This window comes from Rhipicephalus sanguineus, chromosome 4 (assembly GCF_013339695.2).
Source record: "Rhipicephalus sanguineus isolate Rsan-2018 chromosome 4, BIME_Rsan_1.4, whole genome shotgun sequence".
Lineage (NCBI taxonomy): Eukaryota > Metazoa > Arthropoda > Arachnida > Ixodida > Ixodidae > Rhipicephalus > Rhipicephalus sanguineus.
The window spans coordinates 171069985-171141749 of NC_051179.1; the positions used below are offsets into that span (position 1 = coordinate 171069985).

At 46.6% G+C, this 71765-nt stretch overlaps 3 protein-coding genes across 5 annotated transcripts; 2 read left to right on the plus strand and 1 right to left on the minus strand.

The window, feature by feature from the left end:
- Nucleotides 1-2349: 2349 nt before the first annotated feature.
- Nucleotides 2350-45704, minus strand: LOC119390894 (uncharacterized). 3 transcript variants are annotated; one of them, XM_037658600.2, is made up of 7 exons: nt 45396-45704; nt 39383-39523; nt 37548-37709; nt 33146-33496; nt 25695-26008; nt 13516-14211; nt 2350-3052 (listed from the first exon to the last, which is right to left on the minus strand). In XM_037658600.2, the coding sequence occupies exons 1-7, from the start codon at nt 45610-45612 to the stop codon at nt 2594-2596; spliced, it is 2340 nt and encodes a 779-aa protein (XP_037514528.1). In that variant the 5' UTR covers nt 45613-45704; the 3' UTR covers nt 2350-2593. The 3 variants fall into 3 exon arrangements, with proteins under 3 accessions (XP_037514528.1, XP_037514530.1, XP_037514529.1); XM_037658602.2 differs by having other exon boundaries at nt 39383-39535; nt 45396-45586; XM_037658601.2 differs by lacking the exon at nt 37548-37709.
- Nucleotides 23443-25122, plus strand: LOC125758143 (tigger transposable element-derived protein 4-like). Its single transcript, XM_049414972.1, has one exon. The coding sequence runs from the start codon at nt 23691-23693 to the stop codon at nt 25008-25010; it is 1320 nt and encodes a 439-aa protein (XP_049270929.1). The 5' UTR covers nt 23443-23690; the 3' UTR covers nt 25011-25122.
- A 4807-nt stretch (nt 45705-50511) lies between the features above and the next one.
- Nucleotides 50512-50961, plus strand: LOC119391840 (uncharacterized protein K02A2.6-like). The gene has a single exon (XM_037659488.1). The coding sequence runs from the start codon at nt 50512-50514 to the stop codon at nt 50959-50961; it is 450 nt and encodes a 149-aa protein (XP_037515416.1).
- Nucleotides 50962-71765: the final 20804 nt, after the last annotated feature.

Sequence of the window (71765 nt, forward strand, 5' to 3'; positions counted from 1 at the left end):
TTAAAAAAGCTCATGCTCACGTCATTAAACCGCCGCAGCCGAAATGTGAACCGAGAGCAAAATAGAGATAAGCAGTGCACTGCATAGCTAAATCTGACTACACTTCAGAGAGAGTGAGAGAGAAAACATCTATTGCAGAAAGGCTTGCGAGTGAAGGTGGGAGGGTCCCTCACTCCAGGAATCCTCTGGCCTGGACCGCCCGCTTGAGCAGCAACTGCGAACTTTGACCATCAGGGCACGGTCGCTGGCGCGGGCGCGCGCTATCTCGGCAGAGGTCAGCAAACGGCCCGCTTACTTCGCGTTGAGACGACAGAAAGAACGAAAACCGCTTCGCTCCCTGTAGCGGCCGTATTCCCTTACACCAGCGTTTTGTAGAGTTACGCGAGATCGGTCGACTTAGCTGCTAGCCCTTCATACAACATTACAATTTGTTGCTATCGCATTCATTGCTTCGCCCTTGCGGCGAAACTGATTGTTTCGTGCCGTCATTAACATCACGGAGGGCGCGTCAAATGATAATGACGACAGGATGCTCGCTTGGGCGCGCCACGTCGCAGATGAGAGCGGCACATGAGGGCAGCGAAGACCGCTTGGGAGCAGTTTCGGCGCAATAATGCGTTTTGGAGCAGGATGGCGCAGCAGAAGCCGATTGGCGCAGCGTGGCGCAAATGGCGCAGCACTTCCACCCCTGCTACAAGGGGGTTCTTGCATAACGAACTCCATAGCGGCTCGAAAAGCGGCGAGCTGGGAGCCCGTAGATATCGTGACGTGTGATGTCTTGAACTTGACGGTGATTGATCGAGATGGTATCACAAAGGCACCTGTCGAACTTCCCGAAACCGAACCGTCCGTGTAAACCCGAATTCGGTTAGCATACGACAAATGCAAAAGGTCCAGTGAGATCTGCTTGAGGGCTGCAGATGAAAGGCTTACCTTTTTAGATATCCCCGGCACTTCAAGGCAGGGGCATAGGCAGAAATTTTTTTCAGGGGGGGGGGGGCACCTCCTTGATCTGTAGTGGGGACGAGCAGGCAGATGTGGTCGAGTGTCATTTTCGGCTCTGTATGCTATGGCAAAAAAAAATTCGGGGGGGGGGGGGGGCACGGGCCCGGTGTGCCCTAACGTGGCTACGCCCCTGCTTCAAGGTGCACAGATTTTGGGTAAAAGCCATATTAACACTGCCCGTGAACTGATGGAAGCATTTAATATATCTTTAAGACGGGATGCCTGCGTAAGTCATACGTCAATTTCTTTGATGGATCATGAAATGAGGTTCCTGCGCGGCCTATTGTAACCTGCAGAGCATGACAATGTGATTACCGTTGTGAACAAGTGAGTGAATGTGTATACTATTGACAGCGGCGAAAAATAAAGTTACTTGAAAGTTTGCACTCATTCGTGCCTTCTGTGTCCTGGTCTTGTTTGCGCGCAACCATCTTCCCTTGTGGTCTTCTTGCCTGAGCCATTCATTTACAATCGGCATTTTTCCCAGCTTTGCTGTGAATAATCTACATAGCTGTAAATTATTCTGAGGCGATTGCTAAAATATTTATGCATGATTCCATCAATCTTTGACCTCTGAGCTATTCTTATTGAACTATTGCAAGTGTAGTTGTGAAAATTAAAAGCATTCATAGTAGAAGAGAAGAGCACAAAATAATTGCAACATCACGCTACACATCAAAGACAAGATTTCATGATTTGCAAAATGCACGAAGAAATATTGCACAACTTAAATATTTATTATAGTCTCAAAGTACAAACAACACAACAGAGCTCCGCAACAGCAGCTGCCGAAAAATCCTCACAGCTGTACAGAGAACACAAAAACAAACATTACTTGCTGTACAGATTGCTGTTCCTCTCAATAACTAGCACACAACACAATTTTAAAATGTGATACATTCAGTTGTATTTAAAGACTTCTAAAGATGCAACAATGTGGCAATGTATAAGGCACAGATGAAATGGCGTGGAAAGAACTTCAACCAACTAATGCGGTCAGACAATGATATAACAAACAGAAAATGTGCACGAAATTTTTTTTTGCTGATGCCAATGTGTAATTCTTTTAATGTAGTTCAACTGTACTTCAAAAACCGCTGTTGTAGTGGTAAAAACATGTCTGAAAAGGTGCAAAGAATTAACATGTCTTTTACCAAGCAAACAGTTGCGGGGAATTGGCCAACAAAGCAATTGTAAAAAGCAGCATGTCAGGTTGCAGCAAAGAATAAAAAAGGTGGTCTAAAGGTTACACAGGGACAAGGAGTGCAGATATTTTTCACACGTCTAATCAAATCAAATGGCAAGTTCAAATCAAACAGAACAACAAATGGCAAACAGAACAAATCAAATGGCAAGTTTTCTATACCGACAGTTGTACAATACCAACCAACAAAATGCCAGAAAGCACCAAGCTAGTTGCGTTTTCAAACCAAAAGGAAAAGTAAAGATAAAAGTTGTGATCATGGCACATGAGAGAAAGGTAAAATGACGTGCAGTGGATTCTAATAAATAAATAGTTGTACTTTATGAAACCACAGGTACTGTCATAACTAAAATAATAATTTAGGACTTGTAGATTTGATTTCAGCTACTGCATGGTCATGCTGCTGCAAGCACCGTACTTGCAGTAACTGTGATCAAAACCTCTATGGTGTACTTGTTCATCAGGATCCGACTGACTATCACTCATGGCATCCTGCTCAGGCAAACATGGCTGTCCTGTTTGTTGGCACGTGTCGAGAGTTTTACGTTCGGTTGAGTAAAAGTGCTGCTCGTCACTTTCGTTACTTGATGCATTGGTCGATGCGTTGCTTGATGGCGGTGAGCTTCTTCCTGAAGTGTCTGATGAAGGTGATGAAATTCTCTCCAACTTTGCCAGAATCTTGGCAAGTGCTGGCCTAAGCCAAGGTCTAGCTTGGTCTTGTACCTCTGGTGTTTCCAGGCGGTCTAATATTGCTTGAAGCATTGTCACGCAGTCACGGTCATCAGTGCATTCTTCCTCGTCTAGCTCTTCAATGTCTTCAATTCTTTCCTCGTCGTCCCAGTCCTGCAAAATGTAACAGAGGAGGTTTTTGTGTTTTAATACACTCTTGTCCGATTTGTGCAGTAACGAGGTTAGCACTTCATCTCACCATTTCAAATAGTGCTGTAAAAGTGACAGATTAACTAAAACTTTTGGTCATAAGAAACACTATGACTAGAAGGACTGGTAGTGTACTAAAAAAAAAACTTTAGCTTCATCATGTCCAACTGAAATATGTATAGGGCGTAAGAATGTTCTGCTTTGAATAAAAGTGGCTGCATTTAAAGGGACTGTCTACCGTCCTTCATCGCTTTTCTGTTTTGTACCGCAATAGAATGCGTACCATCTGAAGTGTCCAACCTTGCAGCGCTTTCTCTGGAAAGTGAGTAGAAACATTTAAAACAGAATTTTTCTATCTGCGTTCGGTCTTCTTCCATTGGTGTGAAACATGCCCACGACACTGGTCGGTGGATGCGATGACGATTGTAGTGCCGGTAAAAATTAAAACTGAAAGCACATGTGATTTCTGTAGGATTACTTTATTTTCTCTGAACACTAGTGTAATGAATATAACAGTTGTTTTCAGCGTGCTAGTGGTAACATGAGGCCTTATTATACGATTACAGAACACTTGTTTTGCTGTAATCGAAGTGCATGCGTTTATTTTACCACTGCTGCCGCAATCCAAGCCAAGTTGATTCATCAAAAAGAGACGATCAATACACGCCTTCACAGCGCAGTTTATGTCAGACATCCTAACAACAACACAGCGGCACAGTACGACCAGCGTGGAGGGCCACATGGCATAGCACGAGTTAAAGCAGACGAAATCGAAGACGGCACCGCAAGCAGCGCGACCGGGTGCCTTTTTTTGGATGCGTGAGAAAAAAAAAGCAAAAAAATTACTCTCTGATGCAACCGAAAGCTGCCTCAAGTGCATAAAATAAAATTTCAAGTTATATATGTTTTTCAGCAAAATGAGTCTACCAGCGAGGATTTCTTGTCCTACCAGTAGATTGACCACATCGCTGCTAGGTGACGCTAGCGGTCATTCTTTCACGATTTTCTACATCAAATTAAAAATATAATTCCTTTTTTATGGGGCAAAAGCATGCTCGTTGCTGCCGATGTGACGAACGATCTTCTCATTTTCACGACAATCAGAAAAACTTTCCGAGCGGTAGACAGTCCCTTTGAAAGACGTGCATGTTGTATTATTTAACATGTTCACTGCAGTATGCTTTCTTGAGGTCTCGTTTTAAGTGTGGAGTGACCCACCTGTGGGCCACTCGGCATACCTTCTAGGTGTGCCATGACCCCCGGTGGGTCACGAGCCTGTGCCTGTTCATATGCCCTAAATAGGTGGCACTGCTGCCTTTGCGGCTGGCATTTAGCACACTTACTTGTAAGACAGAGCTATTTCTTGCCTTTTTCGCGTAAAGCTATGCTGAAATCTAAAGCGTCTGGCACCAGAAAACACAAACACGTTTGTTTCCTCGGTGTTGTGCTTTCTTTTGCGGAATGATGATCCATGAGTCGCGCTAAAATGTTTGGGAGCAGCAGGAAGAATGCATGTATACTTGTTAGAGTGAAACGTAATTCAAAAACCGCGGAAAATGGTGGCAAGCAATACTACAGAGAAATAGGCCGCCACTCCGCTCCTTAAAAACAACATCGCCATCCCACATTGAATGCAGTAAAAATATATTATATAACTGGTAAGCACAAATAAACAAGACAGGGACACAGGAAGAATGAACATGGACATCCTGTGTCGTTTATTTGCACTTACCAGTTATGCCATCAAGTATGAACCAACTCGCCCAGTTACAAGTTTTATTGAAAAATATATTTATTGGTTGCATTATCAAACCTTAGACGGCAGCACATGACGGAGAGTTCTTGAGCATGGGTCACTGGTGGGGCACACCGCATGCAGCATGAAAGCGTTTTCATTCAGTGCGTGGTGAGTCACCAGTGGGTCACGGCATCTAACACCAGAAAAGTATTCTTCTGGTTATTTATAACCTCTTGCAACAAGAATCATACCTCTGCGTTCTAGTGTGATGAAGTTATCACATTAGCAAGCAGATACATGCTCGTAACATCGTGGCTGCGTAGGAGCACAGGCCGTGACCCACCGGCGTAGGTCGGCGAACTCACTCATGAGTGGACTCACCCAGGCTTACACTCACATTGAGCCGTGAGCCTGAGTGAGTCTGGGTGAGTAATGTCTTCATGAGTTTGAGTCCAAGTGAGTCCGGTCGAGGAAAATTTTCGTGAGTCTGAGTTGGAGTGAGCCCAAAGCGCGAAATATATTTCTTGAGTGAGTTTAAGTGAGCTCCACATTTTTTGCAGACATGTGGTCCAATTTTCTCGACTTCAGCATTACTGTGAGTATAAACGTGAGCCTTATGTCGGCTCACTTTTACCAGAGGACTCTGCTTTTACACTTACAGCTACACACACATACTTCATGGCACTAGCTTTCATATGATACGCCATCTCAATATTTATCGATCAGAGGTGCGAGTTACGGAAGGGGGGTTCTTATGACCTTCCTCCTGCAAAACCTTCCATGGGAAGTTTTTGATAAAGATGTCTCGTGTAAGTCCCTTCTTTATATAAGTGTCCTTACTGCATTGCAACCATTGATAACTTGTATTTGAAGATACGAGATTTAAAAGGCGCCAAGTAGAGGACCAATTATGTGAGATTTTGGTGTTAAAAAAGCATTGACGCTATGGTCGAAAAAGTTAAATATATGCTAACAGACTCGTGAATCAACTCACTCAGACTCACTCAGGCTCAGATCGAGCCGCGAGTCTCAGTCTGAGTGAGTCCGAGTGAGTAATGTTTTGGCGAGTTTGAGTCCGAGCGAGTTCGGTTGAGAAAAGTTTTAGTGAGTCTGAGTCCGACTGAGTACGGATGAGGGAAATTTTAGCGAGTCTGAGTACTAGTGAGCCCTAAAGGCAAAACATATTTCATGAGTGAGTCTGAGTGAGCCCCACATTTTTTGATGACCTATGCCCACCGGTGACCCACGCCGCAGTGAACGTGTCGCATTTCTTAGCAAACCAAAGGCACTTTGAGCCAGGGCCGTACCCAGGAATTTTTTTCGGGGGGGGTTTGCGTGTAGAACGGCTGCCATTTTTTAAGATTTATACTGGCTTATTTTTGTGAATAAATCACGTACATCGCTTACTTGTAATAATTCGATGGTACTTTTCAATTATTTGTACCCAAATAAAGAAATTGGTATGTCAACCTCAAATTCTGGTTAAAGCAAGAAATAAGTTTGGACAATAGCACCACCAAAGCCGGGGACACCGCGACCAACGGCTCCTGATGAAGTAACACAATGTAACCACGGTACAAAAACGGTATGTATGTGTTACAAGCTGCCACTCTAGCGTCGCCAGCGCGAAGTCGGCGACGGGAATGGCAGCAGGTTAGGTCGTTCCGTACGTAAGCAGAGACAGTGAAGAGATCAGAGACGTGTGTGGGGAAAAACAAAACTCTAGTGATATTGCAGCACGAGGAATCTAGTACAACACTTAATACCAACTAACAAAATACATATAAAATCAATAAATCAGCTTACAAGAGAGAAGTATTACAAACTACACAAAACTAACCAACAATAAAACTACAGATGAGAAAGTCCGAAGGTATAAGCAGGTGAAGGGATACCTGTGATGACCGGCAGCTTCGAGTCCACGACGATCGGATGCAAGAAGTCAGAGAGAGTTCTGGCACAACTGCGATGTCGGCGGTGTTGCAGCGCTGGTGTTTCCGGTAGGCTAGTGCTTGAAGCCGATCTCGGGCAGATTGAACTTACTCGAGATTCAAGTACCGATGCCTACGTTACAGACGTTAATTTCGCGTCACAACTAGACGAATGGCTAAGTTTAGGTGGCCAGCCGATACGGAGCCACAACCACTTAAGGGATACTTCTTGATCTCCTTCTACACCATGTTGGTCAGCAACTAGACTGCTTAGCAAGGCGAAATCCTGCGCTTAAATCGACCTCCGTGTCCCCTCATTCTCGTCCTGGGGGAAAAGAGACCTCTACATGGGTCCAATCATGCACGTTTCATTGTTAGAAACTCCACCCTAAAAATATATTGACCGCGTCCCTTTTTAATTAGGAGAGGGTCCTCAACTGAGCGAGAGTGACAACCTGTTGGGGTTCTCTCATACGGCTTGTCCACAAGCAGTTTTGCCCGTGGGAATGGTCAGTTTCCTTGGTTTCAGCCGGTGCGTCTTGCAGTCTACAGCTGGTTCGGGGTGCATCGCGGCCTTTGACGACCCTGCCGACGCCGCCGTAGGTACAAAGGATCAAACATCGGCGACTAACGTTTGAAGAAGAACACCCCATTCAGTACTTCCCTGCACTAAAGACCAGTCTTTTCATGAGCGAACGGTTCCACCGGTCAGCGGGGGAGTGCGGCGCCCGTTAATTTGCCGTTACGCCGGGTCGCAAAAATGGCAGTCCGTGACAGTATGTATGCAAGCAAACAAACAAGTCGCCCGACATTCCGATCTTCTTGTTACCGTTCGCACATTCTGCTTGCTGGATAGTTTCCTCGTAATTGCGAAAGAATAGAAGGGTTGAAGCTTGGGCTAGCTGGGTTTAGCTTTTAATCGACTCTTGAAACATAGAGGGAAGTTTAAACGAGGAAGTTTTTCCTTCTCGGCAACTTGCAAAATTCTGTGAGGACTTGTTCTGGGGTCACTTGAAGTTCTCGATGGATGCTGAGCAGTGCTAGTCCGGTCAATCTGTCGTTGTTCATATTGCACCTCCACCAAATGTCACGGGAATCAGGAATACACTGAAGAGACAGAAGCGGGTATATTACAATATTTACAAGTAGCTGTGGCACCGAATGGCTGCCAGCATCTCGCGCCGCATTCCAGCTTCTTCTTTGTCTCTTCATCCCTGGGTTGTCTCCAACGGCATGCTCATGCAGAATGCCTCGTAACAATATGATTTCGAAGGTAGCTCTTCAGCCTTCTCAGTGTGGAAAAAGTCCGTTCCGGGGTCGACGTCGACACGGGTAAAGTCGCCAGGATAGAAAGTAGGCTGTGGATGTTCGGAAAAAAGTCGCGGTTGCACATCTCTAAGGCCTGTAAAGCACAAGCTGGGCGATTCTTTTCTTCGATCTGGCAGCATTTGTTCACCCACAGTGTGAACTCTGCTTCGATGACATTAGCGGAAGGAATGTCGCCAAGGTAAAACTGCACTGCATCATCAATATCAGAAAGGCTAGCCGATGCGCAGAATTTCGGCAGCAGCATGTTAAGGCCAACCACGACCTTCTTATGGGCATCGAACCGGTCTCTTAATTGATTTTCGAAGTCAGCCAGCAAAGGCAAATACACATTCCTCCGGTAGTACTCTTCGGGAGTAGCAGAAGGTACGTTGCTTCTTTGCATCTGCCTTCCAGTGATGCGTGGTAGGGCCATCTCAACATTTGTGATCTTCAGCAAAGAGAGCGACTTCAGAAAAATCTTATTAAATTCCGTTTCCGCACTAGCCCTTTTTGTGGAAAGAACGTCTATAACATTCTTTACGTGATCGCGCGCTTGAGCCAAGTCACAGTCAATTTTTTGAAGAAACTTGCAAAGTGGCAGTGTCAAAGAGAAGAGGTCGCTACAGATCTGAAGCGAAACGACAAACTCGGGCTTCGTAATGGCATTGAGCAGTTGAGAAGCTTTTGATGAAGTATCAGACGACGCGGCCTCTTCTTCCAAATATTCGAGGAATTGTACAATAGGCACGTACAGTTCAAGGAAACGCTGAAGTGCATCGTGACTCTCTACCCACCTTGTTTGGCAAAAGGAGAGAACTGATTTTCTTTTTTCTTGTGTTAAATCTTCTACTTTGTCTCGCAGTTGGTTCGTCCTCTGTGGCGAAGCTCTCACAAACGTACAGGTTGAGGATACAGTTCCCAAACAGTTGCGGATGCTGGGGAGTTTGCATGCGTGAAGCAGAGCAAGGTTCAACGAGTGGGCGCTACAATGCACGTACAACGCTTTGGGCGCTGTTTGACGAATGAAGGCTTGAACACCGTTAAGGTGGCCGCTCATTGATGCCGCGCCGTCGTATCCTTGCCCGCAAAGTAGGTTCAGGTCAAAGCCATGACCTCTAAGGCTGTTCAGGATTGTGCTCGCCAGCGCCTTGCCAGTGAGATCGTACACGGGAACGAAATCTACAAAATCTTCTTTAAGTATGGGCACTCCCGACGTGTCGTGTCCAACGTACCTTACACATAGGGAAATGTGGGCGGTGCGAGATATATCAGTGGCCTCGTCAGCTAGAACTGAAAAACACGAACCTGAGTTGACGTTTTCAACTATCTTTCTTTGTATGATTTTACCACAGAGGGTGATCAACTCATTTTGAATTTTTGGGCTCGTGTACAGCGCATTCGCCGGAGATGTTTCCATGTGAGCTCTCAAGGCGGCATCTCCACATTTTGCTCTCATCCTAAGCAGTGCGCGGAAATTTCCATCATTTTTCAATGGCAGCACTTCAGACATATTTATCGGACCAGAGTCGTCTGTGCCGCGAAGCGGTACTTCTTGCCTGCCACAGAAAAGGATTGTTTCTATTATTGGCAGCAAGTTCTTGCGGTTTTCTTCCGCCTGCTTTTTAAGACCGTGGTCAAGTTGTGTTAAGATGTCATGCTGTGAGCGGGACCGGACTGCTAAAAAGTTCTCCGATAGCGTTGTTGACATGGCGTGATAACTGCTGGATGCGTGGCTCTTAAAGGCGTCCATGGCTTTCTTGTAATTGGTGAACTCCTTAGTTACAAAACAGCCCAAGCGCTGGTGCTCCCCTTTTCCTGCACACTCGCTTGCGAAGACTACGCAATATTTGCATAATGCTCCTTGAAGCTTCTCTGAATAAACAAGCCATGGGTAACGATCTACCCAGTGAGGTTGGAACTTCAGATTCCTTTTCCCTGTGGCTGGATAATCATAGTTAGCCGGAGGGGTCCACGGATTGAGCAGCAGCTTCTCCGTCGTCTCTGGATCATTTACATTATTGCTTTTCGAGACAAACAGTCCCAAGTCCAAAATATTCGCACTCGTCGCACAGAGGGGAGGCGAACCAGAATGTGTAGGTGCCATGCCACTCACCTTCCTTGGGCATTGCCCAGTGGTAAAGGCGTCACTTTGCCCAGCGTTGACTGTAGAACAAAGGTCACTTGGAGTTGCACTGCGGCCACCATCATTTTCCGGCGGCGCATGGGTGTCCTGCTTGTGTTCGTTCTCAGGGGATTCACATAAACCGGTGCATTCTCCTGAGTCGCTACAGAAGTTCCGACGCGCTTGGCTTTCCACCAGTGCTGAAGAGGGCGAAGTTTTATCCTTCGAAGGAGGCGGTTCTTCTCCGTCCGCTTCATCGGTTCGAACTTTCTTGAAGTAAGACGCAAGACTCCTTTGCTTCGTTGTTGCAGAGTGTCTTTTCATTTTGCTGCCGCAATCCTGTGCACGCACACAGAAGTGGCCAGTGGCTCCAAAAAGACGTTTGCGACTGCTTCGACTGCCTGGCGTGAACGGCGGGCGATGTTTTCTTCCTCTCTTATCCACTTTACAGTGGCTAGAATGTAGAAGTGTGATGAACGCGCCGGCTCCCGCGTGGCGCATGTGTTTTCTGAACGCCGCTACAGCTGGTGTGCATGCAGGACCATTATTGTACTCCCGCTGCAGCAAACTGGATTAACGCTACTTAAAGACCTTTTCACAGAAGACTCCATGGGCACTCCATACTCCCCTTAATATACGTGAACCCCCCAAGAATGCACTGCCGAGACATTTGCACTCCCGTGGTACAGTCCAGAAAGCAGGTGTTGCTCCGTTCCTGTGAAAAAGTCACCTTTTCACAGACGGCTCCCTGGGCGCCTGCATAATTCTCTCTGGGCTGCGCTAATTAAATAGCCGTGACCCCCCAAAAATGCACTTTGTAGGCTGTGACGTCAGCCTCTGTACTCCCGCGCGCAGCCCAGCTTGGCGGCGTTTTTTCTCTCCTGTGAAAGTTGACCGCTGGTGCCGGATTGTGTGCCGGCTGTATCCTCGCTTTGTGTGCTTTGTAGGGAGGCGCATATACCTTGTGTGTACAGAAGAGGTAGATTTCCTTGCGTGTGGTTAAGGTTGTTCGAAGTTGCTCGGATATGCCAGTCTTTCAGTAGATGTCATCTTCGATGATTCGTTTCGGTGGCGAAGACTACAGTTTGAGAAAAGTTTACCCTGCAGCCTGCGTCCTCGGAATGCGCCGCTGAGTTTTTCCGCTTAGGGGTTTCGTTCCCTGGCAAATTTGCGCACGTCGTGTTGGTGTTGCCGTTGCTGTCGAACTGTTTACTTTCACAGAAGGAGACGCGCTTTTCGTAGAAACCCAAAGCCGACACGTGCGGTCCGCACAGACGGATAACTTCTCCAGCGGCAATGCACAAGGAAAGCATCTGGAATCAATAAAGGAGCTGCTACGGGGTGAAAGACGAAAAAGAAAAGACTCGAAGGAACGCGAGGGCGAAGTGCAAAGCTGTACAAATAGGGCAGGTGCGCGTGCGGGGGAGGGAGCGCTGAGGTGTTCTGGTAGGTTTGAAGAAAGGAAGAAGAGGGAAGCAATGCCAGGAAAGTTGCAGTGTAACTTTGGCAGCTGGGGGTCGCTGTGAAGGCGTGTAAATATTTTAGTATCACCCGAAAAGTTAAAGCATCAAAAAAATTTCGGGGGGGGTCAGAACCCCCTCAACCCCCCCCTAGTTACGGGCCTGCTTTGAGCATTTCTATCTATGTATCCATCTAGTATCTAGCTGCCTACGTCTGGTTGGTCTCATGGTCGCCTCGTCTTGTGCCCGTGTTTGCATGCCCTGTCTTTTAGAATAGTCCTAAGCATTTTTCTATGTGGTCACAATAAACCGACACTTCCTTGCTGGCCCAGCCAAAGGTTGCATCATTCTCCACAACACAGGGAGTGTTTGGGACAGCAGTGGCACAGTCACGTAGTGTGCATGACATCTGTCACGAACGTTGTTGCAGCAAGCATATAGTGAAGCAGTGTGCTGGCACAATACGCAGGTCTGTAATCTGGCACCAGAACTGTTGTGCCGCTAATCACCCAATTAATTATTTTAGCTGGACACTAGGAGCAAATTTTATTGCTTCTTGAAGTCGTGCTTCCTGAATTAGCAAGAAGAGTTAAACAGTTTCCCAAATGGACAGCTTGCACTCACTTCACTGTGTTGCATATTACTGAAGAAAATAACTGCTGAAGACATCAACATGTTCAATGAGCTGTTCAACATGCCCCATTTGGAGAGCCATACCAAAATTATCATTTTTGTTTGCTCTGAACGAATATAGCCCTATAAACAATAGCCTATGTATTCCAAGCCTGAGAGTTCATTCTTTTTATACAAAAAGTGAACATGACTGACTTTAGATTAACTATATATTTAACTATATACTAATTATGGTTAATTGCTGGAAAAAACAAATCAACATATTACCACCTTCGCTATCTTGCAACAGAATATCAAGCACATTGCAATGAAGTTGTGTAAATTTGACAAATTTAGAGACAGTATCCTTCATAATTCACGCCTGAATGGGATATTTTGATGTGAAACATTTTTGACACACACTCAAAGGTTTATGCACTCAGAATAAAACGTTCTTGGCAGCAAAAGAACTAGAAGTAACAGCCTGACTTACAGTTTTCACTTTCCTTTTGCCCACTGTAAACCTGAGCAAGCGACTTCGCTGTCATTTCACCACTTCGTCGACATTCGAACCCCCGAACACTTTTATGTGCATATTTGGCTGTTCTTAATGAGCGGTGGTATCAAATGTGGGCTGAGATTGGCAAACGTATGGGAATGTGTACAACACACTGAGTAAAGCTGCACAATGGGTACCGCCAGTGCCTCCATTGCTGCTGCTGTCCACAGGTTTTGTCACGTTCCCCACAGTAATCTAGCAGTCAGTGGCAGCAGGCTTTTAATAGAGTTTGGATTTGCATTAGAATAGAAGCTTGAGCAAGTTGGTAGGGATCCATAGTTGGAAATGCGTGCACTTCAGAATGTTTTTAATGAAAGACGTAAAAAAGTGGACGGGAGAGGTGCAAACCCACAATTACAGTTTGTTTAATAAAAGGAAAGAGAAACAGGAAAGACACAAGCTATTATTGGTGTCGGTGTGCATGCCCCCCCAAAAAACTTTATCTCGTCAAGTCATATTTATTATGTTTTGCATGTGGATGCAAGGCAGTCGTACTCATCACAGCTCAATGCAATCGATGGCTGGCTAATACACAATTCGACAAGATAGTGTTTTTCTTGGGTCAAGCACACAGATAAGCACCAGGTTAGCTTGTGTCTTCCTGTTTTTTCAATAAACTTTAGCTGTGAGTTTGCACCTGTCCCATCTGCTTCTTTTCGTCTTTTGTTAATTAAGTGCACACGTTTTGTGAGCTTACCTCGTAGGCAGGTACCATACTCATGATGTCGTCCACGTCACTGTGATCACTCAGATGGCTTGCGTCACTGTCAGCAGGCTTAAATACGGCATGAATGTGCTTGCAAAGAGTCCCCCGTGACTCGTGGTCCGGGCATGTGCAGGTTGCGGTGTGGATGCACACCCGGCACTCGGCGCAGGCATGTACGCAGAATTTTTTGCATGGGGCCCATTCTGTCACAATGTACTCCAGACCATAGCTTGCTTGGGAGCGAACGCACCATTGGTTGAGGGCAACTTTGTGAATGTCCCTGCCAGAGATGCCTTGCCCTCTTTCATGTCTGATTCTTGTGTCCCGCTCAAACCTGTCCTCGGTTCTTCTGATTAATCTAGGGACAAGAGCAAAAATTTTGCTCCTCGTCAGCTTTAACAGCACCGAGATTAATCTGTCGATTCGCTTGTTGGTCGTCTTGTGCAAGTAGCAGAACATTAACACCTTGTGCACTGCGTCGTGCCTCATGCTTGCGTCGGCTCCAGCCGTCCTACGGAAGTAAGCTGCCCAAGCATGTCTGTGGTATGCATAGTTATTTTCTACACAATATTTGACATTAAGCATGGCGGGCTGTGTTTCTGCTTTCAAATCGCACCAGACCAAGAAGTTGTCAAGGAAAAGCTGGAATGCTGCCGAGTCTGGGGTGTCCATGACTTTTTGGAATTCCTGCATACATGAACGAATTATATGAATGAATGAATTAATGAATGAACATTTATTTCCTAAAGAGTATCTTGGGAGTGGCCCCAGTTCTGCTCCAGAAAAATAAAATTACAGCTCCTTCACGTGAATTGTTGATAAACTGGCAACACGACAGACCATAGCAACACTTGTGAAGGTACCAAGTAGCACTGTTTGTAGCACTCCATTCTGCTCAATGAAACTTATCCCAGAATACTGTATCCCCTTCAGAATGCTCTTAAGTTTCTAAGCAGTGCTTAGAAACTTAAGAACACTCTTAGAACACTCTTTTTGCGCCAAAAAGGCAGCAAAAAGAGTGTTCCACACTCGCCGCCATGGCTGCGACTGGCGCTGACTGACACTCCTAAGTTTCAATCCACATATATACCCCATAGAGTGGACGGGGAGATGACCGCCGCCGTAGCTCAGTGGTAGAGCATCGGACGCGTTATTCGAAGGTCGCAGGTTCGGTCCCTGCCGGCGGCAGGTTATCTTTTCGTCCACTTTACTTTCTTCACATTTATATTCTAATTACTGCAAATAACATCCCCTATACTTTCCTTGGCATTACTGTCTGTTAGTTCTCATTAAGCAGTGCTCTTAACTTTCCTAGCACAGAGGCTGGCATAGAGATGTTAAGTTGTCTTGCAATTCACTTCTTACTACCACCTGGTTACATGCATCTCTTAGAAACAGCACTGAAGGGACACTAAAGAGAAAAACGTTTTTTGCTGTATTAGTAAAGGATCGTTAATTCGAACTTACAGTTCATTCGAACTGTCGCCCTGGTCCCAGCACAGACAGCCCTGTGTTCTTCTATGGGGGAAAGCTCCCGATAATTCGAACACATCAGTATCCACAACGGTTAAGGGGAGATGCGGGTCGAAAAACGTGAGTTTCTTCAAAAATTATCGATTTCTTGTTTTCACCTGTTTTGTTACGATTAGTATCTCTACTGTTCCGAAAATAAAAATCAAAGTCGAGACTCAACCGGAAATACGTTAAAATTGCATCCAAAGAGCACAAGGTAGTTGTTAACCTTGACCGAAAGTGTGACGTCTTCTAGCGCCTCGCGGCCGATGACGCGCGGCCGCTCGCTATTGGGGACCGCATGAGGAGATCTTCAAATGACCATGGTTTCCCGCGCTGCAGAAGCGCAAGAAATAATAAAGAAAGCATGTTTTTACCGCGCTTTTCGAGCGCTGCGACTGTCTTCACAGAAGTTGGCGCGGAGTGATCACAATGCGTTGCAAAACCAAAGCAAACCAAATTTACCAGAAATGAAAAATAACGAAACAGCAGCATTTATCAGCAGATGAGAATTCAGACGCTGCGCTGGAGCTCTTGGGCAAGCTGCAAACGATTCTCATGGAGCCACAACAGAAGAAACGCAAGCAAATGCAAATTACTGATAACTTTTCATTTTGACTGCGTTAACTTTGCCACGTAAATAAACGTGAAGCATACATAGCATCATATATTCCACATTAGGGCTCACTGCTCAAATGAATGCATGTTGGTGCTTGTTTCTGGCGTATCACTGACTGATCAATTAATTCTGTTCCCTGCTAGAGCTCCATGAACTTAATTTACGAAATCACCAGCCACAAACGTGTAGCAGTGCCTAAGTCGCGATAACAAGTCCAGAAGTGGCTTCTTTGGGTTCTGCCTGCGCAGTCCGTTCATCCTAGCACGTGCCCGCTAATTTGAACTCCACTTATTTCAACCAATTTATAGTCCCCTTCCAGTTCAAATTAACGGGCTTTTACTGTATAAGTAAATCACCCTTTCACGATACCAAAAACACCACGCTTACCGTAAAAAAATGCCAGGCCTGCACTGAAACCGCAGCACAGTCACAGCGAAAGCTGGAAGAGCGGCGTTTCTAGATCCCGTTGTAAGCTCTCTTGGGGCTACAATACAAGTACACTAGCAAGGTACCCACTATGCCATAAATCACAATTTTCGTGAAGTCGGGAAGCACCTACTAAGCCAATATTCGTCATTCTGCGGAGAAGCCAGGCACCAGCTACACGTCTGTAAGGCATTATGTGCACTTTGTTGAAGCGACGACTGATGACGATGAAGAATTATGGCTCAGCCCTTTGTAATGGGTTGGAAGCTTTAAACGGCCCACCAGTTATGCAGTTTGCATTGGGTGACACCCGGTTGCTATTTCCCTCTCCCGCCATGCTGTATAACATACGTTGACGTGGGAAAGTCGGGGGGGGGGGGGGGGGGGGCGAAGCACTTTATTGAGACCCCGAGGAAATGGATCATGCGCTTATGGGCTTCCTGGGCAACCAATACAAGTGCACTTGCGAGGAACCCACTACGTTATAAATCATTGTAATTTTTGAGAAGTAGGGAAGCAGGCACTATGTCATTTTTCGTCACTCTACGGAGAGCCGTGGTACCTGCTAAACGCATGTAAGGCATCATGTGCACTTTGTTGATGCTGTGCCTGATGACGATGAAGAATTATGGCAGAGCCCTTTGTAATGGTTTGGAAGCATTCAACAACCTACTCGTTGCGCAATTCGCAATGTGCGACGCCTGGTTACAGAATTCGCGCTGTGCAACGCTTGGTGCTTATTTTACTCTTCTACCACGCAATATTGCATATGTTAATGTGGTTCCTTCCCAACATGAAGCCTGTATACGGTCTTTTCGCAAAGCAGTGTCAAGCACCGGCATGGCTCAGAAGGAAGGAAGGAAAACGGGAGATAACATATCTCGAGCGCGGGAGGGGGGGAGGGTATAAAGTATGCCGACCGGGGGGGGGGGGGGGCACTGCGATAGCAATTATATGGACACTGTCAGCGGGATTTTGCGGTCGTCGCCGATCTGTACAGAGTCCAAACCGATAACATCGCTTAACGCATCGTCTGTTTCACGTGCGAGTAAAAGCGCGCTAGCGCTAGGGACGAACGCGGTTGAAGCAGAGATGAAACGACCCGGCCGTCACCGTCGCGCGAAGGCCACATGCGATAACATCGCTCCGGGTGCGAGGCCTGTCGTCGCTTGCTTACCAGTTATTTCGTCGGGCAAGATTCTGTGTGTACACAAACGCATCATCTATGAAACGGCTCATCTATTAATGGCTCATCTATCATCTATTAACGGCTGATATTATTGGCTGATATAACCAACATTTAGGATGTTGCCAGACAACTTTGCTCATGTGGCCAGACAAAGCACTGGACGCGCGGGGCAAAACTGGATTTCCGGGAGATTTTCCTATGACCCGTACAACCGGGAGAAACGTTCAAAATCCGGGAGTCTCCCGGGCAATCCGGGAGACATCGCAGGTATGTGCTAGGTAAGTGAGAAAACGGGCAAGAAGAAGACGCGGGTGGTGACGCCACCTTGAAATTCCTGCACCAATCACCATGACATGATAAATTTTCAAGGCATCTACTAGGGCCTACGTAGTTTCTAACAGGTAAAAATGAAGTACATTGGCTTCTGGGGGAGCCAGAGACTTAGCATACCAAGTTTCAGGAAATTTCATTGAGCCAATGTCACCAAAATATGAAAAAAATCACGCCATATCCACGAAGTGAATGATGATGAGTGGTCGAAGCTCCGGAGGTAATCTGGTAAACCGCCAATCCCCGTAAATTTTGCCCACTCGATCATCATACAAAGACCTGACACACAAACGCGGGGGTCCTCATATATGACGTTAAGCTCAGGGGAACGTTTATTGTCGGCGTTGCCGTTTTGCCTTTCGAGGGCGAGAGCGCCTTCACAATTGTTTTCATCCATGCCAGAAAGAGAATGTGTGGTCTGCAACACGCTTATACTTCATGGTCATCAGCGTTATCGTTATCACGTGTAGTGGGTACATTCCACTATACTGGAACGCGCTTACTCTTCATGGTCATCAGTCGTCGTCATGGAACACGCTTATACTTCATGGTCATCAGTGTCATCGTCATCATCTCGTGTAGTGGGTACATTCCACTATACTGGAACGCGCTTATTCTTCATGGTCATCAGTGGTCATCGTCATCTTTATCACGTGGAGTGGATACATCCCACTATGCGTGGCTACATACTACACACTACAAAGGAGGGACAGGCCCACACCCTGAGGAGCTTCGCCCCTAAAATACACCTTGAAATCCGTGATGTGATGCGTGGAGATTTTGATGCGAAACCTATAAGTGAAATATTGACCTTGATTTTCTGCTCTATTAGGAAACATACAATGGTGAAATTAATGTCACTAGAATCTTCAGCATACACTTTAGTGTCCCTTTAAAAAGGTCATGAACGACCTCTCGGGTTTGGTGAGAAAACGCATCCTGCGGATAGCAGACACTGCCATGAACATCTCAGCCAAATCTTGCAGTCGTGTGTGGCGAGGAGAGCTTACAAGCAAAGCACGAAGTTGCCATTTTCTCAGATGGATGGATGGATGAATAAACTTTATTTCGGTCCCTCGGAACGCGCCCTAGCACGTTGCGGGCCGCTCCCACGTCGGAACAGAAAGACCAAGTCTCTCTGCTGCGTAGCGGGCCCGTTGGACTGCCCATAGTTGTGCTTCGAGTCCGGAGCTTGTAATAGCTTCTTCCCATTTTGACGGCGTGATGACTTCGCCGCCGTGTAACGCGGGGCACCGCCAGAGCATATGTTCGAGATTAGCGATATCTGCGCATAATGAACATGCATTAGTTGGCATAGATCTTGTGCAATAGCGCGGGGTTAGGGTACGCCCCGACTTGAAGTAGCCTAAGTGTCAGAGCCTGTGGTCTGCTTAATTTTCTGTGTGGTGGAGGGTACTGTCTCCGCCCCAGGTAACAATGTTTGGTAATTTCGTTATACGAGGTGGGCGGGTCCCGATTCTCCAAAACCTCAGCGCGCCCTCCGGTAGCTACGCGGTCTACTAGTCCTCGCGCAGCTATGTGTGCCGACTCATTGAGATTGGGCGGGGCTCCCTTGATCTGTCCCATGTGAGCTGGGAACCAGACGAGTGTGTGTGGCTCGATGTTCTTGTCCCGGAGGATCCGCAAGGCCGGTTCCGAGATGGTGCCCTTGGCAAATGCTCTAATCGCTGATCTCGAGTCGCTGTAAATCGTGGACCTCTTGTTGTCCAGCAAGGCTAACGCAATCGCAGCTTGCTCCGCTATTTCGGCTGCTGTCGTCCGGACCGTCGTCGAGTTCGTGATTATCCCCTCGTGGTTGATGCTCACTGCCACATACGCCTTCCCCTCGGGATACCGGGCCGCGTCGACGAACCAACAGTCCCCGGCCTGATCGTGAGCCCTCTCTAGAAGAACCCTTGCCCTGGCCCGTCTCCTACCCTCGTTATGCTCGGGGTGGACGTTTCGCGGGATGGGGACAACGGTGATTCGTCCTCGCTGTTCACGAGGAATGCTGCAGAAGCGAGACTCGATTTCCGTCGCTGGAGTCCCCAACTCAGATGCCATGTTTTTATACAGAGGCCTGTGCTCAGTCTCTTCGAAGCTGCCGAGCTGCCAGCACCCGCTGTTTGACCTCGAACAGTGAGTAGCATGCCAATGGCCAGCATAAATCAAGAGTGGCATTTGGATCACATGTGCTTCTTGCCATGGGGTGCTGCCACATGCCAGTGCAGAGCTCCATAGTCTGCTAACATTACACAGTGAGCCACACTCCCGCATAAAAATAACAATGGGAGAGAGCGATGGAATGTCATCATGCGCGCTCAAGGTCATGATGCACACTGATGTATCTTCTTTCCCCCGTGCCATCCCTCTCTGTGTAGCTTTCAGCGCACTCATCAGGACAAGAGAAGAGAGAAAGCGCTTAAAGTGCGCAATAAACCCCTGTAACTCCACTCTTTCTTGACAGATTCGAGAAATTATTGCGCCAATCAGTTCGTGAGGCAATACACTCCGATACTGAGGTCATTCTATGATCACTTGGAAAAGTGGTTATTGACCCTTTTAAAGGGCCCTGAAACGGTTTTTTAAAATTATGTAAGCGCTTATACCACAACTAGACTAAGTCATTCACATGATAATCTTAGCAAAGCACCTCGTTTCAACAGAACCATGGGCAAAAATTACCCTCCTCTCAAACCAGGTTCATTATCCACAAATTCTTTACAAAGCAGTTGAGGCTAAGCTGCCATCTGTGATTGCACGCTGGTGTGCAGAATGCTGTAGAGGTCATGTTGCGGGTCAGTTTGGTTGACCTTTGCACTACTAAGTGCCGCCATAAGCCCGGCTGCTCGTGTTCCTTTATCTTGTACAAGGGCTAAGGAGCCAACCAGATTTGTCACACAAGTGATATCACAAAACCATTCCACAACATCCCAAAAGCACAGGCAGCCACACTACCACTGCCAAATTGCAGCAAACTGCAATTTGGCAGTGGTATGGAATCTGTAGCAATGCACACATTTAAAACCCTATAATAAATTATACACATTATGGAGAGTGCTTAAATTGGTCTGTTAAATGATCTGAAGGACTTACGCTACTGCCTCAACAAGTTTGTTTGCAACTGTCAAAACCATTCCCTTTCAATGTGATGTGTGGGACGTCGAGTCTACCAAAAGACGAATCCTAACATAAAAACGTAACAACTGTTTATTTGATTAGCAGCAGCAGCAGCAGCAGCAGCGAGCGAGCATACCGACGTTACGCTTGCCTGGGTAGTAAAACAATAATAATCTTCCAAGCCGGGCAGCCTGTTTTTAGCCACTGCCAGTTACACATACCTCGAGTGACACTGCGGTGGCACCGTGTTTTATTAGAAATACAGTGCAGCGTGTAACCGTGTTACGTTGGGCTGGATGATAATAAGGCAGAGGCTGTGTGGAAAGAAGCGCAGAGTGTGTTGCCACAGATGCATTGGACTATTCACTAGGCCATCTTCATACTAACACATAGGCCTACTCCCATTATGAAGAGAGAGCTAGGAAATTGTAAAGGTTTTGCAATTCTTAATAAGCCTATATATTTAGCACATAGGCTTTATCCAAAATAAATGATGCCACTTTGTGAGTGACTGCTGTTGTTACTGACAATAGTGATCAGCCTCCTTTGCACCAGAAAAGATTAAATGCTCAGAAAATATGAAGCTCCTTTTTCTTTTTTTGGTATTCCTGAGGACTTTATATGGACTTGGCTATGGTGTTGTTCTGCTGAGCAAAAAGATGCCAGTTCAAATCCCTGCCATTTCAGCTAAATTAGGAATGCTTGTGCATTGGATTCAGATGCACACCATAAATCCCCTCTGGCCGAATTAATATGACTCCTCCACTACTACATCATACACAGCATAATGTACATTTCTAAAGCATCAAATTCGAGCAATTTATTTACTTTCTTATTTATTTACAATAAAGTGCTCAAAGAATAAGTTCTCAGTCTCAAGTGATTCATTGTTTTGCTTTAGACTTAAAGGGACCGACAACTGGCCAGAACGTGGGATTAGATCCTGGTATAAATGAAAAGACCGTAAAATATAGTGACCGATTCCAGCATCCTTTTCGCGTTACGAGTAGGATTTATATTTTTAAATCGTGCTGAAAAGTAACAAAAACCGGCATGTCGCGCAGCCTAGCGGAAGAGCCTTGAAGTCGATCACTTTGCTGTACGTAGTCTGATGCTGTCATGAGTGCCGTAATTAGTCCTCAAAGTTAGAGTATGTATATTATTATCCAGCCCCCCTCAATTCTGTGCTGCTTACGAGGTAAAAGAAGCTGCACAGTGAGAAGCGGCGCTGCCTTTGCGGCCGCCAGTGGACCATGTCGAGCCACTGTGCATGCGTGCGTAGTGCATGCACGTGCAGTGGCTCGTAACTCACCGCGCTCGAACACGAACCGCTCTCGCACTCACTGTTTGCAGCATATGTTGACTTGTGTGTATAATGACTTCATATTCGCCGCAGATGGAAAAATTCTTATTACAAATGTTTCGCGGCGTTTTCCACGTTACCATTCCATGATTAGGCACTCTGACCGATAAGCTTTCCACTGCGCTGAAGAAAATGGATACCATGAAAATTGGTTGTCGGTCCCTTTAAGCAGCTCCCATTGCATCTGCTTTGTTCTGGACAGGTAACAGACTACAGGAATGTGCCATGTATAAATGAACTTTCAAATTTTGATCACAACAATGGCTTCTATTTGTGTGCCTCCAGCAATGCAATGTTGCTTTGGCTTCCTCACAAACTTTGTCTAAATGGCCAAGCTTGAAGTGGGTTTTCTGTGTTCACACCAATTGCGTAGAACGCAGCATTTGCCACATTGATCATCCAGCTGAAAATTTTCGATAGGGTGATGCTTTCGAGACTACAAAATTGAGTGGTTGTGAATAGAATGGAGGTGCGGGTATCTCCAAGCATATTTTATGCTTATGGTATTAATGACTGATATTCCAGCGTGGGGCACTGGTACTGAACCTCATATGCAGCGATTTAGACCAGACTGTCTCGTTGCGATAGCAATTCATAGACACTCCAGACGCATCTTTGCTGTCGGCGTCAGCGTCTCTATGAGGTTCCGTATAAATTCCAACGGCACAATATTGCCCCGCACGTCATACATTCTACACGTGAGTGAAAGCATGCGAAGGTCATTTGACGATCGTGGCTCAAATGGAAAGGAAAGGCACTGGGCATCTTTCATCACGTCAAAGGCCCATGTGGGAGAGGGTTCTGGAGGAGGGGTTGTGTGGCTCCAGAAGAATTGCATACTTTGAATGGCCGGACGCAGTGGCGCATGCCCTACCTTGACAGGGACCAGCAGACGGCTCATACCTTTGTACGTGCTGTTTTCTCATCACTCAGTTTATGAAGAAGCGATCTGCAGCACGAAGGTCACTTCGCTTGCACCAGCGGCCACATTCCCTTACGCCATCCTTTCGTAGAGTTACGACAGATCGGATGCTAAAGAAGTTAGCTGCTAGCCTCGCTTCGTATCACATTACAATTTGTTGCTATTGCATTCACTACAGTGGACTCCCATTAAACGAAACTCGGTTAAACGGAAAACCCGCATAAACGAAACTATCTAGGCACATTTGGTTGGTCTCCTATATATTTAATGATACAAAGTTTCGGCTAATCGGAACATTTTTTTCACTTACATCGGTTAAATGAAACTAAAACGGGCAAAATCCATGAACGTCGGAAACGGCCACGGCAGTCTAGCAACCATGAAACAAGAAGCTATTATAGCCTAGCCAAGCCAAAAGCCAATCCAGCGATCGCACATGTTCGCGCGCGTCGAGTAGCGATCGAGGTCTCGTCGTAAACTTGAGATGGAAACAAAAAAACAGCAGCACAATGCACTTTCGCTCGCAACGAAAGTAAGGATCATCTAAGAACTTGACCGCAACAACCTATCGAAGACAGAAATTGCGAAGAAGTTCAATATTCCCAAGTCCACGCTGTCGAGGATACTCAAGAACAAAGGGAAGATTGAAGAAGCTGTAAAGCTTGGGAACTTCGCCACGGACAGAATGCAGATGAGAACGACAGCGTACAAAGAAATTGAAGATGTGCTTTTCCTCTGGTTCAAGCGTGCGCGCAGTGCGAACTTCCCGATCAGCGGCCCCATTTTGGAAGAGAAGGCCAAAGAGATGGCTACTCGGATGGGGATCGAGGACTTCCGGGTGAGCGATGGCTGGCTGAGCCGTTTTAAAAAGCGGCATGGTCTTGTCTTTAAGACAGTTTCTGGAGAAAGTGCGGCTGTAAACAGAGATATCTGTAGCCACTGGCAACAGGGGAGGTTGCAAGAAATTTTGGAAACCTACGAACAACGGGACGTGTTTAACATTGATGAAATGGGGTTGTTCTACAAAGCACTCCCTACTAAGACTCTTGCTTACAAGGGGGAAACCTGTGTGGGAGGAAAGCGAAGCAAAGATCGTATTACGGTGCTAGTAGGTGCCAACATGGACGGTAGCGAAAAGTTGAAGATGGTGGTTGTGGGAAAATCAAAGCACCCACGCTGCTTCAAAGGTGTGCGCATGCTGCCTGTCACGTACCACGCGAACGGGAAAGCTTGGATGACACAAGCAATCTTCGAGACATGGTTGCGCGAAGAGGATAGAAGATTTGCCCAGCAGAACAGGAAGGTTATTTTTATTGTTGATCAGTGCCCTGCTCACGGTCAAGTGGATAGACTCAAATCGATCAGCCTAGAGTTCCTGCCACCAAATGCGACCGCAATCATTCAACCGATGGACCAGGGCATAATTCAAAACTTGAAAGTTCTCTACCGCCGCCAAGTCCTCCAGCGAATGCTTCTTTGTGCAGACAACAAAAAAGATTACAACGTGGACTTGCTCTCAGCTCTTCACATTCTAACCAATGCCTGGGAATGTGTGAAAGTGTCAACTGTGCAAAGGTGCTTCCACCATGCAGGGTTCTCAATACAAGAAGTCCTTCCAGACGAGGAAGACAACATTGCTGAGGCTGAGGAGGCTGATATTCTCTTCAGTCAGGTGACACAGTCTACTTCTTTCACGCGAGAGGACTATGAAACACTTGATGCAAACGTCGCCACATGCCGCGAGGACAGCCTTGAGGAACTCATAGCTGAAGTTCAAGATGAGGACCCGTGCTCAAGTGGTGATGAGATGGTGTGTGATCCCGGGCCCATTTCAGTGCCAGACAGTGCAGCAAGAGATGCTGTCATCCTGTTGCAGCGCTACTTTGAACACGATGGTGGCACAGAGTTCCTGCCAAGCCTTTCAGCAATGCACTCCTACTTTGTGAGAAAGTGCTGGAACAAGGCCAAGCAAACCGTTATCACCTCCTTTTTTCCGAGTCAGTAATATTAGCAACATTTTTCTTTCTAATCAACTATAGTAGTATTGTATACTTCAAAATGTTTTTGTTCAGTCAGCCACAGTTGGTGCTTTTGAAATAAAGTCATATTTTATTAAATTTGTGGGCTTTGCTTAAATGAAACTTCTCATAAATGGAACAAATTTTCTTGCCCCTTCGAGTTCCGTTTAAGAGGAGTCCACTGTACTTTGCCCTTGTGGCGAAACTGTGACATTCTTTTTACTTTCGCACCCGATAATCATCGGTCAGCCAACTTCGTGCACAGAAGACTGCTGGTTCATGACATGACATCCTATGGTAAGTGATCATTGGCAGCATCTGCCACCTGTCATTCATCGTGTCTGTTCCTGCTGGCCATGGCAAGAGATGGCTGCTACGTACAAGCACTGAAAATTCTGGTGTGTAATCAAACAAGGTACGTCATGTCAGGCAGTCATGGCAGCAGCCTTGCCTTCAGGTTCCTTTGTTTATTATTTCAGTCATCCGGTAAAGTGCTCTAAAAGAACTTCATCATGGCCTAGTTGGTGCTTGCAATAAGACATAATTGCTGCTAAAGGTATAAACACAATCGAGGCAAAAAACACAAGCATGGTACACAGGTGGCGTATTTTCGTCTCTCTAGCAACAATTTTACCTCTTATTAAAAAGTGATATGTATCGAAGCAACTTACCCTGTAGACGGAGGCCTTGAGCTTTTTGTTCTGAATGTGCTTGTTGACAGTGTCTCGCCAGTTTTTTCTCACGTGCCACGTGCACAACAGTCGATGTTTTGGACGTCCCATCACCTCGCTCCAGGCATTGTAGAATGAGAGACCATCGTGTGTAATGAAAATGTCCGCTGGTATTTGCCCAGTTTTGGATCTGACTGATGCAAAAAATGTTGCCATGGCCTTCTCGTCAGTGCGGTTGGAGATGCAATATGCGACTGGAAAGCCGGCACCAAATTCATCCACGCAGAGGACTGTGACGAGCTGATAGTTGAAGGCTGCAAGTTTAAAGGGAAAGGCATGTTGTAACTAACAACCAAGACAAAAGCACAACAAGAAAATCCACGTTATGCGAAGTACTTTAGTCAAACAGACAAAATACAGTGCTTTGAAAAGGCAAAACCCAGAGAGGGCACACAAGAGTGCTGAGGTGAAAAGATGTGTATGCAGACATCACGAAGTGCAAAAGGGCAGGACTCATACTAAAGAAATAGTTGCTGTATTCCAAGCAGCAGTATGCTTTTTCATGAACACACATATACATATATGTATGCGGCTTTCAGCCCAACTACTACAGCATGAATACCCTATTCGTTACCCCTATCTTGTTTGCAAGCTCTCGTACTGTGAGAAGACAAAAATCTATCATAAAAGTCCACGCTTGCTCAATGACATTCTTATTTTACCTTAATGAGGGTCTGCACGAACATGGTTTGCTGCCCACTGATGTGCGGCCATTTCTGAAGCAGTTGTACTACTCCTTTAGCTGAGAGGTGCTTGTGGCATCGTCACCGAAAGCCTGTTGTATATTTCTAATCGTTTCTGCTGGCGTATCACCGAGCTTCTAGCAAAATTTGTTGGTATATCACTGCTCATATTGTTCTGTCATTTTGCAACTTACTGGAACCATACAAGTGCTCGCTACACATCCTCACTTATGAGCCAACTGCTAGAAACTGATAATTTCTGCCGGTGGAAAAAAAATTCAAGCGTGCACATGAATGTCCCTTCCACACCTTGTGGGGGTGCGATCAACCCCTGTAAGGTCGTTTTCGCCTCATGGCGCCCATACGTCGTAGTTAGCTTCACCACCAAGCAAAAGAGGGCGCATAGTGTGCTCGCATAGTGGCGACACCTGGCAGGAGCGAGACTACGCGGGCACACGAGGATGACCACTATTTTTTCTCTTTTTGGGGTTTGGCGCAGCCTTGGATGGACGTCTCTCATGGGAGGTCTGCGGGGACAATACTGCGGCTCATTCCCACGGGCTCCCGTGGTGAGTCTAACATTGGTAATGCCGCATTCGTGGTACATTGTACGTGTTATGTTGTTTGTGTGTTGTATTGGCATTATATTGGATTATTTGTCATGTTACTCTAGCTATTCCTTAGATTCAGCTGGCGAGCTTGCCGTTATGTAAAAGCTTTTAATAAATGCTCACGTGTCCAGCACCATGTCCGCTCGTTGTGAGAGTCGCGCTTTGTCAAGGCCCCACACTGGCACCCAACGTGGGAGGCTTTTGTTTGAGCCGGATTAGAGTAGGCCTAGGGGGAATTTCAATCACTAGCGTCAGTAACATGCTTTCCTGAGAGCAAGGCGATTGTTTGCTGTGGCGTGTTCGAACATGTCTGCATGCTAAGGGCTTTTTTATTTGCACATCGGTTCCTGTCACGTGTTTGAACTTGGCAGCTTGCTAGGAGCACAGACGGAGAACCTGTGAATAAATGTCCATGTGTTCATTGTACAACCATGTGTACTGTGTCCTTGTGTTCAGAGAGCGGCTTCTTTCGAGACCCCACAACCTCCACTTAACGAAGCCTTCCACACTTCATTTGCTTATGTGGAAAAAAAAAGGTTCAATACTTATTGAACACACCTTGTACTATGCCCTCACGTATGAAATGTCTCATATAATTGCACCAACTTTTGTGTATTTCGGTGCGAGTGGCATTCTGAAATATTTGTAGCTTATTCTAGCGATATGCATACTTACGAAAAGCAGGTATATGATTAAAAGGCGAAATCGAATAGTAGGACACTATTATTCAATATTCGAAGTTTCCGAATATTCCTACACTGTTAGAGAACACTAAATGTGTGTCACGAAACGCAACATGAAAAGAGAGCCATAGAGCCAATTTTATGGATTAGTCAGAGCTCGTAATGGCACTTTCGCAGGAATGGGAGAATAGTAAATTAGAGGTTCGAAATGAATAGTCATTTGGTCAAATAATTTTTAATTGAATAGTTTGAATAGTACATATTATCAAGATAAATGAGCATTTTTGCCATTACCTAGCTACAGCCCTGCATGAGTTAGGCCCAACCTGAAAACTCAGGCACAGCCCAGCCCGTGGGCCGGGCTGACGCTGGAGCTTTCAAAAAGTTCTTGCAAGTTCCAGCCGTCCACTAAAACGAAAGGTCGGCGCAAAGTCTCGTCAGATAGAATCACTGCAGAAAAATATTCTTTTTCTGTGGTTCCATCACGGCTCCCAGTGGTTATGTGACGTGACACGAGATGGACATGCACAGCCTGCTTTGTGTGCCAGCATTGTTAACGTGTGAGCTTTCGTCCTATTCTGCTATCTGACGCAAGAGCTAGGTGATAATGCCGCAACAGCGCTCTAATGTGCAGGAACAGTAGAGGTCCGTTAAACAGGGTGTGGGGCAAAGTATATTCACTTGATCAAATATCTGGCCTGAAAAAAAATTTGCAGTGGCTTAGCTCGGCTATGCCAGGATATACGTAGCGTTAGCAAAGGTTCAGCTGATTATTCTTAGCTTTCCAGATTGTCTAGGATTATTAGCCTTCTTCTGTTCATTCTTCGTACGCTGAACCGCTAAAGGCAACAAGGCCCAGCTCGGCAGCTCTGACCCGGAGGTACAGCTTGCGCTTCTGGGTCACGTCAGGCAGGCAGCAGTAGCCAGTGGAGCCCTGGACTTGGTTGGGGCCCCACCCATCGAGCTCACGACCCCTTATCCCAACCCTTATGAATAAAGTTGTACTACTACTACTACTTCGGGATCTGATGAGATAAGCTTCTCGGCTCTTCTGCACCGTCGAGCAGCATTTGCGCTCTCCTTCTCCATGGCATTACCCACCTGCAAACGCCAGTCAGAGGCGCTATCAAGCGACCCCAGCGCAGTGTCAGACGGCGACTGCACAGCGAAGGCGAATAGCTGCGCGCGCGCTGGCGCCACTGTGTCTATGGCTATGACGTCACTCCTCTCGAATGCGGCACAGACTAGCAGCGGAGAGCCGCGCGCGGCTGTGTCGGAGAGCACGTGAGATGCTAGCTCCGGTGAACCAGCTGTGTGAAATCACTGATCCTCGCGCATGCGCAGCACGGCTCATGACCCTCCACGCGAAATCGGCTCCGGCTAGGCAAGTGTAGCTAACGCTACAAAAGAGAAGTACGAATTCCGTGCTGGGCATAGGTCGGAAAAAAAATGTGGAGCTTACTCAGACTCACTCAAATAATGTATTTTCAGCTTAGGGCTCACTCGGACTCAGACTCACCAGAGCTTTCCTCAACCGGACTCACTTGAACTCGGACTCAGTGAAATTTTTCTCAACCGGACTCACCTGGAATCAGACTCACTACACTCCGAGTCCGAGTGAGCCTGAGTGAGTCAACTCATGAGTGGGTTTGCCGATGTATGGTGCTGGGAGATGTGCCCTTGCCTCGAACAATATGCAACCAATAGGTCAGCGTCGAAAAGCTTATTCACACCTTTGTCGCCAAACTGGAACGAACCCCGAATATAGATCGAAATCTCTTCGTTCACCTCCAGCCAGTTCTGCTACCAGTACAACATCGTTCGGAAGACATAGACAGGTACACCATTATAATAGGGTGAAAAGAGCATGGCACTAACCGTGCATAATATACACCACTGAAACCTACGAGAAACCTGCAAAAAAGGAGTTTTATAGATGATATCAAAGAGTGCCACGACATGTGAAAATGAAACGAAGGGGTGAGCTGGACAGCTATGCTCATTCTGCAGAGGCCCGTAAAGACATTCGAAATTAGCTCCAGTGGTGGAAGAACAACGAGTGCCGACGCCTTCACAACTTGCAAGGCAGATTTTGTGCACCCCTTCGGCTAGCGCTAACAGTGAGAGAAACTTTAGCGTGGCAGGCATGTGATGCACCATCGCAGGGCATGCTAAAAGTCAGAATCTCTTGACAATTTGCTTTTTTGCATGATAACATATGAGGAAATAAACTGTAAACTATGCCACAAAAATCTTATAGAGTGTAAATGCAAGCAAGGGTGTGATATATGAAAAAAATGGTATCACATATAGTCTTTCTTTTTTTCCTTTCAGCTGTCCACACGTCTTTGGAAAGGTACATGTGGTGCACGTCAGGGGCGTAGCCAAGGGGGGGTTGGGGGGGTTCAAACCCCCCTCCCCCCCCCCCCCCGAAATTTTTCAGTTTTGCTTGTGTATACAGTAGACTCTCAGTAAACGGAAATCTGTTAAACGGAACTGCTGCTCAAATGGAACCACTGAATCTGATATGATCGGTTTCGTACATGAATTCTGCACCCCTGTTCATCTCTCAGTAAACGGAACTCCTGTTAAATGGAACACATTTTCCTGGTCCCTTCAGGTTCCGTTTAACGAGAGTCTACTGTATATATACGCACACATACAATTGCACGCACGAACATACATAAAGTATGGTTGAACCCCCCCCCCCCCCCCGAAAAAAATTTCTGGCTACGCCCCTGGTGCACGTGGTTCGCTACAATTTTTATCTAGGTTAGTGTATTTACAACAAAAGTAATAAATTTGCCCTTTTCCCTTTATTTCTCTTGATGTGGCAAAGTGCTACTATGCTGAAGACAGGTGATACAAATACAGAAGGGTGTATGATTGGGTTTGTTGGTAGAGCATGCTTTAAATTGCGACAGGGAGCGCGATAAAAACAGAAAGGGAAGAAAGTGTCTTGTTCTCTGTTCCCTCTGTTTTTATTGCACTTCCTATTGAAACTGAACTTGTGCTGCAAATCACCATGCTTGCTACAATTTTTGCTACAAAACGTTCTTGATGATTCCCATTGTATTCACAGAAAAAATAATAGGTACAAATATGGCGCTGCACAACGAACGTTAATAGTACCCAGTATGTCCACTCAACTGTTTCAACCATGAGCCCCTTTTGTTCAAGGAATTACTGTAGGTATGCTTGTTGGCAAAGCATGCACCAACAAAATATGTGCTACTTAAAGAGCCTAGATTACTGGCTCGGTTATAACAAGTTATAGCAGACAATGTAGCTTAAGTCTTTGTCTACACATCTATGAAAACTTAACTTGTATTTTAAATAGTTTTAAGAGTTGTTAGAGCTCTTTGTTGACCGTTAAAAAATACAGTGATGCTATCGAGGACTTCTGATTTGGAGCAATTTTTGGAGCAGCAAAATTTCTGTTTTGGAGCACTTTGGAGCAGCAAAATTTTCATCTTGGAGCACTTTGTAGCAGATAATTTTGCATCTGGGAGCACTTTGGAGCAGCGAATTTTACATCCTGGAGTGCAATACAAAAGCATATTGCATTAACATTCAAGCACCTGAGTATTATTATGGGGCTCTTATGAAGGCTAGAAATATTTCGATTCATTGCAAATCTCATGGAAAAAATCATCCCAGCATAGGCGTGCGCACAGGGGGGGGGGGGGGGGGGCATAATCTGCCCCGTACATTGACCCTTGCGATAGCAATTACATGGACACTCTTGGCGGATTTTTGCCGTCGCCGTAATTTTCCGTATAAAGTCCAAATTAATAACATCACCACGCGCATTCTAGCCGCGGGTAAAAAGCTCGCGAGCGCTGGCGACGAACGCGGCTGAAGCGGAGATTAAACTAGCCGGCCGTCTGTCTCCGCCGCACGGACAGCGCGTGAGATAACATCTTCCCGCGTGCGCGCCTGCCGTCAACTGCTCATCAAACAGAGAGGAAACACCCCGCCAGTCTTCGTAAGGAGCATGAAGGGACGCCAGGGGAGCGGAAGGGGGGGGGGGACCGCATCGTTCGAAGGGCGCAGTCGCTTGCGCGCGCGCTATCTCGAGGCATCAGGAGACGGCTCGTAAGCTTGCTGTGCTCTCAACGTTTACTTCGTGTTTAGAGAACTCAGAGCAAGAAAACGCTTCGGTTCCTGGAGCAGCCATATTCCCTTAAGCCAGTGTTTTGTTGAGTTACGCGAGATCGAATCCAAGAGAGTTAGCTGCTAGCCTTACTTCTTTTAACAATACAATTTGTTGGTATCGCATTCATTGTTTCACCCTTAAGCGAAACTGAGTTTTTTTACCCGTCAGCTATTGACCCCCGAAAGCGAGGGGCAGACGTGTAACATGGGGTAGCCGCATCACTGTGGGCCGTCAGTGACGGGCCCGCTACTGACAGCTGCGTATTTGCGGCTGCTCCGACCAGGATATATGCTTTTATTAATGAGATGACATTTTTAAAAAGCAAGCAACAAATTCGAATTGGAACCCTAGCACGTGAGCTCGAAACGGCAGGGCCTTTTAGGGGGTATTCACCGCAGAGTGATTACAAACTCGGACGTGCTGGCGGGAGGAATTACGAAAAAGCTGTTCTGGATGAAGATCCATGGATAAAGTATATCTGAGGAAAAGTGTCAACGCGTTTCCACCGTTCGCGTGCTCCCATAAACGCGAAGCAAAGGAAAATTCGATATTGCCCCATATATCTACTGCGAGCGATCCCAGATTTCATTCCGCGATGCCCGGAAACAGAAGTGAGACATTTTAGCGGCACTGATGTAGTTATTACTGAACATTGCTTTCCTTACGTGCCGTGCGACGCTTGAATCGAGCTATCAGCAGCGTTTCTGGAACAGACGACGTTCGCCGATGAATCGCCGTCGCACTTTCTCGCTACCGATAAACCTAGACATCACGAGCCTCTGCGGAGAGCGCGTTTTGCTGTCGAGCCAACTTGCAGAACAGAAGCTACGTCGGCACCGTGCATGGCATCGTGGCTTACTCGGAACGCACGCGCGAGCGCTATTTATTCAGCTGAATAATTCTTGGTCCATGATTGTGACTTTATTGGCAGCCCCAAGATCAAGCTGCACATGTTCTGACGCGCCGGCGGTGCGATTGCCGGTGATAGACGCCCCCAAACCCGAGACTTTGGCGCAGTTTGGCGCAAATTTCGTCGATATTATCAGGATGGCGCAGTAAATACAATTTGGCGCACTTTGGCGCAGTTGGCGCAGGAGTGGAATCACTGAAAATAAGGATTAGATATTCCAATGTGACAGGACCCATTAAAATAACCCATGAAAGACAGAACAGCTAAGGGCCTCTTGTAAGCTGCTTTCCTTATGGAGCCATGTGTTCTGTGGTGAATAAATGAACGTATATCTGAAATGCTTGCCTGTTGTTCCACGGGTGCTATCCACACAGACACGGTTGGTGCCGAGCGTCCTAAGCAGCTCTAGCTGGGGTGCCGTCATTATGGCCAACATGAAATCCTGCTCTTTGAGCAGGTTTTCGGGTAGCCGGTCGAGAATGTCGGGTCTGTCTGGCTGGCCTCGATGCTTGAAAAAGAGAACTGGGTTGTCCCTCCTCGTGTGCATCCGCTCCACCCACAGCTGAACGCTAACGTGATCATTGACGTAGAGGCGCTTGCGATCATCCGTCGTGCCTTGGCACTGAGAAGTGACCTCCACGTTTAGTCCTACGTCATCCAGGACAGGATCCGACGACATGACCTCCAGCAGAATAGCTTGGGAAATGGGGGAAGAAAGAAGTGTATACTTATTACAAAAAGGAAGTCTTGCATCCATAATGGCATTAAAAGTGCTACAAGACGTAGTTAATATATTTTGCCGCCTTGAGACCCCTCACCAGCAGCAGAGACATTTGGGTGAGTTGATAAGGTTAAGCATTAGAATAAGGAGGAACGTGAAATCATGGAAGCGTTTCATATCCACAACGCTTGCGATATGTGCACCAGTGTCTCATCTTTCTCTCACAGAAAGAGGTGTCTTTTTTTAGTGCCATTAGTAATCCACCCTTAGAACCTACGGCTATATCTGTTTTTGGTTAGCGCAGAGTTCGTGGTTGACGTAGTCCTCGTCAGTTAGAGTACCACCTCAATTCTCGCAATGCATGGTTGGCTCTGTACTTTTCTAGTGATGTGGCTTTCCTTTCAATAAAATTTCACTTGTGAGTGAGTATGCAGTTACCCTTGTCTGTTCTTTCTTCAGTCTCTGTTAGTGTTCGGGTGCCAATTTATCACAGCATGGAACCTCTTGCCTGGCTTGGCTATGGCAAACGAATGAGCCCAATGTGTACACCAGGTGGTGACAACTTTGTTGTCGAAATGTTTCACCTATGATTTGAGACTAATTCAACCAGAAGCTTGCATGCCATCCTTCAGAATGCAGCCTGCAAGTCCCTGTTGCACTTTTACAGACTGAGACCACTACTTGGCATCGATGCCTTTTCTGATGCTAATGTTTTTCCACACTTCATCGGAAATTAGAGCAATGGCCCGAACACATTACCAATGAGATATGCTAGTCGTGAGCAGTAGATGACAAAGAGAAAAATAGGCCTGAGCTGAAGGCATTGTTTTGAAATAGCAGCACGGTGTGCCATGAAGGGAGCAAACCTACTGCCAACAGTACATCACACAGAGAATGTAAAAGGTAAGAAAAAAATCAAGAAAATGAGGATTGTGAGTCAGCACGTTGCAGGATTTTGGCTTTCAAATCAAAGGAACGCCACTTGTCTGCACTGGTTGAGGCATCGAGAAAGACCTCTTGCTTTGAAGAAAGATAGTTTCCCTTGCAACGTCGGCCCCCCAAATTTGATTTCGTTGTAGCCGACTGCAGCAGTTTACAGCTGCAAACAATGACGAATAATCTTAGTGGGCGGTCTGGTAAAAGGGGCCTTTTAAACATCCCCTCTCTAGAGGATACCACTTGAAATTTCAGTTATACTCTTGGTCATGCAAAGTGCCAGCCAGAGAGCTTTATACCATCGAATGCCTTTTCGTAGTCTATGAAAGCCATATAAAGAGGTTTGTTGTACTCGGCAGGCATCTTGATTACCTGATTGATCATGTGGCTGTGATCCATTGTACAGAATTGTAAGAAAATTTCAAGCTGACTAAAATAAAAGGAACTGAATCATCATGTTGCCATACAGGCTTTAATTTGAAATTTTGGCCATTTTCACACGCTGGAGCAGTTTGATACTGTGTGGTCATATGTGGCCATGCGAAGTGCTCGATTGTTTATGACACAAAAACCCACTAAAGGAACCTTCCAAGCATGAGGACACATTCAGGAAATCTTTTATAACTCGAATAAAAATATACATTTTAGTCTAGCTTACAGTGAAGTGTTCTATAATGCATAAACACTTTAATTTCCTTAAAAATTTTTAATGTGCATGTCACGCCCACACTAAAAACCTGACTTCAGCTAACCGTAACAAGACTATTTTCGGTTATTCCATAGCAGTCGCCCTGATCTGTGTGATGAACCAAGACAAACATCCAAAAACCCTGGGAGCATAATGATGGCATAAAAACAAAGACGCGCTCTTCTGATAGGTATGCCTTCTATATATTGTAGCCACATCGAAAGTTGTCCTGGGATTTTATTTTTGGATAGGCTTAATGCTAGTTCTACTACACAAAAAGTGCACGAAATTTCCCTTCTAAATATTAAAAAATAGCGTACGCTTGTTGGCATATGAAAGAGCTGCAAAAGAAAAAATATATCGGTTGTTGAAAAATTAGGAGAAAAGATGCAAGACATTTGCAGTGCTTGCACAATATACTCGGGACAGCTAAAGTTTCTCAAATACGTAACTTGTTTCCTTTGAATTTTTATTTTCACCTGACTTTGGCCATTGGGCACCTAATCTTCCTTGTTTTTTTTTAATCTTGGCTTGTAGGCCTTCCCTTGAGGCCTCCACAGTAAGCAGCTGTTGATTAGTTAGACAACTTTTGATTGTGTAAAGGCCATGTTCTAAGGCAACTTGTTTTTAACATATCAGGCATGTATTTGAAAGCTTGCTGAAATTACAGAGTACAATGTTCAGCAAACTTGACAGTCACAAGCTCGACATAGATAGGTGTCATTTGCTGCCCTGTACCTAGATAATTACACCATCAACGCACTCACTCAGGGCTTCAGAACATTTTAGACAAAGTCTACCGCGAATATTTCCTTCCAGTGCCACCCCCCTCTCGCCCATACCTGGACACTGGAATACTCCTCATTAACTATTAAGTTTCTATTGTAGCAGTGTTGCCAATTCGTAAAAGCAAAAAAGAGCAAAGAAATTAGAAAAACTAGCCAAAAAGTAGCAAACTTGAGCCAAGGGCAGTAAAAGTAGCCAAAAGTAGCCACGTGTGTGTGAAAACAACTGCTACGTTTTTACTTAAATAACTAAATGCAAGTGCCTTTTGGTGGAAATGTGAATGAGTACAGCAAGAACCCTTAAAGGGGTCATTATTGCTGAGATTAAAGCATAAATTGTTCACTTCAGCAATCATTTTGTGCAGGATGACGAAGTTTCCTGTGCTACTGCAAAAATGACACTCTCTTCATGCGTATTGCGTAACTTTTTATAAAAGGACTAGAAGTACCAGCCTTGTGAAAACAATAAAAATTAGTGCTGCATGAGTGTGCTCAAAATCACAGTTGCTGTTACTGAAGCATAAATTGCAGTCACATTCACAATTGTTTCTCGAGTGATGACGAAGTCTGTATAGTTAAATTTCCTAGTTGCAGTCCACACCTAATTCTAAGAAATAACACCGGATATTCATCGGACATCCGATTTCCAACGTAGATGACTGCAGAGCTTCCTGGATGCGGAGTGCTTTCAATTGTCATGTACACTTCCAATTACAGTTTGAAGTCGTGTTCAGCAATAGGTTGTCGGAAAAATGAGGCCCCATGCAACAGTGCCAAAGTTTTCTTCCGAGTCTCAGCCACAAGTTCAAAAGTCATTTCTTTTGCGTTATGCAAGTGTCGAATTCAATTTTGGGAGCTGGAAAGATGCCTTGTCCCTTTGTTTACCACATAATTGAAAGCCAGCTTCTACGATGCCGTGAGATATTGATAATTTGGTTGAAATTGAGTGAACAAGAAAGTAGCCAAAAAGAAGACAAGCAGCCAAGACGTTTTTCCGGCCACCACCGGCCTAAAAAAGTAGCCAAACCTGGCAACCCTATACTGCAGGCCTTAAAACAAACCTGCCGCTATACCTTATATGCAACGATTTCCAGTAAAGTTGCGTTTCCTTTGTCTTACACTATGAACTTCTGCACACTGTAGCTACTAGCGAAAACCGTAGAATACCAAGACAACAATTAAATGGCAATGCAATATTTCTTCAACAAGCAAGAAGACCCCGGAGCAGCATGTTTCAAACCCTGCATACCTATGTGAAGGCTTGTCTATCATGAATGGAAACATGTGGTAAATGCTTCTGAACCCTTATTACGTGCTCAAGTTTTGCAGTAACCTAAAAAAAAAACTAGAAGATAGTATTGAATTCGAGCATTTTTGTTATACATGAAATACTGCCCTTTAAAGGGACCCTGCCATAATTTCGATGAGTTGGTACAAATGCAATGAGCCTGTAGCGCAGGTCTTTCGGACCATTAGCAGACCGATTTAAGCCCTCTACGTAACATAATTCATGATAAGGTTTATGAGATGCACATAACTACAGACTGCAGCTCGTACATTAGAATGAGTGAAGTGCTGTTCCTGCGTCTGCAAAGAAAATAAGAGGTGAATTCCTACCCGGTCCTCTTTTAGTCTTCAACTGACCAGGATGTAGTTCAAGGTCGTGGCCCCTGTGCTTGCTTTGGAAAAGCACATTTACCCCTGCGCCGGTACTAGTGACAGTCATCGCAGCAAAACACCTTCTGCCACACTTCAGGCTTGGTGGGTGTTTTCTTGTACCTGTGAGTGCAGAATATAGAACTAGTTATTAACTTGATTCTTCACTACACAAGTCTGAGTTTAAGAAATCTGCAGCACTGGACCAACAGCAACCACTGGAAGGTCTCAGCAAAAAAAAAAGTGTACGTGCTTGCAGCGTCCTAAGCACACCTGACATATTGAAGTGAGGAAGATTAATTGATTACAATTACTTTCATGAAAAATTGAATCGATTACAACTACCACTTACTGTCCTATGGAAGTAATCCATTACTACTTCCTTGTCACTTTAAAGTGTAGGCCATCAAATAAGTGCCTACACTTTGATCACCAGTTGCGCGTTTCTTCATAGGAGACGTAAGATAAACCTAACTGACCATTTAAGGCACCAGAATGAAAGTGAGAATCATGGAAAGATCTCAACACATGCCTGCCAGACCCTTTAAAGAACAGGGGCAAGCATTCAAAGGTTGACGTCTCACCAGCTGCGTGATTTTCTATGGCAACTTTGGTGCATAGGTCTACAGGCTGCCGCACTCTGGCAACCAACTCAGCTTCTAGTGCAAACATGAATTTGTGTGACAGGGGAGGTATGAACTCTCTTAACAGTGAACAACCAAGGCTGCAGAGGTGCCTATGTGACAGGAATTCTAGATGAGCGCTAATCAAAACTTATAGCTTCACTTTTGCACAGTCGACTTGAGCCGAGTGAAAGCGGTTCTGCCTTTGGTGCCGATTCTTCACTCAGTGAAGTCACATATAATTAAAACTCGATCTAACGAAACCAGATTTTATGAATTTTCAAATATAACAAAGAAATTTCCATTCCTCAGAAGGTACCCAGACAGTTCAATTAACTCAAATTACTGCAGCACACATTAAAGCACAAGGACAGATACGGCATTGCACTTCAGCTTTACTCGCCTTTAGCATTCTTTAAAACGTGACACTCACGTATGCTGTACCAAGTCACGGTGCAGCCACGAATGCCTTCGGTGCACTTACTACATGCAGTGCAGTCTGGTATGGAAACACTACAGGAGTGATACGTGTGACTTAGCAGCATAAGACATTCAAAAGTGTAAGATGGACAGCCTCTAAATGACTGCATATGAAATTACAGCCACTTTGCAGCAGCTGCCAGTGAAAAACTTGAAATTTTTGTGAAATTGAATTCCTTTGACATGTCCCAATAGGTTACTCCACATGCTAAGAACGTGATATGAGCAAAAGGAGATACCGTATTTACTCGAATGTAACGTGTTTTTTTCCAGATTTTTGCTACCTGAAGTCAACCCTCGTGTTACAACTGAATACCAAAATTACCGAAATTAAAGTTGTCTAAGAAGTGCAATGATGCACACAATTCTTTAATTTTTGTTTTATTTTTTTCTTCCTGGACGCAGTAAAAAATCACCCCTCACGTTACAATCGTGGTCGTGTTACAACCGAGTAAATATGGCAAAATATGCTATTTATGACATAGTATTGTGGTATTAGCAGTGTCCAGCCATACTTGCAAATAGGTCTTTTGGTCAGTAAACAAGATGCATTACTGTGGCAGAGGTACCGCACAAGTAAATGCAAGCAAACAGATAAAGACAGGTGAACTATCAGTGGAGAGAAGTAAAATTGGTAGCAAAATGGCATAATTGGAAAAAAAAGATAGGCCATCACTGGCCACTGCACCATACCTCGTGGGGTATGCTTTCCAGAACGATGGCAGGCGAAGTATGCTGTCCTTTTTCCCTCTGGGTTTCCTTTTCTTGCACTTGTTGTGACGATATAGCGGATCCCGGTATCTTTCTCCACTTTGTCTTTCCACAACTTGAAAGCTAGTCAGAAAGCTGCAAATTAATGAGGCATCAATCTGTCTACTGTGCACAATGAATTAGGACTGCGACAACTTTCCAAGCTGATGCAATAGGGACGTTAGAATATAAAAGTTTTGATACAAACATTGAACGACAAACATACATAACTGAACATGAAATAATGACTTACTGGTGCATTTATTAACACAGTTCTTTATGTTAAATGTTGGAACATCACATTTATGTCCCCAACTTGACATGAAGACTAGACTTGCAAAGCAATGAAATAATTGGCAATATTTATTTGACTTTTGCACATTCTAAGATTGAGTAGTTTACAATGCTTGGTCTCAGGACCCCGTGAATTACTATAAAACATGAAATATGCTCATGAACTTGACAGCATTTGACTCAGTGTCAGTTTTTAGTACATTAATTAATTGTCGCCAAATGGTAAACTCGGGAACATGAGTAGCTCTCCAAAATGATAAATGTGCGAGGCGAACTGGTGCGTAATGGAAATCGATTGAATGGTTATGTACTGTTTGATGTAGCCATTGCTTAGAAAAGAGCCACGCTAGCACAGTGCCTTTCCTTTTTCTCACGTTTTGCGTAATGTGCACAAAGACTGCATGCAGCATAACATACTACGTTGCAAGCCCGTTGTAGAATTTATCTTTGTCAGTGACTCACTCACTACTCATTTGAGAGAATGTAACCACAGAAACTAAACATGGTCTTGAAATTGGGAGAAAGCACACTTCATTGCTTGGAAAAAAAGATACTCCAGGCATGCACAGAGCATGCAGCACATTCACAGCATAAACTGGAGGAGTGGCTCGTTAATGCATTTAGCTGTTGATACTGACTAAATTACGAGGGCGGTCCGATAAGTACTTAGCCTTCAAAAGAAAAAACGAAAGTTTTGGAATGGTGTCGATTTATTTCTCAACATAGTCCCCTTTCAACTCTATACACTTGACCCAGCGATCCTCCAACATTTTGATCCCGTCAGAAAAATACGTTTTCTCCTGAGCTGCAAAGTAGGCTTCTGTGGCGGCGATAACTTCTTCATTCGACTCAAATTTTTGTCCGGCGAGTTAATTTTTCAGGTTGGGAAACAAGAAGAAATCACTCGGAGCCAAATCTGGAGAATACGCTGGATGGGGCACCACTTCGTAGCCCAGTTCGACCAACTTTGCCGTGGCGACGGCGCTGGTGTGAGCTGGCGCGTTGTCATGGTGGAAGAGCACCTTTTTCTTCACCAAATGTGGCCGTTTTTTTCTGCAATTCGACGTCAAATCGGCCCAGTAATTCGGCGTAGTAGGGTCCTGTCACCGTTTTGCCCTTCTCAAGGTAGTCGACGAAGATCACACCTTGAGAATCCCAGAAAATGGTGGCCATCACCTTTCCGGCCGATGCGACAGTCTTCGCCTTCTTCGTAGCAGGTTCTCCGGGTGCAGTCCACTGTTTCAACTGTTCTTTGGTCTCTGGTGTGTACCAGTGGATCCATGTTTCGTCGACGGTCACAAAACGACGCAGGAACTGCTTCGGATTACGCTTAAACAGCTTCAAACACTGCTCTGAAGTGGTCTCACGGACGCGCTTGTTGTCCGGAGTGAGCAAACGTGGCACCCATCGCGCCGACAGCTTTCTCATGCCCAAATTTTCATGAAGGATATGACCCACGCGGTCTTTTGAGATGCCTACTGTCTCAGCTATCTCGCACACCTTCAGTCGGCGGTCTGCCAATACGAGGTCGTGGATTTTTGCCACGTTATCGGACGTGGTAGCCGTTTGCGGGGCCCCTGGGCGAGGCTCATCAAAAACCGACGTGCGACCATGTTTAAACTCGTTGAACCAATTTTTGACGGTTGCCATCGAAGGAGAAGACTCACCGTAGACGGCATCCAGTCGCTCTTTGATCTCGCTGCGCGAATTCCCTTCCAAAAACAAGAATCGAATCACCGACCGATATTGCTCTTTTTCCATTTTTAACGAAGACACGAAAATCACCTGCTTCCTGAAGCGGCCAAAACAAAACCGCGAGCCCGATTCGACTGCACCTTCGCATGTGTCCCTCTAAGAGAACGTACTCAACGTCGGTATATGTCTCATGGGATAGCGTCGCCCTCTCGCGGTGAGGCTAAGTACTTATCGGACCGCCCTCGTAAACACACCACAGACTAGCGGTTGTCCTGTCTCGTTCTTTGTAGTCTGTAGCATGTGTTCGCTAGTATTATAGATTCATGAAGGCGTGCCTTGTATGAGCCTGTTGTCAACATTCTCAGGGCACCTACTGCAAGTACCATTGTGAAGTACCCACTAAGCCATAATTCATCATCATCCAGTTTTCTTGTCGTGACGTCAGTCCTTTCCTAGGTTTTACTAATCGACAAAATAATAAATCGCATGTGTCGTTCTGAAGGACAACTGAATGGAAGCGATGAGCACTAGATATGCACAAACCTGCGAAATACTTTTTCTTCTGAACGGTATGCAGTGTGGCAAGGACTGTAATACTATTCTACACCGATGTACGGTGAAAATAATGTAAAGAGACAGCCAGTGATAGTGCAAGGATGAGTGTGCAGAGAAAAGGTGACAACACCGTAGTGCAAACAGACCCAATACAGTCTATGGGTACACTAGAAAGGCTTGAGCTCCAGGATCAGGTGATGGTATACAGCTAGCAAAAGGTTTTTATTTCTCTCTTCATAATTCTCAGCGCTTGCAACAATTTCATCACATTCACTATACATGGCAGGCCCACCAATCATTTTCTTAGTGATGCACATAAGGTATAGTCAGTTACATGCTAAGAAAAAATGTGTCACCCACAGATGTGCGGTGTGCCTGCCCTTCACTTGTCAAAGACAGTCGTACTCGCTGCCTTCTGCTCGAACCGTAAGTGCTTTGCCTCGGCTAATGTAAGTACCATGCGTATTAAGAGTTAAGAGCTCGTCATTACTATCTAAAACACGTTTGGCTAAGCAGCGATGACAGAATAGCTGACGAAACTTCCCAGGACGTTCAATTGTCCTACTTATAACCAGTGACAAAAACGTGTCTTAATGGAAAAGTCGACTATCTGAAACACTCCAGAAGTGCCTGACATCAGGAAGATGAGTAAGCATTTATGCAAATTTCCCGTGGGTGGGTCAGTGATGGCTGTGAGCGGAGTTGATACTTTTTTTCGTAGATTGTAACCGACTGTAGTTCTTAAAACAAAGCATGGCGCGCATTTTGTTTTAAAATTCATGAGTTACATTTTTAGGAGTTCAATCTTTAATTCACATCGAGATTTAGAAATAATACATTCACACTTGCGCGCAGTGCAGCCCTTGCGGCAATGAGTGAAATCAAATGGCAGAAACAATCTTTCATTCCACGACAGCGCACACGTGCTTTTGTACCCGTGCGCGTTTAGAAAAGATTTATCCATGTTCTACGGTCTAAGTGCGGAATACATGACACGTACGGTGCACTGCTAATAGCGATTACGTCCGATCGCGATCATATTTGTCAACAGCGATTGGCTTCCTTCTGCAGCTTGCGTAAAGGAGCCAATCACAGTGCAGAAATTTGAGCCCAGGCCCCATCACATTCAAAAGTGAACGTTTGACACCACTATCGCAAACGGGAACCAACACTGCCAAACGGGCGTCACCAGTATATTTCTTCGCCATTTTCTCCTAATCGATGTTACGGCGCCGTACGTTCGTGTTGAACTGCCCTGGCTTAAATATCGCTGAAGCAGTTTCACGCACACAACTTCACCGCCGCACACCTTTGCGATGCGGTGAAGCATACAGTGTATTCCTGTTCAAGAACGTGGAGTTTGCGCAAATGTAAACAACGTAAACTTTCATGGTCCATCTCAAGTTCTTGCATGTAGTTACTAGCGCCCAAAGGCTCTAAAGAAGCACGTGCTGTATTTGTGCTGCATCAAGCATGGCTTTTGGCAGCCGACAGATTAGCTACCACAAAAAAATTCGGCAGATCCCACGTACCATGGCAGTCGATGTTATGCAAAGCATGCGGCGGGTAGGTGACTGTGGCGTAATTTTTTTTACTGAGCGAAACATTACGAAATGATGCTAAAGATTTGTATAAATTTTATACGCGCACATATATGTTGAAGAGCCGCATATGTGTTATAAACCAGTTGTTTACAGTTGGGTAACGCTGCCACTGGCAACGTGGGTATTACGAACACCAGAAGCGGTAAGCTGATATGTAGTGCTTATACTTGTCCGTTATCGTGGAGAAAGCACGCACGTTTCACGGACCCATGTGCATGTGTGGAAGGGGTTCCTAACAGTTCTTGAACAAGGTCATCATCACCGTGATCAGTGAGCACCAGACGCTGGTCATGCCTTGATACCGGATCCGGTCGCGATCGCGGTGGCGAGGGGTCCATGTGTAGTAAAGTATGAGTTATAGTACAGCTGTTAGAAATCGTGGATGCCTCGGTCATTTCGTCGACAAATTGTCTGTCTATAGAGCCGGCGATATGTCGGAACCTAAGTCACCCTTCGTGTTGGTGAGTTGTAGGCCATCGAGGATGGTAGGCCTGGATAGTGCTACGTAGACCAACATCACTGGATGGCGCTTTTCATGTTCGTAGACTACCTGGGCGTATGTGACTTACGTAGCCTAGTCTACAAAGCGGCTGTCAATCAATCTGTCATCATCCTCGGTCAGCATGAGGCCATCGCCCAGTCCCGCAAGAAATGAAGAGGACACTGCGTCGTTCTGGCGGACTAAGTGTACTGCGATGATGTGAATATCATGCGTAACTTTCGTTAATGTATTCCTCCAGGGTCAAGCAATGTTTCATTATAGCTTGTTGAATCATAGGAATACAAATGTAATGCTTATTAGATTGCTATAAAAGCGGAGCCAACACTGGAATCACGGACGTTAATCTGATATGACGCCTGTATTGTAGGACTACATATGTAATGTTTATTGCTTTCTTGTAAGATTAGATACCCAGCACCACAACCACAACTGACGTTGCACCGCCATTACGCCTGCATAGGCTGTTTTTCCAAACCAGTTTGTAGACCTGGCGTGGCTTTGTTGTAGAATACCTTATTGCCACGCAGAATGCTCGGGTTCGATTCCTGCTGGGAGCCTAATTTTCATTCTTTCCATTCGCCGTGTCAACGCTGCCGATGTCGGCTTTTCTTAACGCTCTCGCATTTAAATAACCAATGTCTGTTCTCGCCGTTCCTGGGTAGATATAAATGGTCAATCACCTGTGGCGCATACCTGTACACCGCGGCCGGTGGTAAACGGGTATGTGCTACACGTGTCTGGAGGAAAGGGTTTGACGACGTAAGCGACAGGATTTTCATGTTAGTCATGCCATGACCACACAGTCATATTCGTTAAGTCCTCTTACTCTCCCATGCTAATTTTGGTCTACACCAAGTTATGGAGGCGATCAAGAGAGCACCCAGACGTAGGCGGCTAGATAGATAAATAGATAGATATATACGTAGATAGAAACGCTCAAAGTGCCAGAGGTTCGCTAAGAAATGCTTCGCATTTAAAACGAAAGCGACGAAAGTATATCGCTTACGTGAACAAAGACTTGCAAATTGTGACCGTCAATACAACTGAGAGAAAGCGCGCGCCGCAAGCGGGATCACATTTTCGTCGCTGTCATTGCACGCGAATGAAAGATGCAAAGCTTTGCCTTATTTACTCAGTAAAGCGCAAAGCTGTCAGTCGACTGCTTGTTCATTGTCAAATGAAAACAGCGATGCCACGCGGGACAAGGAACACATGGCACTGCGCGTGCCGCTTCATTTTATAGTGAAACGTCAGTGTGATTAATGTCGGCATTCAATGGATAAGCGACGAGCATGTAGGAGCTTACCTGTCACTGTGGGAAATTGATACCGATGGTACACCGGCTGGAAATTGTGCTTCCTGGTGTGGTGTAATATAAGCCGTTTGACAGTGAAAAACTTTTCGCTGCACTCGTCACATTCACGTTTTGGGCTGCTGGCTTGAATCTTGTGAACATTGAGGACGTGTCTGTTTAAGCTGCCACTGCTGGCGAATTTTACGCTGCAGTACGTACAAACTACCATCGCGTGCCACCAAGCGCGACGTTGAAAACCCCGCAGGTACCGCAGGCCCACCGCACGTTACAACAGGCATACAGGTGACAACTACCACAGTAACCACACCGACCACACTCCCGCTTCATTTTCGCGCCTGGGTCAGTTCTAGCTTCGGCCGCTAGGTTGGCCGCAGGGCTGCAATCGGCAGCGGCAAGAAATGTGGTGTATGTTTTGATTTTGTCAGTTGTAAACAAGCATTTGTTCAATTATCTGAACATTAGTTTTCAGTAGCTACAGTGTTCTGATTCGTTATAAGCACATATTAGAGATCTTAGCGATTGAACAGCTACAGCGCATTGAAGAGAGGAGTTTTAGTTGTCCTGATCAACATTCTCGATTTTTTATGAAATTTATTTCAGGCCCTGGTTAGCCACCCTACCCTGGTACTTTCAGAACAACACTGAAGTCAGTTTAGTAGGAAAAAAGAACTCTTCGTTCGCCTGGAAAATCTGCAAATTTCAATCGCTAAGAACTCTTTTTCGCGGATTTCATTATTTATGAACGCTTGCCAAACACAAAAGAGTAACACAGTCTTGATCAAAATAATTTTGGCAACAAAGAACAAGCACAAAATTATGAGCATTTTAGTGTACTCGAGCTGAGAGAAATCATAGAGACATGGTAAACTCACTGCCAGATTTGAAGATTTCGCTGAAAGACGACCACGTGGCTCTACCACCGTGCCCACGACGTTTGCTCTGAAAAGAGGAGCTCGTCGGTTTATCAACGTCGAACGTTGAAAATAGTTGTGAAAATACCATCCTAATTTTTTTTTAAATCGCTCTGCTTGAGTCATGGCGGAAGGGGGAAAAAATGAGGAGAAGCGAATTAAAGAGCACAGAGAGGAAAAGATGGAGTAAGACGGGCGTCTTTTTGTCCCGCCATCTAGCAAAAGTGCCTGCAAACGCAACCTCCTTAGCCGCGAGTTCCGCGTAGAGTGAAATGCTTAAATGACCTCGAATCTTTCCCAGAAGTCTTTTTTTAAAATGAACCTACTAAACACTGTCTGCATGTTGCTAATTTGTGAAAATCACCGTGTTTGATTTTTATTGCCAGTATTATTGTCACTTGTCCCGTTAATGGGGATTGCAATCGCCGGGCGGATTCCAAGGGCTGGCGTCACGGCCCCCCGAAAACGCACCACGAAAGCGCGGACAATTTAGAGTTGGTTTCAGTGCGCCAGCGAACGCCGGTTGTGGTCCAAAGACCGAGTCAGAGCCGAGAGTCGATAAGACAAACGAAATATATTCTCATTTAAGGCAGTACAAATATCACAAACACATGCACCCTCGCCAAGTCGTGGGATCGATTGCTGGCACTCCTGCTCTTTGCGTACCGCGAAGTACCGCAAGCCAGTACGGGCTTTTCGCCGTTTGAATTGTTCTACGGCAGACATGTTCGAGGACCGCTGAGCATACTCAAAGAGTTATGGACTGGAGACCACATACACGAAGAAGTAAAGACCACGTATGGATAGGTCTTAGACCTCAGGGATCGTCTGGAGAAGACATTATTGTTGGCACAATGAGAACTTAATTGACACGCGCTAAAGTGACCCGGAAGAACTATCATGACAGAGGAAGTAAAACTCGTCGGCTGAACATTGGTGATCGAGCACTCATACTGCTTCTTGCATCATATATATGTTCGTGCCCCAATAAAGTCGGGGTTACATTTTCGTCCGAGCGAGCAGCGTGTACGCGTCAGTCTCTGCGTGTCCGTGCCCCTGCGGCACTAACCACGCGACATGCTGTCAGAAGTGGGGTGACATCGCGTGACAGTAAGTTCGGAGCGTAGGAATAACGCCCCCCAGCCCTAGGCCTTACCACGACGGAACGGCAGCACGATGGACCTCGAGACCGGCGAGCCGCCAAAACTGTACGGCGTGAACCTTCAGCCACCGGCACCGTTCGACTTCGCGAACCCGGCAACATGGTCGACATGGCTCAGCCGCTATACGAAGACTTCGCGGCGGTTTCGGGACTGACAGAAGCGTCGGAAGACGTGCAGGTACGCTCGCTACTGTACTGCATGGGCCCGGAGGCACGTCCGCTCCTCGAGACGTTCTCGCTCGACGCCCAGTCGCTCGCCTCGTGCCAAGTTGTTGCCGCCCGCTTCACTGAGCACTTCGTGCACCCGGCCAACGAGCTCTACGAGTCGTCGCGGTTCCACAGGCGTGTTCAGCTACCCGGCGAAAGCGTCGACACGTACTACGCGGAACTGTGCAGAATGGTGAAGCGCTGCAACTACCAGTCAGCAGCTGTCGAGGAAAGGCTCGTACGCGACCGGTTCGTCATCGGCCTCCGTGACTCTCGCCTCTCGGATCAGCTGTGCCGAAACGCGAAGCTGACGCTCAAGGAGGCATGGACACAAGCCCGTCAGTCCGAAGACGCCGACAAAGAGAAGGAGTTGACCCAGAACCGCACCGAGCACGCACGCGAGCTCAACCTCGACGCTGCGAAAGCCAGCAAGTTCGCCTCTCGTCGCCGCTCCGGAGCTAAGCCTACTACGTCGCAGCCGCCAGCCGAGCGCGCTCGCGAGACGTCCACGTGTGAATTCTGCGGCCGCGCGCCTCAACGACGTTCGGACTGCCCGGCTCGACGCTCCACCTGCAACTTCTGCAAAAAGAAAGGCCACTTCGCTGAAGTTTGCCGCTCGCGGAAGCACCAGCAGAACAAGCTCGGCTCCGTTCACCTGCATGCCGTCGGCACTCCCGCCGCTGCAAAGTTCGTCGACGTGACCGTTGACAACTACACAGCGCAGTTCAAAGTCGACTCCGGCGCCGAAGTAACTGCTGTACTCAGCGACTTCCCTACGCTGCCTGCAAGCTCGACCGAGTCGACAGTCTGCTCACCGGCCCTGGAGAACAGCCACTTCGCGTTCTAGGCTCGTATCTGGCACGACTTCGGTGGCAAGGAAAAACAAGCTGCCAGCGCCTATACGTAATCCAGTCACTCACTGTGCCTCTTCTAGGACTGCCAGCGCTCCAAGCCCTGAAAGTTGTGAAATTTCTTGACGAACTCAACACTCCCAAAGCAACGCTGCACGCCGAGCTCTTCAAAGGATTGGGCACTCTCAAGGACTAGTACGTTATTCGGCTGAAACCCGATGCCGTGCCCTTCTCGCTGAGCGTCCCCCGCAGGATCCCCATCCCGCTGCTTGAGGTCGTCCGCCACGAGCTGGACAAATTGGAAAGCGCAGGCGTGATCCACAGGATCGACAAGCCAACTCCATCATGGTGCTCTGGTCTCGTTGTCGTCAGGAAAGACAATGGTTCCTACCGGCTATGCGTCGACTTGACTCAACTCAACAAAGTCATCCTCCGTGATCGGCATATTTTGCCAACGGTTGAGCAAGTCCTTGACCTCCTCGGTGACGCAACTGTTTTTTCAAAGCTGGATGCGACCGCAAGCTTCCACCAGGTGAAGCTTTCTGCCGATTCCCAAGAGCTGACGACATTCATCACCCCATATGGCCGATACTGCTTTTGCCGGCTCCCCTTTCACCTCCGCTCCCGAGTACTTCCAGAAACAGATGACAAGGATCCTGGAGGGCCAAGAAGGGGTCGCCAACATGATAGATGACATTCTGGTTTTTGGACGCACCCGCCAGGAGCATGACGCTAGACTGAGCCAGGTGCTATCTCGCCTTGCAAAAGCAGGTATTACATTGAACGAGGACAAGTGTCGCTTTGGGGTATCTGAGGTCTCCTTCCTTGGTGTTGTCGTCTCAGCTAAGGGTATCAGGCCGGATCCAAGCAAGGTTGAAGCGGTCAAAGCTATGGAAGCTCCCACAGACGTCGCGGGCGTTAGACGACTGCTTGGAATGGTGAATCATCTCGCCAGATTCCTGCCACACATCTCGGACGTCACAGCACCCATCAGAGCCTTGCTGAACAAGTCTGCGAGCTGGGTGTGGCAGCATGAGCAAGAGGCAGCATTCAAGAAGGTCAAAGAACTCTTGACGTCAGACAGGTGCATGGCCAAGTACCACCCGTCGTATGTCACGACAGTGTCCGCAGATGCAAGCTCTTTCGGACTCGGCGCAGTACTGCTGCAGACTCAACCCTCGGGAGAGCGTCGCCCAGTCGCATTGGCTTCGAGGTCAATGACGAGTACCGAACAGCGTTACAGCCAGACCGAAAAAGAAGCTTTGGCAACGACATGGGCTATCCAAAGGTTCGACGAGTTTGTCCGTGGCATCACCTTCGACGTCGAGACCGACCACCTGCCTCTCGTTTCACTTCTGGGCAAGATGGAACTGGATATGTGGCCGCCTCGTATTCAGAGACTACGGCTCAAGACAATGCAGTAACAGTTTCGCATGCTGCACGTGCCAGGAAAACTGCTAGCAACAGCAGATACCTTGTCACGTATCACACACAAGGCACCCACTCCTGTAGACACGGTGGAACTCTTCGCAGTACAAGTAGTCGGCTGCATGTCGGAAGTCTTGCCACTCCGCCCTGAAGATGTACGACAGGCACAAGAATCCGATGCAGAGTGCAAGGCCCTCATCTCCTTCTGCCAGCAAGGTTGGCCACGAAAGACCAAGCTACCTCTGCATGTGTCGAAGTATGCCTCCGTGGCGGACGAGCTCTCTGTCTGCGATGGTATCCTGCTGAAAGGCCCCCGGATTGTCATCCCATCGTCTCTTCGGCCAGCGGTCTTGACGCTGTTGCACGAAGGCCATCAGGGCATCAACAGGACCAAAGCCCTAGCTCGGGAGTCGGTTTAGTGGCCGGGCATCTCGGCAGACATCGCCTCTCTTGTCACCAACTGCGAACAGTGCGCTTCCACCCGGGTGAACCTTGCAGAACCCCTAGTCTCCACAGCTCTACCTGGACGTCCGTGGGAATTTCTGGGAATGGACTTGTTCCATCTCAATGGCCAGACATTCCTCCTGGTGGTGGACTACTACTCGAGCTTTCCCGAGGTGGTGACCTTGAGAAGCACTACAGCTCGGGCAGTCATCGATGCTCTCAAAAGCATCTTCGCACGCCACGGAATCCCACAAGACGTCAGGTCGGACAACGGCCCACCATTCTCGTCGCAAGAGTTTGCGGCATTTGCAACGTCTTATGGCTTCAACCATGCGACCAGTAGCCCACACTACGCCCAGTCAAACGGAGAGGCAGAGAGGATGGTACGGACAGTTAAGGACCTGTTCCGCAAGTCCAAAGACCCTCACCTCGCTCTGCTCAGTTATCGGGACACTCCGGGAGTCGATCAGTCCAGCCCAGCTGTTGATGGGACGTCAGCTGAGAACCAGAGTCCCGAAGTAAAACTCCCAGTTACATCCCAACTGGCCGCCTAGGAAAGATGTCGTCGCCAAGTATGTAGCCTACAAGCGTAAGCAGACCGACGACTACAATAGGCATCACGGAGCTCGAGACCTGTCACCTCTCCAAACGGGTCAGCGTGTGTGGGTGCGCCCTGACCAAGTGCAAGCTACGGTCCTCAGTCCGGGGCAAAGGCCAAGAAGCTACGTGGTTGAAACAGACGACCGAGGTGGTGTTCTACAGCGCAACCGCCTTCACGGGCGCAACCGCCGTCACCTAGTGCATTTCGTGCCTTCTGCCTCCGGTGAGGAATCGCTGCCGACAGCTGCATAGCAACCATCGCCACTGCAGCAAGTTCCCCTTCAGGAACCTCAGCCTGCCAAAAGCGTGGAACCTGCGGTCCCCCCAAGGGCAGCCTTTGCAACATTCCCCTGCAGCCAGGGACCGTAGTGATGGTGTTACACGAACACGTTATGGCCGGCGTGTTGTTCCGCCGCGCCGTTTGAACTTGTGACATTGTGATGTGTTTGGCGTCCTCCATCCTCCCATCAGACTTTCTCAAGGGGGGAGATGTAGAGGTCGTCACAATTCAGCCTTTTGATTAGGCCGCCACTGGAGCGTGGCGCCCCCTGTTACTGCGTGCATCATATATACGTTCGTGCCACAATAAAGTCGGGGTTACATTTTCGTCCGAGCGAGCAGCGTGTACGCGTCAGTCTCTGCGTGTCCGTGCCCCTGCGGCACTAACTACGCGACACTTCTAAGTACAGAGAACAAGCTACTGATGCAGTGGAAGGGACCCTTCCCGGTGACCGGAAAGAAGGGCAACTTTGATTACTGGTTAGGCATGAGACAAAATACTAAGCTCTTCCACATGCATGCTAAAACGTTATGAAGAACGTCAACCTGAAAACGCATCACAGTCGGCATCTTTTATTGTGGTCGAGGAGGAAGAGACGGACACGCCGACACCTACCTTCAAGGCTACTGAGGGCTCTGGTACTGAAGTGATTAAGCTTGGCCATGACTTACGGGAAAGCCAACGCAACGAACTTCGCGAGATCTTGGCACCTCTGAGCCCGTTCACACTCAGCAGTACCCATTGCCTTCTGCAATGAAGGAAGTAATCGAGAAGTGCAAGATATGTTAAGGCTTGCAGTGATTGAACGGTCAAACTCGCCATACAACTCACCGTTGGTGTTGGTAGAGTCTCTAGTGTTGGTTAAGAAACCGGACACCGGACAAGAGCTATCACGCTTGCATCGATTGCACCTGCATCGCGTGACAAGAGCTATCGCGCTTGCACCTGCATGACAGCGCCTAAGGCTTCTGCCTAAAAAAAAACAAGACAAACCAAAGTAACTCAAATGATAACAGTCCAACATCGTGTATGCCTCACTTCATGTTACGAGCGATCGCCCGAAAACAAACGTGATTCTCAGCTCAGAGCAGCTGATTGCAAGCGTCTGCGGTGCAAAAGAGACTTGCTTTGCCCGTCTGGTCATCTCTTTATATTTATTAAGGAGATGAGCAAACATGCTGTTTAAGTATATTCCGGAGATTCAGCACGAAAGCGTGGTGGACGCTATATTGAGCTCATCAGGAAAAAGCGGGATATTGCGGCCGGGTTCCGCGGGAACAATTGTATTCTACCTCAGATGCAAAAAGAAGCCAACAGCATTGCGGTCGTCTCTATATACTTTCTTTTGTTTCTCTTACGTCTTCCCGGTGTGCTCTGTCCGTAATAAAGTGCTAGGGGAGGCTAATTGTCGAATAAAGCGGTGTGCATATGGCTAGCAAACCACTGGCGACCATGAGTAAAAAGCTCGTAGTGCGAAGCGGTCACTGCGCGTAAGTATTTCAGCTGACTGCGCGTGCAATTTGCTTTTTATTACTCCTAACTCGTGCATGCATGATGCTATTCCCGCTTACCCGCGAGAATAAGTTTTTTTCGTTCTTTCTTTGTCTGTTCGTTTTGCGCGTTTTTAAGCACGCACCAGCGTTCTCGAACTCTCTATTACCGGAACTAGGAGGGGATACAGCGCAAGAGAAGACGAGGACAAGAAAGGCGACGCACACAGAGCGCTGATCTTGTCTTGTCGCCTTTCTTGTCCTCGTCTTCTCTTGCGCTGTATCCCCTCCGATGTCTAACCAACACGCCCAAGACACCGGAACTAACCGGAACTAGGCCACGCTGATGCCGCTTGACACAATTTTTTTTGCATTGTTGTTGCCCCAGCACTCACACAACGCTTAAATATAAATAAGCTCCATTCCGCGCCGCATTATAGAAATTAAGTAGACTTCAAGTGCCTTGTGTGAAAGCTCAGAGCAAAAAATCACACCATCTCCCGCTAAAGGGGACCATGAGGCGATGCGAAGCAGCGTTTCGGCATGTAGAGCCCGCGTTTCAGAGGGGGAGTGGAGAGGGAAAGGGGGAGAGGGAATTGGAGAGGGGGAAGGGTATGGGGAGGGAAAGTGGAGAGGGGGAGGGGGAAGTGAAAAGGGGAGGGGAAAGCGGAGAGGGGATGTGGAGAGGGGGAGATGGGAAGTGGAGAGGGGGAGGGAGAGGAGGTGTGTGGAGAGGCCTTGCGCATGCGCAGTAAGGGTGGTCACGCCGCACACCACCACCACCACCGGATTGAACTCCGCTATAAGATGCTTCACATCTAAAAAACTACAGCGCGCAGCAGACGCCCCTCGCTTTCCGCGCGCGGAAAGCACACGGGTCCGACGCAGCAGCGGCAGTTCACCGCAAAAGGCACTCGCGGGAGCTGGTGCTTTGGACCACTCCCCCCTATTCTAGGTCACTCTATCATATAACTCCCCTTGCTGATGTCGCTGGCAATAGGTTCTGAACCACTTTTCGCCCGAAGCTTTACGACCTATTTATATCGACCATGCTGCAATTCCCAAGTAGCACTTTTAGTATGGTACTGCTGCTTCATTGTCAGCCTGATTGTATAACTGAACCTGATGCCTCAACACAAGTAAATTTTTGTTGTTAAAAAACAATGAACCATAAGAAAGGTTTGCTTTATCGCTCTCTTTATGGCTAATCGGTACATGGCTGTGTAGCACAGTCTCTCTGTGTAGCTCCTCACTTTCTATTTACGTGTGTATGACTGTATGTGCATGTGCAATTTTACATCCTTCGTTGCCGGTGTAAGTGGATGTTCTCAAACTGTTTACGTGTGTATGACTGTATGTGCATGTGCAATTTTACATCCTTCGTTGCCGTTGTAAGTGGATGTTCTCAAACTGGTAGCCTTGAATAATTCTTTTGTTTTGCAGTGATAAGGGTGCTTAGCCAATTGCAAGCCTCCTTTGATATTGGTGTTTTGATTTGTGAAAACGCCTGTATTCTAGACTGTAAGGGGGTTAGTCATAGATGCAATAAAACACCCTTAAGGATGTAAAGTGGTGTAGTCTGTAAGCTTTATTTGCTATCCTGAGCATGAGCTAAATGAACTCTAAATTTCTTTTTACATTTCCGTGGCGCACATCTATACAGCACAGCACAGCAATAGCATCGCTTGATATCTGAACACTTGAGATCTAAAAATATATGCAAAGGGGACACTTCACAAAGTGCAAAGAAAAAAAAAAGTCATTTTTATTATTTCACCCGCTCACCTTCCTCCATTGCATTCACTTCTGATAATCCAGCTACGATGAAGTGTTCAGAGAGTCTGCTTCCAAAGTGGGAGGCACAAGGTATGATTCTCAGTGCCTGTGGACACTCACTAGTTTTTAAAGACGATAGCCTTTCTTGAACGCAGAAATTTTGGTCTGTGTGCCTTTCTGTCACACGATTTAGCAACCCGACCAAAGTTTAAGCACTTGCTGAATGCCCAGCCATCTTGAACTAGTAGCTGCGTTCATACTTGCAAACACTGTCGATCAAAAAGCAAATATTACGCATATCTGAGGCGCAACATCAGTACGTAAGTATTATATGGTGTGTTCCTCTACTAGAAAATACATAGATAAGTAATTCTAAAGACCCTAGTGTTTCTTAGGATGCGCTGAAAATGCGACTATGCACGAAAATGCCCTCTTCCAACGATGTGGTGCTGCCACCTGGCAGTGGCCCTGGCTTCTGCTCAAGCTCATGTTTCCCGACGCCACTGCCAGATGGCGTCCATATCTCACGGAGCGCCTCCTCTATTTTATCAATGCCAGCCAGATGCGGCCGATTCAACACAGAGGCGCTGTCTGAGGCAAGGCAAAGCATAAATGGCAGAAGGCTATCGTTTTTCGACGACATTTGCAGCGAAGCACGCAGATATGCGGCCAATTTTGTTTTTCTGAAGGAGAGTTATGCCATCCTGATGCTCATTAGTGTCAATACTCAAGTAGCAGTGATTTAGAATAACACACGTATTTCTCCAACCCATAAGGGAGCATGGCTCAACATCGTTCGCGAAAGGGGACACAGAAGTGAAAGAAGTTAGAGGAATGAAGAAGCCACTTTCACGAGAAATGAGTACCCAGAACACTTAACGCCAGACTGGGGTACCTTCTCTGCCCATTAGAGTGGGTGCCCAGCTGCACTGGCAGTAAAACCAAAAACCTACGAAAAGCTGACATTTGGTTCCCACTCTCTTTTACTTCTTCTCTTCCCTACCATGCCTACGTGCCATTCTCGCTAGCGAGTTGAAAACCAAGTGTCTTTCCTCACCTTAAACCAAGCTCACTGTCAACCTTAACAAACTCCGCCGTCCCTGCTAGAGCACCCCTTCTTTAAGGGAAGCCTTTAGGTCCCAAACTAATTTATGGCTTCTCCTTTTTATGATCACGGGACATGTGGTTTGTGAGTCTGTACTTTTGTGAAAAAGATGCATCGCAGTGGACAAAGGAGTAGGGACGCTGTCTGGTGTGAGTACGAATGTGCAGGACAAGGCCATTTCTCCGCAGAAAGGATGCACTGCAGTGAACACAGGAAAAGGCATGATTTTTTGTTTTAGTACGGATATGTCTCATGAGGTTCAATTTCTGCACAAAGGATGCACCACAGTGGACACAGGAAAAGGGACGCTCTCCTGTGTTAATGCGCATGTGGTGAACAAGCTCGCCTTTCATCATAAATGATGCATTGCAGTGGACCAGGCCTGGGCAGTATCGCGATACAAGAGTATCACGATAGTATTTCAGAGATACATTTGAGTATCTGTATTTCTGTATCGAGATACATTTGAAAAATGTATTTGTATCTCAGTAGTGAAATACATTTACAATGTATCGTTTGTATCGTGATACAACGCAGGACACGGTTATTCCGTTACATTTTTTGTCGGGAATGAGTTGAGGCGTATTTCCAAGGGGGGAATGACGTTTTTTTTTTCTTTTTTGTGCCAAGACAAGCAAAGGCGCGCTGCCGGTCGCCGACAGAAAGCGCGGCGATGGTTTCCCCCATGCGCAGAATGGCCCATGTCGTAAAGCACGCGACGCCACAGACGGCAGAATCGCGGAGGCAGTGTTGTCGGCCTCTGCCGACAAAAGTCGCTGTCTCTCAAGGCCAGTGCAGCACGCCTAATTTTTTTCGGGTGGCAAGCCATTACTTCGTGACCCTCCCGCGCGGATACCGCTTTGCAACCGAGGGTTTGCAATGCTTCGCGTGCGTTCAGTTCTCAAAGCGGCGGCACTTCGAAAAGCCGTTCCCGTAGTCGCGGCGGAAGTGACTAGAAGATGGCTATCTTTGTCGCGCTTTCAGCCACCTCTGCAGCGTGTCGGGGTGCGTTCCTAATTGATCACAAGCGTGAAACTGTATTTTGTGGTACCACGCTCCCCCACCTTCGGAGCCGACTTCGCCTGTGGCGGCTTGCTGAAATGGGTGCTGGTAGCGTCGGTGGTGGTGATAGCTTTATTGAAGAGTGACCCTTTCGGCCCAGGCGATGAGTGCTTGCTGTAGTTTCTGATGGGGTGCTCTGAGCAGCAGTCCCTGTTTCCACGTCTTTTTAGAAAGCTGGCAGGAGCGACTTGGGAGGTCTTAAACCCTCTCACCCCCAAACAACGTGATTTTAGGAAGCCAACGTATGAATTGTGCAGTTTTGACGTACTGGGTTACATTGCGCGTAGGTAATTATGGCCAGCCTATATGGGCAGCGGAATCCTCAACCATCTGACCTGGCGCTGACCGGACCAGACGGCTGAGGATCCGAGGATAGAGACCGACTTCAGCTTCTGAACAGACAGAACAACCCACGTGAGGGCGGAAGTGTTTCGGTATCCAGATGACCCGAGAAGAGATATCGCCACGCTGCAGGGCTATCCGGCTATGAAGGCGGCATTTATTCTTTATAATACGAATTTGTGCTCGTCTGCAGCGGCAGAGAGACTTTTATTCTTTCCCGAGTCTTGTGCTGAGGTCAAACCGACGCTGTCTAGAAGACAGCCTATTTGAGAAGCCTACACAGCAACCTTCTCAGCAAAGCAGATCTTCAAAATAAATGTGTGCTTTTTCTCAGTTCACTGGTGTTCATTAGCGATGTGAGTGATTTGCTTAGACTGTGCTATTTCTAGCATAGCTCATTTTGTTGTCACCAAGTATGTCGATTTCGGTGTCCAATGCTTGTTACTCTTGCTGTGAAATAGCGTACTTTTTTATTGCAATTGATACGTGTAACTATGTCATTATTACTAATTATGTACTTTGTAACCCCCTCCCTCTGCAATGTCTGATTAGCGCTGAAGGTACTGCAATAAATAAATTAAATAAATAAACTGAAAGTATCAATGCGCTGCGACTTTACTAACATTATGGTGCACTTATAGATATCTTTTCGGAGTATGAGCATCCTTGAAATAAAAAAAAAAAAGTATTCCAGTATCTGTATTGCTGTATCTGTATTCCGGAATACTTTTTTCTTCCTATTGCGAAAGTATCTCCGAAACATCCCGTTACGCTAAAGGCAAATGTATCTCAGTATCTGTATTTTAGGCTTCCAGTCCATGTATTTCGATATCTGTATTCCGGAATACTTTTCCGAGTATCTCTGCCCAGCCCTGCAGTGGACACACAAAAAGGGACGTCCTCCTGTGCGCATACAGATGTGTCTCACGAGGTGGCATTTCTGCAAAAAGGATGCATCACAGAGGACACAGGAAAATGGACGCTTAACTGTGTGAGTGTGCATGTGGTCATTGAGTTGGTCTTTCCGCGAAAAGGATGCATCGCAGTGGACACAGGAAAAGGGACGCTCTCCTGTGTGAGTACGCATGTGGTCATTGAGTTGGTCTTTCCGCGAAAAGGATGCATTGCAGAGGACACAGGAAAAGGGACGTTATCCTGTGTGAGTGCGCATGTGCTCATCGAGTTTGTCTTTTCGCATAAAGGATGCATTACAGTGGACACAGAGAAAGGGACGCTCTCCTGTGTGAGAGCGCATGTGCTCATTGAGTTTGTCTTTCCGCGTCAAGGATGCATTACAGTGGACAAAGGAAAAGGGACGCTCTCCTGTCTGGGTGCGCATGTGCTGATTGAGTTGGTCTTTCCGCAAAAAGGATGCATCGCAGTGGACACAGGAAAAGGAACCCTCTCATGTGTGACTGCGCATGTGAACACTGAGGGTGCATTTTCGTGAAAAGGATGCATTGCAGTGGACACACAAGAAGGAACGTTCTCCTGTGTGAGTGCGCATGTGCTCATTGAGTCTGTCTTTTCGTGTAAAGGATGCATTACACTGGACACAGGAAAAGGGGCGCTCTCCTGTGTGAATGCGCATGTGGAACTTGAGGGAGCGTTTCCACGAAAAAGATGCACTGCAGTGCAAACAAGAGAAGGGACGCTCTCCAGTGTGAATGCGCATGTGGTCAGTGAGGGTGAATTTCCGTGTAAAGGATGCATTGCAGTGGACACAGGAAAAAGGGGACTCTCCTTTGTGGGTGCGCACATGAGCCAAGAGCTTGGAATTTTTAACGAAAGCAGCTGGACAGAAGTGACACTGTAAGGAGGGCTTGTCCATATGTTTCCGAAGGTGTCTGTTCATAGTAGACTTCTTCAGGGTCACACAGCTGCCCTGTTGGCAGGAATGGCGTTGATCTTGTACAGACGCCAGTGAGGAAGACTGCTCCAATGACTCAACAAACAAGGAACCTGCAAAGCCATCGAGAGCACACTAAGGCAATGCAAATTATGTGCCAAGGAGAACTGGATTGCAACATGAGACAATACACAATAGTAGCTCTACATGTAAGTGAAGAAGATGATCACCTGGTCTCACTAAAATCAAAGCTACTCTTATGGAAACAGCACACTGACCCAGCAAATTTCACGAAAATTTACATCTTGCTGCACATAAAAGCTATGATTAATACATGCAAACAGCAGGTGACAAAAAAAAACAGAATTTTATTTACATGCCATTCCTGTGCTATATCTAAAGCGTGAAATGTCTTTGTGCGTGCAATAAAAAACACTAAGCCATAGAAATATGAATAAAACACTGCACAGCAAAAGATTCACTTCATGTTCCGGCACATGAACCATAAGAAATAAAATATCAGTAAAAGAAGTTAGAATGATATGAAGAACGCAAACAAAAAAGTCACAGTTTCACCGGAAGGGAGAAGCAATGAATGCGATAGCAACAAATTGTAGTATTATACGAAGTGAGGCTGGCAGCTAACTGTTTTGTATCCGATCTCGCGTAAGGACAAAACGCTGGTGTCCCGCCACGTGCGGAGCAGGTGTGCGGATAGCGCGTGTATAAAGAGAACACTGCCGCTCCAGGGAGATGCTCTGTGCGTATAGTCACTTCGCGTTGACAGCGCAGCACGTAGAAGGGTATACGAGCTGCCCTCTGTGATGGTTGTCGAGATCGCGCGTGCACCTGCGATCGCGACCGCGCCCTTAGATTTAAAGTTCAAAGTTGCTGCTCAAGCGACACCCCCCCCCTTAAACACGGGCGGGGCGTTTCCTGTCTGCTTCGACGGCAGGCCTCCCGAGACGGGTGACGTTATCACATGCACCCTCCGAGCGACGGAAACGGGCCGGCTCGTTTGATCTCTGATTCGGCCCCGTTCGTCGCCCCGCTCGCGCGCTTTTACCCGCGGTAGAACATACGATGCGCGGGGGGATCTTATCAATTTGGACTTCATACGGGACATGACGGCGACGAAACAAACCCGTCGAGACTGTCCATATAATTGCTATCGCAATAAAAAATACATTTGTAAGAGTTTCAGTGGCATCACGTTTTTGGCGGTCAGAGATACAGGTACATTAATGTGCACGACAAAGGGAACTGTTTCTTTATATTACTATCACAGTTGACACATTTCCCAGTGATGCCTTATACTGCGTTAATGAAAGCATAATGATACCAGGAAATAGTCACCAGGAACTACATATAGCGATTCTGTTTACAGATCATTTTACATATTGCAGTGTAAAATCCAAGCGCCAATACTCAACATTGCGGTAACTTATCAAGAAAACACATTTTCTCAGCACAGACACATCAACACAAAAGTGTGCATTAATAAATAGCTATTGTGAACCAGTGCCTCGAAAGACAAGCCCAGTTTCCTCAGTTTGATGATTCAAATTTAAACATTCTAATGAAATCCATGAATTGCTTCACAATTTCAATCGTCTAAGATGGCAGAAGGTTTATAGTCTATTTCATATATTTCACCAATCTGAAGTAGCACTCTAGACATGGTCACACCACCTACACAATCCCAAGCTCAGAATGGATTAGGCCACAACATAAGTGTAAAATGGTAAATGGTTTTAAAGAAGAGGCTGCTGCAATGCCCTTCTGGTAATATCCAAAGCATGCAATTTTTAGGTTATTAATTGGAGGAATACAACCATCTACAGCAGGACACAGACAATTTGTAAACGAGCACAAGCAACAGATTACACCAAAACATACTTTTACCCTTGGTATCAGTCAGGTTTTGACATTAGAAAGCCCTTGATCAACTACATTTGTGAGTATTGACATTGAGTGACTACTTCTTCAGTAACTAATTTGGCAAAACTAGTTACCTTTTCTTAAATACAGCTCTATGTATACATAGGGCTATCAACAGGTGCACTTTGTAATTTGGCAGGAAACATAGAACTGAACAGCTGTGGTAATGCGATGCAGCAGCATGTGCGATACGAATGTCCAGCGAACCAAACTAATGCACTCAGTACTTTTTTACTCATTTTAGCACACTATATGTGGGTAGACTACAGTAGAATCTCGACGATGCGAATCTTGTGGAGTTACGAAATTCGTATCACTGAAAAATATGTCAAACTAGTATACCTAGTTGCCTAGGCACTACCTAGTATGCCCGACATGTGACAAAAAAAAAACCTCATGCATGTTTTTATTTATTGTTCCTTAGGGCCTGGAGGAATTTAAAATAAAAAATTCAGTTACAACTCGGCATGTATAATGGACCACTTATCTTTTTGTGACATGTTCATAGAACACCAGATATTTCAACCTAAGTATAACAAACATATTTACAATTTCAAAAAACTGCAGATAAGCATGTTGAAATATCCACTATTTTATAGAATCACGTATTTCAAATTGTTGCCTAATTAAATTATTGAAGCTACTGCAGGCGCCTGTGGTGAAACAGTTAAACTAGCGTGCATTCGGTTTTTTGCTGACAGACACACCTTTCAAATCGTGTGCTGGATTGCAGAGTGTGCAAACCGGTATGCCGGCAGACAATCTGGTAGTAAAGAATGTGAGGCCCTCTCTGTTATCGTGCAAGCAATCAGAATAAAAGTGTGGTGTTGTTGCTGGTTTTGGGATGCCACAGAAAAGAAAGTAGCTATACTAACATGCTTAAGAGATAATTTGATGTTTTTGCCACAAATAAATGTGTGTTTAGTGAAAGCACTGCTTGCGCTCAAACAATTTTTGAATTTAAATTGCTGATTACTTTTTCAAAGCTAGTCACACTCAAGTGCAGCGCCACTACTGACTCCATATAAAGTTGTGCGGGTACTCTCTCTGATAAAACAATCTCACAAGACTTCGGTTTCAAAAAATGCATAGTGATGACTGCTGCATGTGGTGTTGCTAGCTCCTTCCAATGCAAGCAAGACGGTGGGAAACAGAAAATGCGCGAACCATGAACAAAGCTGTCACAATACTGGTGCACGTGGGCATTGATATCTTGGTGTTTCACGACAATGTGCTGTTTGTACCATACTGGCACGTTTTATGGCTTTCTTGTGTGAGGCGTGCAGTTTGACACAGCTAAGATGGCCTGATTACACATGTGCTGCTGGTTCATGTGTGTGGGCGTGCAGGCTTTCATCAGTAAACATTTAGTTTTAAGTCGAGTGCTTGTCCTGTCTCGTTGTTCTTCTTCGCTGTCTTTGTTTTTTTTTTTTGCTGGTTTCATCTTCCTAATTATTTCACAAGACTTCTGTTTAACCAAATCATAATGGTGACTTCTGCATGAGGTGCTGCTAGTTTCTTCAGATATAACGCATGCAAGATAGTGCAAAACAAGATATTGTGCCAGCCTTGAACAAAGCTGTCACAGTACTGGCTGTTGCTTCACTTCCATAAAGGCTACAGCAGTGGTACAAATGCGCAGAGTTATTGTACACTGCGAACCATTGGCAGCCATATGTAACTAGAAATTCCAGTGAAAATTTGAAATCATCCAATGCACAGAATTATCCATGAGTGCACACTGAATCTATCACGGGAAGCTTCTCATAGCATCACTTCTACTTTGAGAAAAGCAGAAGTGATATTTCACATAGGGTGGTGAAAACCACTATCTGGTATGGACCACAAGTTCTCTTGCTTGTAGGCTCCGAGTTTGTGCAAGGTTGTTTTTATTGCGAAAGCAATTACATGGACAATCTCGGCTGGTTTTTATCCGTCCCCGTCGCCGTCATTCACCGTATATGTATAAGTATGTATATATATATATGAAAGTCCCAAAGAAAAATAATTTAGAAAAATGCTTCCGAAGCGCAGAATCGAACCAGGGACCTCTCGCTCCGCAGCCCGTGGCGCTAGCCACTACGCCACGAAACGCCGATCCTCTAGAGAGCTAACGGCGAGTGTTATATACACACCCTTTACCGCTGGCCGGACAGCGTTTCTTCATTGCCAGCGAGATGGCGTGAGGAGCTCAACGAAGGTCTTTCACTCGCTGCAGCAGCCGCGTTTGCGAAAGGATCGAGCGCGCTGTTCAAAAAGAAATAAGTAACAACTGCGACATTTAGTTCGCGCTCGTCCTGTGTGTACCTCTTCGTTTCTTTCGTGCCTTCTGCTTTATGTTTTAGCAGTGCGCTTCAAGTATCGAGCTGTGACGCATGATAGTTCCCACTCGTCCTGTGTGCGTTCTTTTCGTGCGTCCTTTGGGCTCGAGCGACGCGCTGGCAATTTCGAGCTGCTTTCCGTTCTTCGCGTTACATTCCAATTTGTTGCTATCGCATTCATTGCTTCGCCGTTGCGGCGAAACTGTGACTTTTTACTGTTTCACAGAATGTTGATGGCCGTATATTGGAGTAACGTTAGAGGAGTTTGTCATTTGTAACGTGGATGTAGAAGCTTCAACTAAATGTAGCACATTGGAGCAATTGTAGCAGCATTCCCATCACTGCACTCCGTATGAGAAAACAATTCCCACGCCCCTCTCCTGCATTCCTGCAGTTTGTCCCAGAACTGTTCTCTTCAGCTGCCAAGTGACCTAATGTTACCCATTAGCAACATTAGGTAGACCTCACCACCTCAATTGGTTCTCTGCACTAGAAAATTGCACCTTGGCCTCGTGGTGATGCTAAATGGCTGTGCAGTTATCGCGCCTGTCGTATATTTGTTTGACTCGCCAATGTCTTGCACCACGCTTACCCACCGTGGCACCTGCGAGCGACTGACACAATCCACATGTGCAGGAAGCCTGCCTCAGTCATTGGCTGCACGCCGATGAAGTAATCGCTGACGAAGTAATATGTTCCCGATTTGGAGTAGTAACAACGTTGGGCTACGCCACCCCTCTGAGCGGCGGAGAAAGTTAGCAAGGCACACTTAGAAACAGACCCCAGCTGAAATGGTTGTTATATCCCTCACAGCTTATTAATGCACTTATTCCAAAATTCTTGCGGCAGCATAGTCATATTGGCCAAGTGCGCAGTTATCTCTGAATCACAATTTTTGGGCTGTGGTGACAGTCGATCCCGGATATATGAAACTCGGGACTTTTCGAATTATTGGCTATATCGAACAATTGAGAAATCCCCTTGAACATCCCATGCAGAAGTGTAGGGCTGGTCCACACGTATATCGAACACCTGCACAGTGAAACATTCGATATATCGAACGCTGTGCCACGCCGAAACCCTGAAACTGCAGTTTTCTTTACAAATATTGATCACTTTTCAGCCGCATTCTAACAAGTTCCGATATCTCTTTTTCACGCAGGTGGTAGAAAGGTAGTGTCGTTGCACTGTGTTGCTTTGGTTGGTTGTGCAGTGCTCACAAGTGCACTTGCTTGTCGATGTCTGTAGGTTGTAACACGTGGCCATGTTTTCCAGAGGCCGACAGCCGAGGGCACCATAATGAGATGAATATAAAGTGATTCGGTGGCCTCGTCACAATGTTCGCATTCCCTGCCTTGTCTGTTCACGCACGATGTCATACGAGTGCCAAAAGCATGGCCTTTGAGATCTGCAACTTAGAGACATATTTCGGTTAACAAGCACAGCTCTTGGAGACCATGCTCTTGCTATGCTCTGCAGCAGCTGCTGCTACAAAGCCACAAGTGCCATCGCCAAGATGCAACCAATGGCAATGCAACACTGGGGACTTGATCGTCCGCAGTTTTTGTGCAGCGTTGTCTCTTGCAACGTTGTTGACTTGTGCACTTCTGGCTTGGTTCCTGATAAATCCTGAGTATGCAGTCAAACTAAATATTGACCCGCTTGTAGCGATAAAAATGACGTGCTTGAAATGATGTCAAGCAAAGCACTGTAACGAACTGTTTCCTTGTGGGGTTTGGTGCCAGGTCGCAACACTCGGTGCGTCATGACTGCTGACAATGGTGTACGGTGCCTCAGTGAATTGTGTGACTTATTAGCATTTCCGAGCACCATTATTAGCATTTTTGGACGGGGTCACAGCGAGCAGCATCATCGGTGCAGATGATGGTGTAGCTGTTTCTGACTACATCAATGTCGAAATCATGGCTGATGTTACCAGTGCCACAGAAGTGAACTCGAGTGGTGATGAAGATGCCAATGCCACCGGTAAACAACCTTCTACCACACAACAGAGCTTGCATCGGTGTTCAGCATAATTCACCGCTGTTGTGGCACAATAGAAGGTGCTCAATTTGCTTATTCGGAAAGCTTCAATGATACTGGGGGATGCCTCTATCAATTTAACGGCACACAAGAAGCAAGACATGTTTATGGACTATTTCATGCAAAATAAAGTGCAATAACAAACAAAATAAGAAGTTGTCACCTTGTTCTTTAGCACATTGTGAGTGAATCGGCACGTTAGCGCTTGTTACAATTTCTGAAAAACCATCTCGAGCCCTGCGATGCATACTTATAAGCCTTAAATATGCATATTTTGTACATTTCAAATTATCAATGTACCTGGAATCGACTGTATTTACTGGCCCTTTAATGGAAAAGTAAATAGGTTTTAAAAAATCGAGTTATAAGCACCCTTTGGTGCTGTCGTATACCCTGAAAACTAAAACCGACAAGAAATTTTAGGTCAAGAAATAATACCAACAACGCATTAGCAAAAAAAACCCGCATTTCCCCGAAGGGGAGTATGAGGAAGTGCGAAGCACGGGGTGATGCTATGAGGGGGGGGGGGGGGGGCGCGACTAAACTGCAGAGCCGAGCGAAGGCGACGGCAGCGAGAGAGCACGCGCCAGCCGACCCGCGGAGGTCTGGCCGTTTTTAAGTGCAAAGCACTTTTACTGATGATGATGATCTGTCTTCCGAACTCGTTCCAAAGAACCCGCAACGCGTTCAACTTGTTGGCGGCGTTGCGCACGCCCGAGATGGGGCTCAGGTTGTTGTCGAACCACAGTCGATCGCACACCGCGCAGCTATATCCGAAGCTGTGGTCCAGGAAGTCTCGCTTGAAGCGCGCGTCCGGCCGATCGAATTCGAGGGCCCGCGCTCGCTCACGCATCGCGCGTCCCCGCGCCAGATCGGCTTCGGGGTGCTCGGCTCGCTTCGCACGCTTTCGTTCGGCGTCTCGCCGCCGGCCTTCATCACCACAGGCAATACGCGGGGCGCGCGCAGCCACCGAGTGGAGGGCGGAGCGCGCGCAGTCACGTGGGGCGTGACGTCGCTGCGCCGTTGCTACAGACGCTCCTCTCCGCTCCTCGCGCCGTTGCTATGGGACGGCGGATTCAGGGTCGCTTATAAAGTGCATTCGCACTTAAAAGAAAAACAAAGAAAAGCTTCGACCTGGTAATGGGCGGCATGCGATGAATCCAGCGGGCACCCTTAATTGGTGGAGCACACTGTGACATCGATGCAGGGGTCTAGAAGAGCCCGGCGCAAAGAGACAGCTTCTGGCTAGGTACTGCAACTACCTTTCAGACAATTTGGTAGAGTTCAGTGGACGCTGCTCTCAAACTACATATCCCGTCCAGTCCATCACAATGTGACTCTACCCTGCTGGTCCGTCTGTGGCTTGGTGTGGCCTTCTCAAATGCCTATTCATTTATTATTGGAATGGCTGAGAGCTCATCATGTGAAGTCTGCAGGTGCAGAGAAACAGTCCCGCACCTTCTCTGTGAGTGCACCCGCTTCAACTCCGAAAGAGCGGCCCTCTCAGCCACACTAGGGCAGCTCGACAACAACCCTCTCATGGTGAACAAAATCCTACGGCACTGGCCCACCAGGTCTTCAAGACGAACCGCTCTGAGGTCGTTGCGATTTCTGCAAGCAACAGGACTGAATGAGAAACTGTGACTGTTGGCAGAAAATATGGCTGCGTAGTACTTGGACGGTGCTACGGTCATGACTTTGTTTTGTTTTTTTATCGCCTACTGTCGTCAAACTCTTCTTCTCTTTCATTCTTTTACATCCCCTTTCCCCTTCCCAAGTACAGGGTAGACAACAGGAGGCTTCCTCTGGTTCACCTCCCTGTCTTTCTTTTATCTTTTCCTCTCTTGAGTCATGGATAATTCTGATCACTTAGGAGTGATTGGGGTCACACCATATGCGGTTCTGCCAGTAGGGCGACAAGCACCACGCAAGGGCTAGCGCGGCAGTCGGAATGGAGTATCACCGGTGCATATTCTTAGTTTTTTCTGATGCTGTGCCGCACTATATATCCGTGCTATAGCACACCGGTCATCATTATAACATAAAATAAAGAGACACATGATACATTGCTTTTGTTGGTTTGCAAATTACTGAGTGCAACTGACGGCGTGTCCTGAAACCATAAGTCCCATGGAAATGATTGCCTTTGCAATACAATTAAATTCAGGGTAGATATTAGGTGCAAAGTTGCGCTCAGCTATGACCACAGCGAACCATGCGTGCAGCCCCTCTGTGATTATTCCGATAGAAATTAGACGGACAGTCCAGGCTCATTTTCGCCATTGCCAACAGCTTTCATATAAAGTCCGAATCGATAACATCGTGCCATGTGTTGTGCGTTCAATGTGCGAGTAAAAGCGTGCAAAGGCTGCCAACGGTCGCTGCTCAAGCAGAGATTAAACGTGCCAGCGCATCGCCGTTGTGTGAAGGCACACGAAGGGCCAGCGAGGAGGGGGGAGGGGGCGTGGAGGTGAGTCGTGCTCAGGCAGCGATTGCAAACTTTTATAAAAAATCACCGATGACTACGATACTGCCTAATGAAAATTCCGAGCGCAGTTTCGTGTTGGGGTAAAGCCAACTGTGTTTGAAACTTTGGTTTTTCGCAAGGTATCGATTACGCCATAAATCATAATTGATTTATGCAAGGTACCCGCTACACATCTGTAAGGTATTATGCGCACTTTGTTGCTGCTCCGTGTGGCTGATGACGATGAAGAATTATGGTTGAACAGCTTACAGTGGGTGGGAAGCATTAAACCACACACTCGTGCAATTAGCATTGTATGATGAATGGTTATTTACTTTTCTGCGTCGCTCTATTACATACGTTAACGCGATTGCTTGCGTGACATGACGCCTGCATAGGGTTTTTTGCAAGTGAGTCTCAAGGGTCAGCGTGGCTCTGTGGTAGAATACTCGACTGCCACACAGAGGGCCCAGGCTCAAATCCCATGGTATCCTGGGTATTTTTCTTTCATTATATTAGGGGCGAAGCTCGTTAAAGCGGCACCCGTTCGTCCCCGTCGTAGTGTGTAACCAGTCTTATCGCTAGTACCAGATCTTGACCTCCAAGGTGGTATCGGTGGGAGATTTCTCCTGTGCGTTGTTGAACAATCAAAGATTCGCAGCGTGCGCGTTAACTAAAAGCCGAATCCTTCTGTCTCTCATTCCCCATTAGCAGCCATTGGCATGTTCCAGTAGGAAACGTTAGTAGAAAGTGTAAGTGTTAGCTAAAAGCCGACTTCTTCTGTATCTCATTCCCATTAGCAGCCATTGTTTACCTCCAAGGTAGTGCCTGGTGAGATTTCTCCTGTGCGTGATTAAACAATGAAAATTTTGTTCAAAACGCCGTTGATTGATGAAATAAACCAACGAAAGACGCCAGATGTTTTCTAAAAGCAAAACGAAAAGAGGCCAGATGTTTTTAAAGCAAAACGAAAAGACGCCAGCTGCTTAACGAAAGACGCCAGATGTTTCTCCCCTCCTAAAATTTTCGTCGAAAAGAATTTCTTGGCGAGGCGGGATTCGAACCCGCGTTCCCACGATCCGAAGGCGAGCATCTTAACCACTCGGCTATCCAGGCACGCTAGCAAAGCATAACATAGTCTCGTATATTATAATATTGAAGGGCGTTGGAAAGGCAGGTGAGGGTGAGGAGAGGTGTGAGGGAAAGGAGGAGAGAAGAGAGTAAAGCATAGCGTAGAAAGAATGAGAAAAATACAGATAAAGAAAGAAACAGAAACAATGAGAGAAAAAGAAAAGAAAGAGCAACAAAGAGAAAGTGATGGTGACGGAAAGAAGATAGTGAGAAAGGGAAGTGAGCAGGTGCAAAGGAGGATAGAAAATAGAAAAGCATAGACAGAATAAGCAAGAGAGAAATTGAGAGAAACAAATGTAGAAAGAGAAAAAAAGAGTGAAAGAGAGCGAATCAAAGAAAGAGAGTGAAAGAAATAGCGAGAGAGAGATAAAGATAAAAAGAGGAAGCAAGCAAAAACTAGAAAGAGAGAGAGAGAGAAAGGGAAGAAATAGAAAGAAAAATTGAAAGAGAAAGAAATAAATGGAAATAAAGACAGGAAAATAGGACAGGAAAAACTGAGAGAAAAAGAAAGAGAAGAAGAAAGAGAAACAACGAAGGATGCCCAGTTCCACACTTCTTTCAGGCTTGGCACTATTAGTGCGAAGCTGAATTAAAATTTTGCTTCTAAGTAGTATTTGAAAAATATTCGAAAAATATTCGATTCGGTTCGCACTCAGACTTCAATATTGGGATTCACTTCGCACCCAAAATTTTTCTGTTCACACAGCTCTAAAGAAAAGTAAGCTCTCCCAGACTATGACAAACCAAGTAAAGAAAGCAGAGAACATGAACATGTCTGACCATAGAGATCAAATAGAATTAACAGCACAGTCAAGGCTGATCAACAAAAATTAAGAAAGTAAGTATAAAACATGGAACTGCAACTTAAAAAGATAAAGGAAGCAACAAAAAAACCCGCATTTCCCCGAAGGGGAGTATGAGGAAGTGCGAAGCACGGGCTGATGCTATGAGGCGGCGCGCACGACTAAACTGCAGAGCCGAGCGAAGGAGACGGCAGCGAGAGAGCACGCGCCAGCCGACCCACGGAGGTCTGGCCGTTTTTAAGTGCAAAGCACTTTCACTGATGATGATGATCTGTCTTCCGAACTCGTTCCAAAGAACCCGCAACGCGTTCAACTTGTTGGCGGCGTTGCGCACGCCCGAGATGGGGCTCAGGTTGTTGTCGAACCACAGTCGATCGCACACCGCGCAGCTATATCCGAAGCTGCGGTCCGGAAGTCTCGCTTGAAGCGCGCGTCCGGCCAATCGAATTCGAGGGCCCGTGCTCGCTCGCGCATCCCGCGTCCCCGCGCCAGATCGGCTTCGGGGTGCTCGGCTCGCTTCGCCGCTTTCGTTCGGCGTCTCGCCGCCGGCCTGCATCACCACAGGCAAAGCGCGGGGCGCGCGCAGCCACGGAGCGGAGGGCGGAGCGCGCGCAGTCACGTGGGGCGTGACGTCGCTGCGCCGTTGCTACAGACGCTCCTCTCCTCTGCTCGCGCCGTTGCTATGGGACGGCGGACACAGGGTCGCTTATAAAGTGCATTCGCACTTAAAAAATTCCGGAGCCTTTGCCCTATCGCGAAAATGGGGGCAAGCGTAGCTCGGCGTGCCTGGCACACTACTCTGCTTTCTTTCTTTGTATCGCATTGCACAATGCTCCCTTCTAACCATTTCCTTCCACCGTGCCGGGAATCTGACCGTCATCCATGTATTTAGCAGTGCAACGTTTTAGTTGCTACAGTCAACAAGTCATGCGTTTATACCTAGGCAACAATGAAATGTGTCAACGTGAAATCACTAGTTACCTAGATATTAATGAGCACTAACAGACAATAATGCCAAGGAAAGTACAGGGGACGTTTTTAGTAGTAAATGTAAGGTAAATGTGAAGAAAGAAAAGTGGACGAAAAGATAGCTTGCCGCGGGCAGGGGCCGAACCTGCGACCTTCGAATAACGCGTCCGATGCTCTACCAACTGAGCTACCGCAGCGGCCATCCCCCCGTCCACTTTATAGGGTATATCGGGTGTCCCAGCTATCTTTAGCCAAGGGTTAAAAAATACAATATTAGAGGCAGGCGAATGAAATCAGTTGCAAATTGCTGACAGCCACCTTGCGCGCTACAGACAATTTTATGTATTGTAATTAACTAATTTGTTAATTAGGACGATTTAACTAAATTGCTAAATATTGACTTTAGGCAAGAAATTCTGCTTGTAAAGTTCGAGAGCATCTTCAGAAACCCCAATCGCATCATTTGCGATAAAGAAAGTCTCACGTATACCATTTTTTCCAAGCTGCAAAGAAAGCCCGCGAAATACAAAAAGAACCACGTGACTCGCGCGCTCGCGCGCCGCGAGAATGCTGCCCTCAGCCGTGGTTTGAGCGAACGAAATCAGCTGCGGCCGCGACTCGGCGTCTCCGTTGCAGCGGTAGGCCGATAAGTTAAAGGTGGTTTCTTAGCCCGTGCTCGCTACAACTTGCACCGTCACGCGCGCCAACTGGCTGGCAACGGGCCAAGAAACCACCGCCCACTTATAGGCCTACCGCTGCAACGGAGACGCCGAGTCGCGGCCGCAGCTGATTTCGTTCGCTCAAACCACGGCTGAGGGCAGCATTCTCGCGGCGCGCGAGCGCGCGAGTCACGTGGTTCTTTTTGTATTTCGCGGGCTTTCTTTGCAGCTTGGAAAAAATGGTGTACGTGAGACTTTCTATATCGCAAATGATGCAGTTGGGGTTTGTGAGGACGCTCTCGAACTTGCAAGCAGCATTTCTTGCCTAAAGTCAATACGTGCAAGCAATGTTTGGACTCATTTTATCAGAAAAGAGGTGTGCGTTAGATTAATCTTTTTAAAGGTCAGAATAACGATTCGCTCATACTACCTCCAATTAAATGCTTGGCTGTCATTTTTTAATGTACAGCAAACTCTCATTATTTCAAACATGAAGGGACTTCAGGATTTTGTTTGAGTT

Excerpts from the sequence above, each read along its gene's own strand:
- LOC125758143 (XM_049414972.1), top strand. The coding sequence starts at position 23,691 with ATGCAGATGAGAACGACAGCGTACAAAGAAATTGAAGATGTGCTTTTC.
- LOC119391840 (XM_037659488.1), top strand. The coding sequence starts at position 50,512 with ATGGACTTGTTCCATCTCAATGGCCAGACATTCCTCCTGGTGGTGGAC.
- LOC119390894 (XM_037658600.2), bottom strand. The coding sequence starts at position 45,612 with ATGGTAGTTTGTACGTACTGCAGCGTAAAATTCGCCAGCAGTGGCAGC. Across the intron at positions 26,009-33,145 it reads TAGCACCCGTGGAACAACAG|CCTTCAACTATCAGCTCGTC; the intron begins GCAAGCATTTCA and ends TTAAACTTGCAG. Across the intron at positions 3,053-13,515 it reads GTATGGTACCTGCCTACGAG|GACTGGGACGACGAGGAAAG; the intron begins GTAAGCTCACAA and ends TACATTTTGCAG.